The sequence below is a fragment of the Cucurbita pepo genome, chromosome 16 (assembly GCF_057944985.1).
Source record: "Cucurbita pepo subsp. pepo isolate OVF chromosome 16, ASM5794498v1, whole genome shotgun sequence".
Classification (NCBI taxonomy): domain Eukaryota; kingdom Viridiplantae; phylum Streptophyta; class Magnoliopsida; order Cucurbitales; family Cucurbitaceae; genus Cucurbita; species Cucurbita pepo.
This window is the reverse complement of record NC_141813.1, coordinates 215,809-278,649: the sequence shown is the minus strand read 5'-3', so window position 1 is coordinate 278,649 and position 62,841 is coordinate 215,809. Positions and strand designations below refer to the sequence as shown.

At 35.1% G+C, this 62,841-nt stretch overlaps 4 non-coding genes across 4 annotated transcripts; 2 read left to right on the top strand and 2 right to left on the bottom strand.

Annotated features, from left to right (window-relative positions):
* The first annotated feature begins 38,789 nt into the window (after positions 1-38,789).
* TRNAP-AGG (transfer RNA proline (anticodon AGG)) lies at positions 38,790-38,861 on the top strand. The gene has a single exon. It is a non-coding gene; the product is annotated as a tRNA-Pro (tRNA).
* Positions 38,862-42,600: 3,739 nt separating this feature from the next.
* Positions 42,601-42,673, top strand: TRNAA-UGC (transfer RNA alanine (anticodon UGC)). The gene has a single exon. It is a non-coding gene; the product is annotated as a tRNA-Ala (tRNA).
* A 3,956-nt stretch (positions 42,674-46,629) lies between these two features.
* On the bottom strand, positions 46,630-46,701 carry TRNAC-GCA (transfer RNA cysteine (anticodon GCA)). The gene has a single exon. It is a non-coding gene; the product is annotated as a tRNA-Cys (tRNA).
* A 5,100-nt stretch (positions 46,702-51,801) lies between these two features.
* TRNAF-GAA (transfer RNA phenylalanine (anticodon GAA)) lies at positions 51,802-51,874 on the bottom strand. The gene has a single exon. It is a non-coding gene; the product is annotated as a tRNA-Phe (tRNA).
* Between the last annotated feature and the right edge of the window lie 10,967 nt (positions 51,875-62,841).

Here is a 62,841-nt window from a genome sequence, read left to right as displayed (position 1 = left end):
TCCTTATAAGGAATGCTTCGTTCCCCTCTCTAACTAATGTTAAATCTTAAAATAAATGGTTAGGATGGCTGAGTGGTCTAAGTCCTTATACTCAAGTTTTGGTCCTCATGAGAGGGTGTGGGTTCAAATCCCACTTTTGACAACTTTATATTAACTATTAGGTAAGTTTTCTTTTGTTCATTCTTGATTTCTTTGATACTTGTTCTTAATACACAGTTCAGAGTCCATATCACAAGTGTTTAACTTAGCATACAAAACACACACAAGTATTAGTATTTAGAGTGATTTTAGAAACCATTACAAACACTAAAGACGATATGTAATCTTATATTCTAACTCTATCAAATTGCTAGTTTAATCTCTCCATTAATCTCTGTCAAAGTTCGTCGGAAAACATGTTTCTCGCCGGAGTATATCTAGAAACCTTTTGTTGGGCAGCCGATTATAAAACTTTTCAATGTCTGATTCCTTCACGAAACTTGTTGTAAATCCCATATGAAATATGTAGGAGTTGGTAGGAAGGAAAATGATTAACCATAGCCCTCGAATTTGGAAGAAATTCGAGAAAGAAAACCCATAATCTAAGAGCATCAAACTTGAGTTTTAGGAATTCTCATCACTAGATTTTTATCTTAAAACTTTGCCCCAACTTCAGACTTTATAGGGGAAGCTTCCACCGACATTGAGAGCTCCAGAATCATCGTGATTTTGATTTTTCTGGATAATTTATCGGAAATATCCTCTCCGATCAGCGAGCTACCAACTTCGAGTTTGAATTCCGACTGTTGGATTTGATGACCTTTCAACGTTCTAGATTGTATCAAAATTTGGGGAAAATCCAACGACACGATTTTGAGATTGGAAGGACTTTGTGCAGATGGTCACATGCAGAGGTTTTTATTTTCAGCAGAATGACACTTTCGTAATTATCCATATCATCAGGGTAATTTGGTAATTTGCCACTTTCAGAATATTTTATTATTATTTTTCCCGAAAAATTCATAATTTTCGTAAAAATTTCTTCATCTCTTGTTGGTCATTTTCCCATCCTTGAGCATCTTGAAATTCCCTCTAGATAAGGAATTAAATATCCGGAAATTTCCTTAAAAATTGGAAAGTGACTTTTTTGTCCTTTTCGCTTAAGCTTTCCTTCCCAATACTTCTCCAAAGGCCTTATTCCTTAAAGTAACTCATTAGGGTATAGAAATGACTTGCTTAAGACCCTTTTCCTTGCTTAATCCTCTTAGTTTCTTTATTGGATCCTTTCGGACTTACATGGTTGGCATTGCTTCATTTTTATGGTGTTGCAGCTTCTTACCTCGAACCGACTACCAACAAACAAGTAAAAAAGAAATGTAGAAATTTAAAATAAATAGACGACTGGATTCCTTGGGACGACACCCTCTGTGACCTCATAGTTCTCGAGCAGCGCTTCTTACCTTGACCAATAGTCAACAAACAATTAAAAACTAAATGTAGAAATTCAAAATAAACAGACACGACTTGATGCCTTGGGAAAATCCCCGTTGTTACGGCATAGTTCTCGAGCAATGCTTCTATAACACCTGTTCATCGACTGCTCGATTCACATGAGTTACCACTAACATAGATATTTCGCTTCGAAAATTGGTCATAAAACAAAAAAATTTCATACATGACAAGTAAAACATGTGAATCAAGTATATTTTACAACACAAAATAATCAAAGTAAGTTTTGAACAACAAAAGCACATGTACTTAAAATAGACTCAGAAAAGGATTCCTTGTTGTCTCGAGCCTGCTGGTCTTGTCTTCGATTGGCCTGCAACTTCTTATTTTGCCAAAAAAGTTAAAATAATCTTGATAAGTAATTAATTTACTCAATAAATAGCTAACTTGTCATTCACAAGTTTATTACTTATCTTTCCAGTTGTTCTTAAGTTTTATTCTCCATGAATTCCTAGTTTCTTTTAGAATAATTTGTAAGTTAGTAACGTATTTCAACTACCTCTCGCTTAGGTTACTTCTATATGGTCAGGAATACTCATTGTTCCTAACTTAGCACACACCGCGTCGGTCAGGAACTCTGCGAGGATTAGTAGACTACAATACTCATATTCTAAATCTTTCGATAATTTGTTTTGCGATAAATGGAAATGCAGTAAAGATGATAATCAATATTTGGTTTACCATGGTTAGAAGAAATATCTCTCTGAAAGCACAAAATTTTATGGACAAGGTCAACTAAATTTACAAGCATCGAAAGAAATTGATAGGTTTTCTGACGCTTGCTTATTTTCTTAGCCAATGTATGCTACGTGACAAAATTTAGTGCATCTAGAGATATTTTTGCCCGCCATAATCTACCTTTGAAGCCTCCAAAGCCCCCCATCTCCCTTATATTTCTTCTTCCCCATTTGCTTCCCTACTCCTTCATTGGCATCCTCTTTCTTCCATTTTGTGTGTTTTTCTCGTGGTGAATGGCTATTCATTTTCGGTGTTTGAGGGAACTTGCTACTTTTTTGGGTTTTCTCTCTTTTTAAATATCTTTTTATTTCGTTTGTTCATAAAATATGTTGTCAGTTTAGGTTCATTTTGATGGTGTTACTATAGCACGTGCGGAAGCCATTTGGATCTTAGGCACTCTAAGTACATCAATTATAGTAAATTAGCTAGCATGTTCAAAAGCATTAAAACTCAATGAGTTTGAATACTAACCTTTTGTAGTTCGAATTCCTTTTTCCTCACGAACGATTTTGAACCACCACTAGTGTCTTCCCTACTATTCTCCGGCCTTAGAACGAGATTGTGGAATCCGGTCAGTAATGAAATTTGATAGGAATTTAGTATATGTAAACTGAGAGTTTTGAGAGATTTTCTCAAAGTTTTTCCACAAGAATTTCCTTGTACCTTGATCACTCTATTCATTAAGTTATATTTGCATGTTCACGCTAATTTGAGATTACCAAATTTTGACACTCAAAATTCCACTCAAATTTATGGGATTATTTGGCAAACATGCATGTTTGGTTAAACCAAATTTTGACACTCAAAGAGTTTGAGTTATGTTTTGCTGGGAGTTAGTGAAGAGTCAAAAGCTTACAGACTCTATGATATAGAAGCGACAGATGAAAATAATGATATAGAAGCGGCAGATGAAAATACTGCAGAAGAAAATATTTCATCTGGCTCTTTGGCTGAAGCAAGCTCTCCTAGCTCGAATAAGGAGAGGAATAAGAGACCACCAGTCTGGATGAGAGACTATGCAATAGGAGAAGATTTTTGTGAAGATGTTGATGAAGCAGTCTGGATGAGAGACTATGCAATAGGAGAAGATTTTTGTGAAGATGTTGATGAAGCAGTTTGGATGAGAGACTATGCAATAGGAGAAGTTTTTCTTTAAAGAAGATGATGAAGCTCAGCCATGTCTACCCCTACTGAACCTGCAAACTTTGTAAACTTTAAAGAAGAATTTCTAGCATTGAAGAGTGATAAATGGAGGCAAGTCATGGATCTGGAGCAATAAACAGAAATGGCACATGGGAATTGATGAAGTTACCTGGTGGAAGTTTGGTATGAGGTCGTAGATATAAACTGATTACTATTCGTGTTCAGTTTAAGGGAGGGATTGTTAGGATTAGATTTGATTGAGTTATTTGGATTAGATTGATCTACTTATTTGAATTAGATTTGATTTAGTAATTCTTCAATTGGATAAGAGATTTCTCCCATTCTTCTGATCTTTCCAGTTTTCTTTTTCTGTTCCTAACAGTAACATGTCATTCTTAAAAAACTAGGACACCGATGTGACAATGATACATTAATTAAAAAGAATTATTTCAAAAAATTTATCAATTTTATATTAGAAATAAATTCATATAAATAAGTTTATATATTTGTATACTTAAAAAAAAGCTTAATGTACGTTTCACTCTCAAAATATATTCAAAGTCAAGTGTTTGATATGATGGATTATAAATTTGTAATGTATCCATTGTATTAACGAGTGTTTAGTACATGCCCAACACGTGTCAGATTAGTGACACTAAGTTATTCTCATGCTTTCTTTACACCCATTTAAAGTAGTTTGAAAACTAGCACGTCAAATATTATAATTGACTAACTACAACTTCAATTTTGTGCTTTAAGGAAGGTTTTGACCAAAGAGAATTAAAATCCTTAATTTAGTACATGGTAGTAAAGATGGACATGAGAATGAGTTATTCTCATCTGTAAAGAGATTTAACCTTAAGTTATATCTCATATCCTCTCTTAACCAATTATTTAGTTTTATTTGGTATGTTTTAGAAAGATCCATCAATAGCAAAAATAAAATAAAATAAAAAATAAAATAAAATAAAATAAATAGAATAGATTAAATTAGCCAAAAGTAATGACTAACATAATTAAAAAAAAAATAAAAATAAAGGATGAATTGATTAAATTGGCTAATTGCTAACATAATTAAAAAAAAAATGTAACAAACATACCGAAGTAAGATTAGGAACACATGTAAAAAACAAAAAAACAAAAAAACACAAACAACCAAAAATAAAGATTTGGAAAGTGTTAAACAACAGTTTTGATATATAGACATTTCAAGACTTTACTCATGCAATATTCCAATGAAATCTAGAGCATCATAAAATTGAGAGAAATGATTGAAATTGATGTCATGTTCATATAGGTTGACTTTAATACAAATGACAAATCGAACTTTCTTAAGGATAAATTGGGGACACCAGCCTAAGCTAATCAGGTAGGTGGCCTTACCATCCGTATGCTTATATTTGATGTTGACTGTGCCCTTGGTTCTGCAAGTGTCATATATATTGATATGTGTGATATGTTATAATATGTGAATTGTATGATAATACTTACGGTACCATGTGTTCAATGGTATATTTGAGATAGGATACGAGAAGGATGCACTAAACGTAATGTAACGATAGGAGTAAGACATGTTCATGAAACGTTATGGTTTGGTTACGTATCGAAGTGCTATGGGTATGACAGATTGATAAAAACGATATGGTCACGATGTATTCCTAAAACAATACGATTAGGTTATGGGTAGAAAGGGATAGGATTATGATAGATTGATAGAACGATAGCGTTACGATACGTTCCTATAACGTTATGACTAAGGTACGTTCAGGTAACGACACAACTATGATATGTCCAAGGACGTTAAGGCTATGATAAATTAGGGAAGGATATAACCACGAAGTTTTTACGATATGATATGATAATGATACGACATGTGAAGGACGGATATATATCCAACAAGTGTCAAAGAGGGACGTGAGAATAAATTATTCTCAAGGTTTCTTTACATCGGTCAAAGAGTATTTGATAAGCTTTCAAAATTAAGGGTTTTCTTTTTTCTTCTTCCTTCTTTCTCCCTTTTCACATTTAATTTTTTTTTTTAAAATAATAAAAAGTTTAATGTGAGAATGAAGAAGTTAGAAAGGAGAAAGAAATGAATGTAATAAAACTTTTCCGTCGGTAGGAATGAAAATGGTGAATGGGTCCTTGACGATAGTGAACCTCTATACTCTGGTTTTGGAAGTAAGTGATGATTATCAGTAATATGAGTTATGTCAATACCACACCGTTATCAAGAGGAAGTAAAGTAGAGTAGAATAGATGAAGCGATCCATTTGTTGAGAGTACTGTAAGAGGCACACAAGTAAGAATGTTGGATATAACTACTCTTTCACATCTGAGGGATGAGTCTCATAGATCCAACTACAATATCAAAAAAACAACTTCGGTTGGCAGTGATTGCTTGCATTGGTGTCTCCATTGTATCCCAGACACATGTAACATGATTTTTCTTGCTCAAATATAGCTTCATTTGTCTTAAAAGTTCACTTTTGAGTAATCCTGGAAGGCTTCTTAATTTGCAGCCTCTGGTGAAGATGATCACTCCGAGGTGGGTTTGTTAGTGGAGATGCAATTATATAATTAGGGTTTTACATCAATGGTTCCATTTATATATATAAATGAAATTTGTGGTGTATTTTTTGGAAATTCAACAATAATCATCGGTTATTTGGTTACCATTCTAAAGAAATTCAACTTTCGACCTTTTGTGAATGCTCAAAGCTACGTGCAAAGTACTATCGATTATGATCCATAATACTCACTGACTCGAAATTGAGGTTTGTTCAAGTTTGAAAATGTGACAAACCAAAAGACAAGATGCTGATTAATATTGTTTGTGATTGTTATTGTGAATTCTTCATCTTTGAATACATATTTTGGTTGGCTTATGAATTTTTCCATCTTTTAAAAATATTATTTGTTTAGTTCGGGCCTAATTTCATAATAGGCGATTGAATCACAATATTGCAATATTTTAAGTTACTTTTAAGATTGAAGGTTGATGAATAAAGTAATTACGACAAGTTCTTTTTATGCATCTTATTTGATCTAGCACATAAATGCTTCCTAATTATTTTATTTATTTTTTTATGAATTAGGTTATGAAGATAATTTGAATTATAAACACTTTAATTCAAACAATATTTAATAACTAATCATTTTAATATTTATACTCAAATATACTAACAAGTACTAGTAACACTAGTCTCAATGACTTAAAGAATACAACTATTGTCTCGAACTATAAAGAATTTAATTCCAACCTATTCTAGTGGACAAACGCTTTATTAGACTCTATTGTAAGATTTCACTTCATCAATTTAAGTAGCGTTCAACTACAACTATAAATATCAAATTCTTAAGTATTCATGAACAAAATCGGCCTAACAATGTCTCTTGGAACTATTTACCAAAGGTGTTAGAATGAGCCGTGTGGAAGGGTTAACTTTAGATGCTTTAGTACCAATTAAGGATGTCAATATCCTAGTAGTGGAGAATGCAGGAAGGTTCGTAGTTGAAAAGAATAACAAGAATAGTGGACATCGTTTCATCTACAAGCGTGTGGTGAACGGTCTGGTTGGTATGACTAGAGAACGTCGTCCTCGCAGAATTTATATTATTGTGATAGAAGTTATAAATAATGATGATATTCCTTGGTCTTTTATTACAAAGGTGCAGAACATTCTTTTTGTGCATGTGATATATCCATCGCCACCTACTCATAAGCTCTCACCTATTAAAGAAGTTCTCGAGTTCCTTGTCCACAAGTAGCAATACAACTACTAGAATGCTATCTCTACTTATAATAAGCCCTCTCTCTCTCTCTCGAAATATATGTGTGTGTGTTTGTGGATGTATTACTCTCTTTTATTAATGAAATATGGCATAGTCATAATGATATTATGAGTATCTTTTCTATCCCTCCCTTCCTTATCCCTATATAAAGAATATGAAGCAAGTAATTTGTTACTTTTGAACTTAAAATGCTTATAATTCAATTTATCTTTGTTATCAACAATAATTATCAAACGGTATATAATTTTGTCCAAGTAAGGTCGCTTCTCATTCTCTGCATGATATCATAACACAAAATCGAGCAGAAGGGTTAACGATAAAATGATAACAAAAACCCATTCGTCGAACTAACTATAAAGGAAGGGTTGGTTGGAAACCATGTCTATACTTCTTTGCTTTAATCACAGGTAACTAAAGATATATAAGAACAACAGAATATGACATAACCAGTCAAAACATATAAAATTTCTTGCCATGTTATAGTTAATGAATATGGTATGCACAAAGATCTGACGTCACACTTCATGATTGGAGACCAATACAGTGAGCTATGGTCGTCCATACCGTCCTTTGGTCCAATTATGTCAAGCAAATGTTGCAGCAAGCAAAGAGTTTTTAATAAGTTCGCTATAGCAAAGAGCTCGGTTTAAGGCACAAATGTCTCTGATGTGAAAGGCGCACCAATTCAACGAGATTTAAGTAACCATGAATAAGACACATGATACAGCTGGTAAACGAAACGATGTCCATGACTCTTGTTATTTTCTTCCACTACAAACCTTCTAGCCTGTTGCACTTTTTTGTCATTGACATCCTTAATTGAAATTAGAATTGAAGGAAACACTTCTCCACAACTCATTATGGAACACCTTTGATTGATAGTTTCAACAGATTTACTTTGCCGAGGAATACTTTAAAATTCGATATTTATAGTTGAACGCTACTTAAATTGATGAAGTGAAATCTTACAACAGAGGTTAATAAATCGTTTGTCTATTAGAAGAGAGCTTGGAATTAAATTCTTATAGTTGGGATAAAGGATGTTTTAGTCAAACGAAGTATACTTTTTAGTTTTAAAATAAATTAATTTTTTAGTTTAAAATAAATTGATTTTTTAATTTTAATTTTAGTCCGAATAAATTAATTTTGATGTGGTGTTATGTATTTTAATAAAATTAATATTAACTTAATCAACAAAATTTGTATTTTTTTTTTCAATTATAATCTAAATTAATAAAAATACCATTGAACTTTGCACTTTATCTAAAAAAAAATTCTCATAATTTTTTTTTAAAAAAAAGAATACGGTTGAATTTTCAAAAAAAAAAAAAAAAAAAAAAAAAAAAAAACTTCAAAACTATTCTTCAACTTTCAAAAGTTTTTAAAAAAAGATAGATGGGGAGAAAATTGAAGGTTATTTTAGGGGAAGGTTTTCAAGATCAGTATAAGATCCTGAAAACATAACAAGAAGTAATATCCTAGCTTAAGGTTACGATTAAGAACCTACTAGTAGGCTACTTACAAAGTTTTACTCACTCCATGTTTATCATTTTTTTTTTCAAGTAACTAAGAGTTGGTCGTGGATGAGAGTGGACTTTGGAGTGTGGGCCATGGACTAGCTTCTATTTTTTTGTTCTCATGAAAGACCCAAATGATAGAAAGGAAAAAAATTAAAGGATTAAGCAAGAACAAAGGACTTAGTCAAGTCACTCGTGTACCCTAAGAAGTGATTTCAAGGAGTTAAAGGCCTTTTGAGAAGGATTGGAAAGGAAAAAGTAAATCAAAAGGGCAAAAAAGTCATTTTATCAATTATCAAGAATCTTTCCGGATTTGTAATTCCTTATCTAGAAGGAATCTCAAGATTCAAAATAAGCGAAAAATGATCAAAAAGCGATGAGGAATTTGTAGAAAAATTAGGGATTTTTCGACAAAAATAATAATAAAATATTCAGAAAGTGGCAAATTACCAAAATACACCTAGAAGAACGGATAATTACAGAAATGCCACTATAATTAGAATCAGAGCATCTATCGTGACCATCCGAGAAAAATCCTTCGAACTCAAATTTCAACCATCGGATCTCCTCCAAACTTTGATATGATCTAGAACGAACATGCACGGATCATCACATCCAACGACTAGTATTCAAAGCCAAGGTCGGTAAGGATATGATTGAAGTTGATATCTCTGAAAAATTATCCATAAAGTTTGATCTCTAAATAACGAAGATTATGGAGCACTCAATGTCGGTTTAAGCTCCTCCTATAAAGTATTAAGTAGGAGCAACAATACGGAATAAGAATCGAGAAAGGTCGATCCCCCAATCGAAGGCAATAAGCGTTTAGATTGTGGGTCTCCTACTCTCAGATTTCTTCCAAATTCGAGAGTAATCCTCCACAATTTCTCTTCAAACTTCTACATAACGAAGAATCTGGAGCTCTCAATGTCGGTTTAAGCTCCTCCTATAAAGTCTGAAGTAGGAGCAACAATAGGTTATAAGAATCGAGAAAGGTCGATCCCTCAATCGAAGACAATAATCGTTTAGATTATGGGTCTCCTACGCTCAGATTTCTTCCAAATTCGAGAGCAATCCTCAACCATTTCTCTTCAAACTTATTCCTACTGTTTCTCAACAAGATTACCCACAAGTTCTATGAAGGAATAGAGTGTTGAAAGTGCCTAGAAACCATTCCCCCAATTAACTCAGCCATTGAAGAACTTCAAGAAAAACTTGAAAATCCAATCCGAGGATACATGATGATTCGTCGAGCAAGAATGATTCCAATCAGTTTCTGCACCTCCAAGGAATGCTTCCACAGAAGACCACGAAGAAAAATAACCTCGAGAGCGTATAAAATTGAAAGAAATAGGTTTCGAAATTAAATTGGGGATAAGAGTCGAATTCCTATCTACAATCTCTTTTCCTTCAAATTAAGGATTCCTCTAGCTTTAGAGGAAGAAGTTGAGTAAACTTGATGAAGAAATCGAGAGCTGAAATGTCGTAGAATAAGCTACCCAAGAGATCGAAAATCTGGCGTTTCGAGTGAGTTGTATACCGAGAACGATTTTTTGAAACTAAGGTCTTACACTTAAATACGTTCCTCCAAACCAATTCCTTTAGCCTGAAGAAAGGATATGGAAGAGGTTCAATGAAGAAATAGGGCCTTGAAACCCCTAGAATCGGCTACCCAATAAGAAATCCTTTGTTTTATCTCTAGCGATAAATCAGATTTTGGATGAACTTTGGAAGCGAATATCTTAGGCTACTATCCACGAGAAGGTATCAAATCAAATCCCTAGCCCATCCTTGTAATACCCATCTTTAAGTTTCACGAAGAAATCGAGGAGAGAAATGCTGTAAATGTGGCTATACAGGCCAAGTTTCAGATGGCGGCGACGCGAAAAATGCGCATCTTCTTCCTGTTTAGAGGAAGAAAACGATGATATGGCCAATTCAACTGAACTGTCCAAGTCAACTCAAAATTTGACCTTTTCTCGGGTTTTCTCAGTAGATCTTATTTTATGAAATGTTGTATGAATCCTTATCCCGAGAGGTTATATAAGGTAATGAAGTTTGGGAGTTATTGAAAAACTTTAGTTAGCGAAACCAAGATATGGGAGAAAATGCTCATCACGATCCATATAACTACCCTTGGTCTCTAATAGATACTACGTGCACAATATCATGCTGGGCTATTCCTAAGAACTTATAAGTTCCAAGCTTGACCCAAGACGTTATGCATAAACCTAGGATCACCAAGAATCAAGAAAACACCTAGGTTAATGCAAACATCATGCTTAACAAGTTGCTAGGATTCATGCCTAAAGTAACCATTATCTCACTTCACGAAGTGTAACGCGAGGCCCCTATTTCTCTTTAGGTGGGATGCTATGGTATATGTACCATGAGCAGGATTCCATGTTGAACTTATTATCTCTCTCACCTAAATGAGATGCCCTACACCACGATTTGCTAGCAGGATGCCACGATTATGACAACACCACCTATGCACTCATGGGGAGGAAATTAAGAGTTACTTAGACATGCTCCAAATTACCAACTATTTTCTGTAAGGTCTATTTTATATGACATGAGAATAAATTCAATTCAAGTTAGTTGGGGCAAGTTCGGAACTACTCAAGAATGTACACCTTATGGCCTCAAGAAAATTAGTGTTTTCGCATCAAAGTCATTTCATAAAGGTCCTATAAGTAGTTGAACCCAAGTCGTTGGATTCAGACTCCAAAGTGCTAACCACTACACCATAGAATCCCTTATAAAAATTTATTTTGGAATGGTTTTTCTATTTTATGCAAATTCCACAAGAAGAGAGATCTTATCACGAGTCAAACTCAAGTTATGGATTCAAAGTTCTAGAGTTGTTTTATCTAACTCGTTGTGATCTTGAGCACCTTTAGAGTGGTTGCAGAAGTAACCCTCCAGTGTTGATGGAAGCTCTTCGAGAACATGTAATTTTATATATTTCTTATAGTTAATTTATATATTGTTGTATATTACAAACAAATTGAAATAATACTTTACATCCCAGTCTTTCTTTCTTCCGTGCAAAACTTAACATGAAAACTATATTATTTCAATATTCACTCGAGAAAAAAGGGGTGAAAACTATATTATTTCAAACCCTCCATTATTGCTTCTACTTTGCGTGAAAATGCTTCCACTAAATCATGTTGCTAACTAGGTTGTTTGGTTCGGTTCAGTTCTTGGGTCCACTAGATTTAATCGACCTAGCTCAATTAAACTCTTGATAATATAAAAATTATAAATTTCTTAAATTACGTTAACTTAAAAGTTTAACCCCTAATTTTTTTTAGAATGTTTAGCTTTGTTTCTAGTTGATCTCTAAATGCTTAGAAGTATCTAATAAGACTTCTATTCAAGGAACTTTTCTCTCTAAAAGATGTAAAACTTCAGGTTTATTATTAAGGAATTTCAAATGAGTGATTTGATATATCATAGAGGACAAAAATATTTATTTATTTCAAATATCTTATGTTGACCATTCTTTTTTGTCAAGTACCTTGAATATTATCATTGTGAATTACCAATGGCATTAGATTGAATCTCATTAATAACAATATCCCAAAACTCAGGTAAAGATGACATCAAAATTAATATTTTAATTTCATCTTCAAAATTTATTTCCACTGATATTTACAACCTTAAAAGGTAGAAAGAGTACAAGAGAAGAGTGCTTAAAATAGTTTCAAAATATAGAAAAAAAATAGTAGGAATTGGTCAAAGTCAACATCCATGGATCACTTATGGATCACTTATGGCACAGCACAACACAGATGAGGGTAACATTTTTTTATTTCTCTACTGTTTGGTTTATTGGCCTTACAAGATGGAGACATGAAGTTTTCTATATTTGAAATAAATTTGGTTTGATTGTTTTCGGGTTAGCATTGGTACCATCAAAACTTATTTATTTCTTTGAAATGTTTGAGTTTACAATTTACATGTTTTCATTTTTCTACTTTGTCTGCCTGCATTTAGAAATGAAGCAAAATTAGTCTGAGGGTTTTAGGCATTAGGCAGATTGTTATAATTCTAATTTTTAACTAAAAAAAATTAGTCTCGTTGTCACCCTTAAACCTACCTTACCTATAGGTATAATCGACCTATTATCTGTTGGCTTTTTTTCGTTAATCTTTTGATGATAACAAACCTACCTTCAATTATTAACAATTCTCAGTATTTTTGTCCACAGTGTAAGGTTGGGAACAACGATTTCAACGTCTTTTTTGGTTCACTCAAATTAGAGATAAAACGAAGAAGTTCAAGTCAAAACAAATACCCGACGTGATGATGTGGTGGCAAAATTGACATCATGGACCAATCAAATTCAAAACAAGATACTTGACGTGATGATATGGTGACAAAATTGATGATGTGGTGACAAAATTGACATCATGGACCCGCGCCAAAATTGATATCATAGACCAATCGAAGTATGACATTTATAAATTTGGTAGAGTAACAAATGGTAGAGTTTTCAATTACACTTATAAAAGTTTTCCATTACTTTTAAATTATAAAATCATTTCAATTACATTTATAAAAAATTTCGGTTACCTTTTAAATGGAAAGAAATTATAAAGATTTCATTTACATTTATGAAAACTAATTATTACTTTTAAATGAAAAAAAAATTATAATGATTTCATTCATGAAAACGAGTTATTAATGGAAAGAAATTATAATGATTTCATTTAATTTTGATAAAGATAATTATTTGAATTACAAAATCATTTCAATTATAAGAATTTCATTTAGATTTATAAAACTTTTTAATTATTTTTAAAATGTTCATCACAGTTTTCATTAACATTTTTTTTATATGTAATTATATATATATAATAAAAATGAATTTAAAATGTTTTTAATATTTATTTAAAATAATATATATATATATATATATATATATATATATATATATATATATATATATAAATGAAACATGTGTTCTATAATTTTTTACGATAAATTTAACAATAAATAAATATTATTTTTGGTGGTACACGTTTTGGTTCACGTTTTAGTGGTCCGTATCAATTCCTATTTTTACAACTTGATCGCTATTTAAACTCATCACCTCTTCGTATTTTTCACAACCAACACAAACATTTGTTTCCTCGATCTAAATTTTTTTTAAAAATCCTCCATTGTTGCTCTCTACAAAACTTCCAATTCTATTTTTTTTATCTTATTATTGAGAGAGATGTTTATTATTTCAGATTCTATTTTTTTTATCTTATTATTGAGAGAGATGTCTATTATTTCAGAGTGTTGTGGTGTGTTTCTATAAGATTTCAGACAATTGTACTGGTTTGATCCTGAGCCGTGGAAAGGATTGAGTTTGCTCTTGAACTCGTAAAAAGAGCGGTGTACCGGTTTGATCCTGAGTCGTGGAAAGGATTGAGTTTGCTCTTGAACTCGTAAAAAGAGCGGTGTACCGGTTTGATTCTGAGTCGTAGAAAGGATTGAGTTTCCTCTTGAACTTGTAAAAAGAGCGGTGTACCGGTTTGATCCTGAGCCGTGGAAAGGATTGAGTTTGCTCTTGAACTAGTAAAAAGAGCGGTGTACCGATTTGATCGTGAGCCTTGGAAAGGATTGAGTTTGCTCTTGCACTAGTAAAAAGAATGGTGTAGCTGTTGGGCTTTGATCTGAGGAAAGAGTCAAAAAGTTTTATTCAAATTCCCACTATAAAACTATGGTTTTCTAACCCTTTTCCTAATTAAGTTCTAAATTATTGTTAAGTTTTATTGCATGGTATCAAGTTTGATTGTTATTAAAAAAAAAATTAATAATTACATTGTTGAAACCCTATTCACCCCCTCTAGGGTTGTCATATCGATCCAACATTATCCTTCCACCAATAGGAGCAAAGGCAACGTTACTATGTGAAAGTTTCATGTCATTTATTCAACAATAAGGGTGTTAGCATGCATTTGGAAATGAACCCATATTTAAAAAATTTAGATAAAATAGAAAAGAATTGTTATCTCAAAGACAATGATACTATGTGAAACTAGCCTCAAGATGCTTCCTTAACTCTTAGGGGTGGTAAACCAACGGTTCCTTCACCTATGACCCAACTCCCAACATGGAAGGGATAATCTAGAGAATCATTCCAAGAACCCTAACGGATGGGTTACAAACTCACATTATCAAGCTCGACAACAAACAATGTCGTCGGCAAACTTAGGAAGACTACCTGAAATTACGAATATATCAATATAGGATTTTTTAATTTACCGATTTTTAAAATGTTAAATTATGTGAAATTACTGGCAAAGAAGAATATTTTAGAGAGCTCTTCCTTTTTATTTAAGATTTTGATATTTATGAAAAGAGAAAATGAATAAAAATAGGAGACATTTTATAGATTTAGGAGGAGTAAGTGAAAACAAAAAGAGAGTCATGACCCATTCGAAATAAAAAAAGAATTAAAATATAATGAACATATATATTTGCTTTATATTCAAAATAGAGTTTATAGGTTCATAGTACAAAATAAGGGAAATGTTGAAAAAAATAATTTTAAAACATCAAAAATAGTTGGTGTTGTTTGTTTAGGGCAACTGCACATGAAAGATATGGAAAACATGAAGTGAGTACAAGATTGTCTTGTAGCGTTTTAACCATGTTTATAGTGGGTGCGACTAATTGTAAGTTTTTAACCATGTTCATAGTGGGTGCTTGGATACCACACTCTTTTCTTAATGTACATGGAATCGATAATTAATCGAACAAAGTGTCTATCCAAAATAAAAGGGCCCAACCAGATTTGAACTGGTGACCTCTTGATCTGCAGTCAAATGCTCTACCACAGGCTATGGACCCATTTTGCATGATTTCAACTTTAGTGACTCCTTCTACAGAGTGTCAATCCAAAAGTGTAAAAAGTGTCTGTCCAAAATAAAAGGGTCCAACGAAGTTCAAATGGATGACCGGTCAAATTCTCTACCACTGAGCCATGGATCCATTTTGTAGGATTTTAACCTTAGTGACCCCGTAGACATAGTGTCAGTCCAAAAAGTGTAACAAATTTATATCCTAGATAGAAGGGCCTAACTAGGTTCGAATTGGTGACCTCTTGATCTGCAATTAAATGCTCTAACATTGAGCTATGGTCCCATTTTGTATGATCTCAACTTTAGTGACCCATTCTACAGATTATCGGTCCAAAAGTGACCCTACCGAATCGACTATGGACCAATTTTCTATAAATTGGTGGATTACCTATCGGGAATTAAACACAGGTCGTTAGATTCAAAGTCGAAAGTGCTAACCACTACACCATAGAACCACTCGTTAAACTTTATTTTGGCAGCAATTTTGATAAGCGTCAACAACGCTGGATTTTGCAAAGCTAGAGGTCGTAGTATGCTTACAGACTTTCACAAGGTGTTTTCAACTTCTTTTATAGGTAATTGAACTTTTGAGTCCATGTTGGATTAGTATGAGTTTAAGAAGACAGAGGAGAGAAGAGAGACTTTGTTAGAAACTCAAATTTACTTCTATCTCTATCTAGCAAAATTATTTTTTTGTTTGAAACAAGATTATAGATAAATTTAAAATCCAAGAAAACGGATCTGAGTTTGATATTATTTGATTTTGGATATGGACACAACTAGCTGATTTCTTTTGATTACATTAATGAATGTGTGTAGATGTTTAAAGTGTTGATCTTAATGGTTTTAGAAAATATCAACACATCATCAATATAAACTATCAAAATTTTTTGAAAGGATTGAAAATATCATTCATAATCTTCTGAAATTCGGATGGAGCGTTTTTTAACCTAAATGACATGACGTTCCCCTCATATTTTCTAATTGGACATTAAATGCTATTTTATATTTGTCCTTTTAAGAAATTAGAATTTTCCGAAATCCCAATTTCATGTCGAATTCTATAAAAACATTTGACTCTAAATTCTTTTTATCAAATCATTTTTGTTTTGGATTGGATATCTTATTTATTCTGAAACCTTATTCGAAGGTTTGTAGTTAATTGCTGGTATCAGAATTTCTCGTTTCTTTTCACCATGTTGTTAACCTAAAATGTCAGAAATGACCACCTGCTCTTTGGAGACCTTATCAGTTTCCTCTACAAAATATCACCTAAAATGTCACAGTATTTAGTGTTTGGGACTTTTTAATTTAACCCTAGGGTTCTATTTACAGTGAACTTGTGATTATTTTTGTCAAATTATATATTTGAATACCTAATACATTAAGATATAATATCTTATTTAAATAATATTAAAATGTGGTAAAATATCATAATATATGTTTAATTAATATGAATATCATTCAAATTTCAAATATATATTTTTATTTAATGTTTATGAAACACATGAATTATTTTAATATTTAACATATCAAATATGTTAATATGTTTTGATATTATACTTCAAGACTATAGGAACTTTCTCAGAGGACCTGAGAGTTACATCGGCCCACAATGCAACTCATGGACGATGCAAAACTATGGTGGCGCTTGAAGGTGAATTGTATGAAAAACTGTCATGCACCAAAAAATTATGGGAAGACCATTGATGGAATTGAAGCAATCGACGCTCCCCTGTATGGGTTTCCAATCAAAGACCTAATGTTTGATGTTGACTCTTTTGAAGAAAGAGCCACGTGATCGAACAACAAGAAACGTGGCGGTATCTCTGAGAACTCTATCACACACATAAAAAAAATGTGTCGAAGACATTACACAGAAAATCTGGCTTTCATCGAGGAGATCCGAGTTTGATTCTCGACAATGAAATTTTATTTTCTTATTTCTTTTATTTTATAGTTTCCTCTTTTGTCACCAATTATATTTAAACTTTACCTAGGTTTGAGAAGCACTATAATGGATGAGTTCAATAGTATCTTAAATTCAAAAGACTTTTATGAACTTGATTTGAGAGGCACTATAATGGTCAAGTTCAACGGTACCTTAAATTAAAAAGACTTTTATGAACTTTGAACCTTTAATAGTGTTATGTTATAGATATTTTGTTCAATTTCAACAAGTGAGGTTGAGGTCATTCAAATGGTTAATGTGATAATTCGGTCATTTTCAAGGTCTCTTTTGTTGAACGCCATCATGGCTTAGATGACTGAGATGAGCACCAGAGTGAGTTTGACAAGGAGGGTCGTAGAGAACCACACCCCAAGCCAAGCTCATGTTGGGCTTAACAAACTGAAAATCCAAAAACACAAACCCTTAAATGGGAACCAGGATGTTAATGAATTAAAAAAAACTTTATTTTTGACGTTGAACACTACTTGAAGGTTACACGAACTTGCTCATAGGACCTAAGGGTTACGTTGGCCACAATGCATCTCATGGACAGTAGCGCTCGAAGGTGGATGATATAAAAAATGGGTCATGCACCATAAACTCATGGGAAGACCGTTGATGGAATTGATGCAATCGACGCTCCCCTTGATGGGTTGCCAATTAAAGACCTGACGTTTGATGTTGACTCTTTTGAAGAAAAAGCCACACGATCGAACACCTCGAAATGTCGTGGTAGCTCTAAGAACTCTATTATACGACCTGAGAGTTGAGGGCTACACGAACTTTCTCATACGACCTAAGAGTTACATTAGCCACAATGCATCTCATGGACGATGCAAAACTATGGTAGTGCTCGAAGGTGAATGGTATAAAAAATGGGTCATACACCATGAACTCATGGGAAGATCGTTAATGAAATCGATGCAATCGACGCTCCCCTGGATGGGTTGCCAATCAAAGACCTAACATTTGATATTGACTCTTTTGAAGAAAAAGCCACACAATCGAACAGCTCGAAACGTCGCGGTAGCCCAAGAGAACTCTAACACACATAGGGAAGGACGTGTCGAAGAGTTAGACATTAAGCAAAAGATCATGCTAAAACTCTTCAGCGATCTAACAAAATACTTCAGGACATCTACACCAAAAATCCATTGTCGTCCAGCGGTCAGGATATCTTGCTTTCACTCAGGAGGCCTGGGTTCGATTCTTGGCAATGGAATGTTATTTTCTTATTTCATTTTATTTTACAGTTTCTATCTTAGACTAAAAAGACTTTTTATGAACTTCGTACCTTTGAGAGAGTTATGTTATAGATATTTTGTTCAATTTCAAATAGTTAATGCGATAATCCAGTCGTTTTCGAGGTCTCTCTTGTTGAACGACATCATGGTTGAGATTCGCAGGTGATTCAAATGGTTAATGTGATAATCAAGTCGTTTTCGAGGTCTCTCTTGTTGAACGACGTCATGGTTGAGATGAGAAGGTGATTCAAATGATTAATGCGATAATCCAATCGTTTTCGAGGTCTCTCTTGTTGAACGACGTCATGGTTGAGATGAGGACTCGAGTGAGTTTGACAAGTTGGGCTGTAGAGAACCACACCTCAAGCCAAGTTCATGTGGGCTTAACAAACTTAAAATCCAAGAACACAGCCCCTTAAATGTAAACTGGGATGCTAAGGAATTAAAAAGCTTTATTTTTTACGTAGAACAATACTTGAAGGTTACTGTTACTTACTCATAGGACCTAAGAGTTACGTTGGTCGCAATGCATCTCATGGACGATGCAAAACTATGGTGGCGCTCGAAGGTGAATGGTATAAAAAATGGGTCATGCACCATAAACTCATGGGAAGACCATTGATCCAATCGATGCAATCGACGCTCCTTTGGATGGGTTGCCAATCAAAGACCTGATGTTTGATGTTTGATGTTTACCCTTTTGAAGAAAGAGCCACATGATCGAACAGCTCGAAACGTCGCGGTAATTCTGAGAACTCTATCACACACATGAAAGGACGTGTCGAAGAGTTAGACGTTACCCAAAACATCATAGTAAAACTCTTGTGCGATTAGACAAAAGACTTTAGGACAACTACACCAAAAATTCATTGTTGTCCAACGGTTTGGATATTTGGCTTTCACCTAGGAGATTCTGGTTTGATTCTCTGAAATTGAATATTATTTTCTTATTTCTTTTTATTTTATAGTTTCATCTTTTGTCACCAATTATATTTAAACTTTACCTCATTTGAGAGGCACTTTAATGGTTAAGTTCAATAGTATCTTAGATTAAAGACTTTTATGAACATCGTACCTATGTTAGTGTTATGTTCTTGATATTTGTTTCAATTTCAACAAGTGGAGTTGAGGTGATTCAAATGGTTAATGCGATAATCCGGCTATTTTCGAGGTCTCTCTTGTTGAACGCCATCATGGTTGAGATGAGCACCAGAGTGAGTTTGACAAGGAGACTCGAATTTAAACTTTACCTACGATTGAGAGGCACTCTAATGGTCAAGTTCAATGGTATTTTAGATTAAAAAGACTTTTATGAACTTTGTACCTTTGTTAGTGTTACTTTGTACCTTTGTTTGTGTTACTTTGTACCTTTGTTAGTGTTATGTTATAGACATTTGGTCAAGTTCAAGAAGTGGGGTTGAGGTGATTCAAATGGTTAATGTCACTTTATTTGATTCAAATTGTTAATGTGATAATCCAGTTGAATAGTTACAGGTTATTTCCAAGGTCTCTTATTGAATGCCAACAGGGTTGAAATGATTGAGATGAGCACCTGATTGAGTTTGACAAAATTGAAATAAAATCAAATAAAATCACTAAAAAAAATCGATAAAATTGAAACAAATTGAAAAAAAAACTAGCCTTGTGACACTTCCTTCAACTAGAAGGGCGGTAAATCAAGGGTTCCTTCGCCCAAGACCCATGATCCAACTCCCAACATGGAAATGATAAGCTATAGAATCATTCCAAGAACCTCAATGGATGGGTTACTAGTAGTTGCACTCCTCTCACTATAGATATATTTCTGTCCATTTGATAAAACCATGATTAGTAAGTCGATCCTTCACAGGTTGTTCGTAACTAGAGCTGGGTCAATTTACCGTTCTACCCCTAAAGTTACTTCTTGTTTCTTATGTCTCACTGAGTCTCTAATGAACAATTGGTTTGTGGTCCAACCAGGAAACCGAATCCCTCTCAAGCCAATGAGAGGGTGGGGCCCCTTGTTCAAGACCTGGAGTCCGTGCTTAAGGAAACTACCTCTCTTCTATCCCTAAAAGTGGGTAGGAGTGAATTCCATCTTGCACCCCACGTCCCCAGCCATTCACCCAGTCTTACCCCTGAAATAGGAGGTCTATTGAGTCGGCGAACTAGAGCCACTCTCACCCATGCAAATCTAACGATAATTCTGAATAAACAGGAGTTCATGGTTAGCTTAGGATTAAAACCGAGTTACCTAGGTTATCGAATGAAAAGAAAATTAGTCTCAGTAGTAAACGACATTATAAAGTGAGAGTGGTTTTCTTCATGGTCCGATCTTATGCAATACTCATTGCATAGGACGCCCCCACTCACATGTCTCCACATGTACAATTTAGTGATCAGATTGTTTATATCATATACAAAAGTGGGCCGCATCCATAGTGTCCCCAGAATAAGGTATTCAGCCTTATCCTTATACTATAGATCATTTTGACTATATATACTTGAACTTGATCCACTCTTATGTCTCTACATATAGTTTAAGTAATCATACTATAGCCAGAGTGTTCTTATTTTATTGGATTTAGATTAATGATCGTAAAGTTCACTTTATTCAATAACAATCTTTACTGAATAAACAACAATAATAACTTCATTGAAAATAGAACATGTTTTTGTTTACAAACTATGAGTTTTAGGACATATAACCCAACAAAGGCAGGCATGTTGTCTACTGTCGTCAAATAGGTCATCTGTCGCCACAATTCTTTTAAGAAAGATGCGCCCAAATAACCGATGAAGAAGTTTCAGAGAGCCATAGGTTCGAATCCTGTCACTTTGACGTGGTATTCTCAGGGGCCGAAGTGCAAAGCCCCATAGCCTATCCTTGATCAGGAAGGCAAGAAGTTTTAGAGAGCCATAGGTTCGAATCCTGTCACCTTGATGTGGTATTCTCAGTGGCCGAAGTGCAAAGCCCCATAGCCTATCCGTGGTCAGGAAGGCAGGCAAACCGCGCACACTGAAAAGAAAAAAAGAAGATCTCCTTTTCTAACACACGCAGAATTGTCATTCTTTTGTCTTTTGAAACCCCTTACCTTATCAATCATCAAGCATGTTTTTGGTATTATTATGAAAAAGCTATTCCACTAGTATGACTTAGATACCCTCTCCACCGGTGATCATAGCCTGAAGTCATCATAGCCTCTCCACCGGTTCCAAAGACTCCTTCGGCATCAATGTGCTCCAATGAAAGAGATCAGACCCTTTCCTAAACTAGAACCGGGCACAAAACGCCGAGGAGAAAGTCGAAAGCGAGCTCTTTTCGCGTATACGCAATCTCGAAACCCAATTAGCTCAGGGACTGTCTCCTCAACCCTGGCGAGTATGAGTGCTTGGTAAGAGAGAATGTCGAATGAGAGAGACATTCGATTACGGCAACATTCGCAACTACCAAAGTGCACTAAACCTAGTAGAGATCTTCGACCTAACGATAATGGAACTTCAAGCCCATTTAATCAATCCGCTTTGTACCTTATTGTTGACCGAATCGGATGCACGCTAGGCCTAAATTCTCTCTCAGTCACCCAGAGACGAAAGGAAGATCAAATCCGAAGTTTACGAATCGAAGAGAAAGTGGATCTGAGTTCTACATGCTTTCATTTTAAAAAGCTTCACTTGCCTACGGTACTTTATTCAGGATGTGCAACAATACGGTCATCTCTTAGCTGTGTGTAGAGAATTCCTTGATCATTTCCTTGGCGGATAGCACAAATGAAATCGCTTCCCTGACCGCCATTCTTATGAGTCTATTCTTGTCTAGTTGGTTTGTTGTACTATTCTATACCTCTCTCGATTGATAGAAATACGTTCGGGAGCTGGGAGGGCCTATCGTGAGGGAACTTTCCTTTTTACGGTAGGCAAAGGTAAAGCGGGAGCTGCATATGTCCACGGTGATCAAGGCAGAGCGACTCCTTCTTTAAAAGATGTTGGTTTTATTGAAACTGTTAGATCAGCTTTCGTTAAAGAAAAAATAGGAGCTCTTGGTCTGGCCGATGTTGATTCGTATGGCAATGTGGACTCGACTCAGGATGAGGATTTCGCTTTTCATACTGCTACTATGAGCCGAAAGAGCTGGTAAGCTATCTCGCTAAACGAAAGGAAAAAGCACGTACGCGTTGACCTTGTTACAAGGGGCGGGGGCCAGCCAAAGAAGGTCAGTCGGACTAGGTTAGGACCCTTGATTCGGTTCAGCTAGGTTCTTCCATGCAAGAATGTATGCGTATCGGTATCCTCTTTAGGACTGGTTGCTTCCTCTTTTTGTTTATACGTTTGGAGAAACCTGCTAAGCCCGCCTTTCTTATCAGGTGTGATTCAATCTTTCAGCTCAAACTTTCCTATCGTCCGACGGAAAAGGTAGGAGTACGACTACCTTTTCCTTTTCTTTCCCGAGCCAAGGGATCATTCAGTTTCTACCAAAAAGTTCACTATCTATTAGTTGGCGTAATCGAATGTATTTCTCATTTCACGTTAGCTCCTCCAGGAGTTTCCTAGTCCGTAGTAGACGAAACCTTGGACTTCTATCGGACTTATAGCATTGCCTGGTGAGCTCACCGTTGAGGGTTGGCCTTACAGGAGATCGAGCAGCCTTTCTTTCCCTACCTGGTATGCTTTTCCGCTTATCGTGCAACTAGCCAACTAGCCAAAGAGAGAGGGAGAGGGATCATGTCAATCAATTTGTATGTGCATTTTGTCCGTCCTGTACTTGCCTGCTTAGCTTTCTTAGCCAACATCTCTGGTTTCTCCCGAACAAAGAGGTCCTACTTATCCATACCCAAAAGTCACACTTTCAGCCGAAAGACTGATTTTTTTCATAAAGTCGGTTCATAGATCAAGAAAGAATGAAGCTGCTTACTGGGACGGTTACGCGATACGTCTTTTCATACTCGCCTTTTCTTTAACCCTACTATCAACCTAGCCATTCTCGCTTGTTGCTTTAAGGGGTCTCCCCACTGTAGATTACTCGGATTGGTTCTCGCGTCTCTGTGCCAAAAAGGATGGGCAAGTTTGGATTGAGTGTTCATCGATTGGGTGGATCCATATGCTCCGGGGGGGGGGGGGGGGGGGTCAGACGAGGTGTAGCGCAGTCTAGTCAGTGCATCTGTTTTGGGTATGTTGTCCGCTAAAGGTTTTAGGAAAGGGGGTACAAATTTTCTACATAGGTCATTGGTGGTCACAATCTTTTTCAGGAAGATGCTCCCAAATAATCGGTGAACAATAGCCTTTAAAGAAGTTTCAGAGAGCAAAAAGAGGCAGAAAAGAGGAAGAAGGAACTAGTAGGTTAAATTTGGGTTCGTTTGAACTAATAAACGAACAAAAGTTTTTCAAACGAACTCAAATTTAAGACTCACTAGCCCAAAGTCCATATGTGGTAAAAAAGAAAAAAAAAAAAACCTTCCGTTGCCCAACCCTTATTCGCAGTTTGCATCCAACCATTTCTTTTTCAACCTACACGTATGCTCCAGGCCAAACTCACGTAACTAGTAGTAGATGTAAGACAAGTGTCACAATCGCACTCTTGCAGTAGTGAGACAATGATTATATGACATTTGTTCTAATCCAATGAACAAGTCAACCATGCAAAATTTAGACTAAACGAACAATAGCAGTGTATGCTCGAATCACGTTTAGAAGAAATATTTTAGAAAACTTGAGCGAGGAAATACATTAAAAATAATTTCAAATAAAGCAATGTTATAAACTAAAAGTGAAGAAACAACAACTGGTCACGTTCTCCTATAGTACATTTTGGGACATTTTAGTCCTGATGGGTGTAGATATGATTTTGAGGACTAATCATACACCCCGTATTGGCACAACAATAATAGTAAAGGCCTATCTAAGATGAAAGCAAGTAAAACGTGTTTGGAATGAGCATGCCACCATGAACCACAAATCGTTTACAGGAATAGCTAAGACATCTAACATGCAGCCACACGCAACATGTCTCGGCCAATCATGACCGCGACATCTGCCCTTACACAATTTGTCAATATCTCTATCAACCGGCTCTTCATAAACTCAACGTTGTAGGATGAGGCTGACTTTAGGTCTCGCGACGCGCTTCTAGTTGATCTCAGTATTGAGGAGTCTTTTCCAACCTACTAGGAGCTATTGAAAATCACTTCTCGGTTTGTTAACTCTTCAAGTCTTCTCTGTTGGTGTCTTTTCTACTTTTTTCGCTTGAAACAATTTCTTCTTTGCATGACGTCATACCACCTGCTTTTACTTGATGTTTTCTTGGTCGGAATAATAACATTTCAAGTTACTGACGTGGACAACAGGGTTAGTCTGTATCCATAGGAGCAATTGGATCCTATATGATGTCTTCCTAATCTTGTGAATAACTTCGACTAGTCCATAGAATTTTCACACCAGTCTTTGGTTCTTGTTGCTTTGAACTCAAAGTTGATCTATCCTTAACTTATCATAACTCTCTATTTGCTTTGAAATTATCGTGGTCGACCCTTCTCTTCATCCGTCTGGATGGTATTTTTGCGTGAACATGTGTTGCTTTAGTGGTTTGTTTTTGTCTCCCTTCTTCAGTATAGGTGTTGGCTTGGTGTCTTTGCCAAGCATTTGAGTGATCAGTGACAAGAGCCTTTGGAGGTCAAATAAACCCGACTGTGAACATGCAATTTTTCTATTTGTAGAATTCAACTAGCTCAGGCTGAGCCGCATGACATCTATTTGTGGTACGCGACATAAAACTAATCTTGTGATTTATCTCTCTTGGTGGGGTTAAACCCAATATCTGACCTTCTTGTTTTGGGTCGTGGTATTCATGTAGTGGCAAAAAAGTTTTTGTTGAGGTTGGCACACTTGAGCTCCCCCTTTTCAAATACAACAATGGCAGCAAGTGTAGATTCATCATGCCTAAGATTCTTTCTCAATTGTACTATCGTCATCATTTTCACCCCTCTTGGTTGATGGATGTTTGTCTGAATGATCGTTGGGTTAGACTCCGTTACTACTATGCATTTTGCTAGGGGCATGTAAATGACTTTGTGTTCTAGCAGGATGTCAATCCCTGACTGTTTGGGCTCTAGAATGTTGGATATGAAGGCTGACTATATATAGTAAAAATCTGATAGAGATATATATACTAAATAATTATATATAGTAGGCGGTTACATATACTGAAGCTATATATAATAAACTGAAATCATATGTATACCCATTAGTTAGTGCTTCCTAAATGTACCTTTCTCATTCTCCATATCCTATCTTTGCATACCTGAAGTCATTAATACAAAACCATTAGTCAATATTTCTTCTTACATTTTTTCTATCATGTTTTTTGTGTTCATTTAGATCAAGTGTGTGCGTTGTTGTGTTATTCTAATAACTGGTATCAGAGCGAGGAGAGATTCACCACGATCTGTGAAGATGGAAAGTTCAAAGACTGGAATTGAAAAGTTTGATGGATTCGATATCAGTTTCTAGAAAATGTAGATTGAAGATTATCTATACGAGAAAGATATTCAGGAACCCATTTTGGGGGTGAAGCTGGATACCATGACCACGGAGGAGTGGAAGCTCAAGGATTGTCACGCCGTAGGGTTAATCTGGTTGACGCTGCCAGGGAACCAAAGAAAGTGCGATTGGAAATGGTCCATACAGACGTTTAGGGACCATCTCTAGTTTCTTCATTTCTGGTACCAAAATTTCATGGATTAGAGGTCTCGCACTGTCAACGACAACTCTCTGTTTTCCTAAGGCTAGTCAGATATCTCATGACCACTCTTTTCCTCCTCACCATATCTAGACAGTATAACGTTGATCCAGTATTATCTTATATAGTTAACGTTCACTCTTTAACGTCCAAGGACATTTTATAACTACCACGAAAATCAAAACATACAATAAATTCATACAAGTTTTACAATATATCATATACTACAAAATAAGGTTAGACTGCTTACTTGGTCACGGAGAGACGTGTCATCGAGTTGAGTCATAGAGATATACGACTCTTTATCCTAAGAAAAAATCTATATAATTTAAAATCTAGCTGCTCTGATACCAATCTGTCACAACCCAAATTTCAAGGGTTCAAAACTCAAATAGAAACTAAAATTGAGAGTGAAAACAAATAAAAATAAAAGTAAATTAATATAAAATAAGAAAATGTTTAAAATTAAAATGAGATTGAGAAAACAACACAACATTAAATATAAAATTAAATTAAATTATAAGACGGTGTTGTTCAAATTTATCCAAAAAAAAAAAAAAAAAAAGTGTTTCGGATACAATTACAAAAAAAAAAAGTACAAAAAAACTCAAACGCAAAGACAGACTAACGCTACATAACAACCCCATCTGTGAGTGCACAACCTTTGAAGGCTCCCTCATCTCAACGGTAAGTTCTATTACGAACCCATCCAAAATAATCACACCTATGACCGCATCTCTTGACTTTAAACTGCTAGTCTAAACATGGTTTCATCACGAAAGCTTTAGAGATAAATCTATCTTTACAAAAATATTTTTCTCTTAATTTATAATTAGGTATAAATTTTGTCTAGAATTCAAAACTTTCAAATCCTACCGTTCCTTAACCAGATTCAAATCCAGATTCTAGAACTCCTAGTACCATATATAAAGTTGGTATCCTCTAATAAAACAGGAAGGTCTCTTAAGATCATTAAATTCTTATAGACTCCAGGCTCAATATCATTAATACAATTATGTTTTATCTTGAACACGCCAAACATGAAACTAAAGTGCGTTCAATTTAACTCCATTTTATTGCCATCTTGAATGATGTGTAGGGTATATTCTTGATTTACCTTAAAGTTCTTGTTACATGACAGTTCATATTAGTTAAGCTTTTTGCAAAATCACAAGTTAAAAGACAACAACGATGAACCTAGGTCTATTAGTCAATTCAAAGACAATTTCTTTCTCCATCTTATCGATAATAATAGTTCAACTAAATTCATATTATGCAAAAAAACAAGTTTACGACTCATAAAAACAACTACCTAAATATGTCCTAAAAATTTGAAAACATAAGTTGTAGTTGATAATTACACAAAAATTTCCGTAAATCCATGAATTCGTGTCCAATTAGTCAATCCTAAAGATTGTAACTAGCATATAGTAAATGAAGCTCCACATGAAGTAATTTAAAGTTCCCCTTACCTAACTAAAGTTTATCTCATCTTTAATGAAGCATGAATTGCACTGAAGTTCATGAAATGCTTATAGACTCCAACTCTGAGTACTATTAATGCAATTATGTTTCATATGAGTTTGTCATAAATGAAACTAAGGTGCATTCAATACAACTTTATTTTCTTGTCATACGAGGCAAAATAGAAAAATTAAATCAAACAAACTGATGAACTGAACCGAATTCAATCCAACCAAAATTGATTAGTTTGTTTCTTTTGTTGTGTTGTTGGTTTATTTGATAACCCTTGTATATTATAACAATTCAACTTTTCGTTTTATAGCCCTCCAACTACTAAGAGGAAAATATATTTGAGTAGAAGCTAAAAATATTGGGTGTTCACGAAAAGTCATTTGGTTTAGTGGTATGATTCTCACTTGGGGTGCAAGAGGTTTTGAGTTCAATTCTTAAAATGCCCCTATGTCTAAGTCTTTTCTTATCTAAGGACTTCATATTTGAATTTTATACTTACCATCATGCTCTTAATACTCATAGTCTTTCTTAACATCCCATCCCAAGGCTTTATTCTCCAAGACAAATTCTACATCCGAGGACTTCACGTGTTTCGTGCAATACATTCTACATCCGCTTTATTCTCCAAGACAAATTCTACATCCGAGGACTTCACGTGTTTCGTGCAATACATTCTACATCCGCTTTATTCTCCAAGACAAATTCTACATCCGAGGACTTCACGTGTTTCCTGCAATACATTCTACATCCGCTTTATTCTCCAAGACAAATTCTACATCCGAGGACTTCACGTGTTTCCTGCAATACATTCTACATCCGCTTTATTCTCCAAGACAAATTCTACATCCGAGGACTTCACGTGTTTCCTGCAATACATTCTACATCCGCTTTATTCTCCAAGACAAATTCTACATCCGAGGACTTCACGTGTTTCCTGCAATACATTCTACATCCGCTTTATTCTCCAAGACAAATTCTACATCCGAGGACTTCACGTGTTTCCTGCAATACATTCTACATCCGCTTTATTCTCCAAGACAAATTCTACATCCGAGGACTTCACGTGTTTCCTGCAATACATTCTACATCCGCTTTATTCTCCAAGACAAATTCTACATCCGAGGACTTCACGTGTTTCCTGCAATACATTCTACATCCGCTTTATTCTCCAAGACAAATTCTACATCCGAGGACTTCACGTGTTTCCTGCAATACATTCTACATCCGCTTTATATAGTAGATGGTTAAATCTGGTAAAACTATATTTAGTAGACTGAACCATATATATATCCTGTCCAGTAAAGCTTTGAGATGTACTTTCTATTCTCTGTACTCTCTCTTGTTGTACATACCTGAAGTCATCGATAAAAAAATCCTTTTAGCCAGAGTTCTCCTTGCAATTTTCTCTATCCTTTTTTCTTTGTTTTCATCTGGATCGAGCGTGTGCGTTGTTGTGCGATCCTAACAATATGTGATGGATTTTGTAGGAAGCTCAGATAAGTACCTACCCCTTATGAAATTCGCTTATAATAATACTTGCCAAGCCACCATACAAATGGTCACATACGAGGTTCTTTATGGATGAAGATTTCGATCCCCTATCTTTTCGGAAGAAGGGGGGCAAATGACAACTATTGGGCTAGAGCTGGTGCAAATTACCAACGCCGCAGTCCAGAAGATTAAAGCTAGGATACAAACCGCACAAAGCTGAGAGAAAAGCAATGCAGACCTAAGGCGCAAGGACATGGAATTGTAGGTAGGGGATCATATATACCTAAAGGTAGCACCCCATGAGAGGGGTGCTTAGGTAGGGTAAAAAGGGGAAGCTAAGCCCTAGGTTTATCCCTCCCTTTGAGATATTAGAAAGGATTGGATCTGTGGCCTATAGAATCGGGCAATGCCCAAACATGTCTACAGTACATAATATCTTTCATGTATCCATACTACGGAAGTATACCCTAGATCGTTCGCACGTACTGGCTCATGAAACTCTCTTCTTGAGAGATGACCTAACATATAAAGAAGACCCGATTCAAATAATAGACAAGAAAGTCAAATGATTGAGAAACAAGGAAATCTCTCTCGTTAAGGTCCTATGGAAGAATCATAGAGTAGAAGAATCCACTTGGGAAACAAAAGGCAAATAAGAACCTTGTACCCTGACCTATTTTAGAATAAGCACTTTCGATGACCGAAAGTTTTCAAAGGAGAGGAGAATTTGCAACACTCAAGGTCTCCAATAAGAGACAGTGTATAATCTGTACTAGGTTGTATCTAGAAGCAAAGAACAAGTAAAATTGAAAAAACATTAAGAAAATGGTACTTTTTCTAATTTTTATAAACTTCCCGAATCATTAAATTTTTTATAGAATAAGAATTACAAGGTGCTTAAAAAAGGAAGGCTCCAATCGGAGAAAACTTTTCTAGCAGAAGATTCAGAAAAATCAAGAATGAAATTATAGAAATTCTAGACGTTTCAATGGTAGTAGAAAATCCGTCTATAAATTATGAATTAGGGTAGACTATTAGGGGCAAGAAGCAAGCTTAATCGAGTACCAAATCGAGAGATACAAGTTTTTTGTTTTGGGGCATCGTGTTCATGGGTTTACCTCGAATTCGAGAACTATAGTCCACTATTCATTTCCAAACTTGTTCCTGCACCTTCTAAATAAGTTTACCCATAAGTTTGGTGAAGGAAAGAGGTCCTCAAAGTGCTAGTAGGTTTTCACACGAATTAGTCCACGTTAGGTTACCCTCTAATGTTTTCCTAAGCTAAAACCTCAACTCCTAAAGCCTAACCCATGACATTATGTAGAAACCTAGGTTCATCAATAATCCATGTACCAAGTACCTAGAACTATGTGAATAACATGCTGAATAAGTTGCTAGGATCCATACCCAGAAGTAACCATTATCTGCAAAAGTAACCATTATCTGCATTACGATGGGTACTAAAAGGCCCCTATTCTTCTTTAGGTAGGATGTCCTGCAATATGTATCAGGAGCTGGATGTTATGATAGGCCTACCTTTCCCATCATCTAAACAAGATGTCCTGCACAACGATTTACCAGTAGGATTACATGATTATGACGACACCACTCATGTGTTCCTGGGGAGAAAATTGAAGATTATTTTTGGGGAAGGTTTTCAGGATCATTATATGATACATGACACGATGACCTCTAAGTTCTAAGATCCTGAAAACATAACAAGAAGTAATATCCTAGCTTAAGGTCGCGATTAAGAACTTACTAGTAGGCTACTTACTAAGTTTTACACACTCCATGTTTATCATTTTTTTTCAAGTAACTAAGAGTTGGTCGTGGATGACTGAAGTTTGGAGTGTGGGCCATGTACTAACTTCTATTTTTAATCTAGTATTTTTTGTTCTTCTTTTGAGTCTGCTTCTTATTTTGTGTTTGTAACGAATATGTATATGTAACACCCAAAAAATGAAAAAAATTAGCTCCCATAAGAATAAGCCACTCATGAAAGACCCAAAGGATAGAAAGGAAAAAAATTAAAGGATTAAGCAAGAACAAAGGACTTAGTTAAGTCACTCGTGTACCACCCTTTTGAAAAGGATTGGAAAGGAAAAAGTAAATCAAAAGGGCAAAAAAGTCATTTTATCAATTATCAAGAATCTTTCCGGATTTGTAATTCCTTATCTAGAAGGAATCTCAAGATTAAAAAAAAGCTAAAAATGATCAAAAAGCGATGAGCAATTTGTAGAAAAATTATCATTTTTTGAGAAAAATAATAATAAAATATTTGGAAAATGGCAAATTACCAAAATACCCCAGAAGAATGGATAATTACAGAAATGCCACTATAATTAGAATCAGAGCATCTACCGTGACCATCCGAGCAAAATCCTTCGAACTCAAATTTCAACCATCGGATCTCCTCCAAACTTTGATATGATCTAGAACGAACACGCACGGATCATCACATCCAACGACTAGTATTCAAAGCCATGGTCGGTAAGGATATGATCGGAGTTGATATCTCCGAAAAATTATCCAGAAAGTTTGATCTCTAAATAACGAAGATTCTGGAGCTCTCAATGTCGGTTTAAGCTACTCCTATAAAGTCTTAAGTAGGAGCAACGATATGGAATAAGAATCGAGAAAGGTCAATCCCCCAATCGAAGGCAATAAGCGTTTAGATTGTGGGTCTCTTACTCTCAGGTTTCTTCCAAATTAGAGAGCAATCCTCCACCATTTCTCTTCAAACTTCTACATAACGAAGAATCTGGAGCTCTCGCTATCGGTTTAAGCTCCTCCTATAAAGTCTGAGTAAGAGCAATAATACAGAATAAGAATCAAGAAAGGTCGATCCCCCAATCGAAGACAATAAATGTTTAGATTATGGGTCTTCTACTCTCAGATTTCTTCCAAATTCGAGAGCAATCCTCCACCATTTCTCTTTAAACTTATTCCTACCGTTTCTCAACAAGATTACCCACAAGTTCTATGAAGGAATAGAGTGCTGAAAGTGCCTAGAAACCATTCCCCCAATTCAATCAGCTATTGAAGAACTTCAAGAAAAACTTGAAAATCCAATCCGAGGATACATGATCATTCGTCGAGCAAGAATGATTCCAATCAGTTTCTGCGCCTACAAGGAATGCTTCCATAGAAGACCACGAAGAAAAATAACCTCGAGAGCGTGTCGAATTGAAGGAAATAGGTTTCACAATTAAATTGGGGATAAGAGTCGAATTCCTATCTACGATCTCTTTTCCTTCAAATTAAGGATTCCTCTAACTTCAGAGGAAGAAGTTGAGTAAACTTGAGGAAGGAATCGAGAGATGAAACATCGTAGAACAAGCTACCCAAGAGATCGAAAATTTGGCGTTTTGAGTGAGTTGCATACCGAGAATGATTTTTGGAAATTAAGGTCTTACACTCAAAGACGTTCCTCCAAACCAATTCCTTTAGCCTGAAGAAAGGATATGGAAGAGGTTCAATGAAGAAATAGGGCCTTGAAACCACTAGAATCAGCTACCCAATAAGAAATCCTTTGTTTTATCTCCAGCGATAAATCAGATTTTGGATGAACTTTGGAACCGAATATCTTAGACTACTATCCACGAGAAGGTATCAAATCAAATCCCTAGCCCTTCCTTGTAATACCCATCTTTAAGTTTCACGAAGAAATCGAGGAGAGAAATGCTGTAAATGTGGCTGGACAGGCCGAGTTTTAGATGGCGGCGACGCGAAAAATGCGCATCTTCTTCCTGTTCAGAGGAATAAAACGATGATATGGCCAGTTCAACTGAACTGTCCAAGTCAACTCAAAATTTGACATTTTCTTGGGTTTTCTCAATTTTAACCCCATTCTAGACCGATTCTCATAGAAAATCTTATGGTTTCAGAAACTAGAAACAATAAGGAGTATGTGGAAGGAAATTTGAAGTAAGTCAGATACTAGAAGCTCAAGAATGGACGTCCCAAACGTCGACGACGAGGCAAGTAGCCACCTTGGACTTTTTGTTAAGAAATAAGTAGAAATTGCTTGGATTTTCATATGAACCCTAAACCAAGTATGAATTAAGGATATATGAAAGAAAAACCCAAAGAACCGTGAGTTAAGACCCTGAACCGATCAAATAGCTCGAGATTTAAGTAACGTTAAAATAACCCACTATATGAGCTCCGCTGTATATCAAATTTTAATACTGAGCATATTATATTATGTTGAGGTTAGATATGAAATTTGGTGGTCATTGGATAAGGATAAGTAGGTAAACCAAGAAACAGTGCAAAATGACCATAATGCCCCTAAGGTAATTGACCTTCGGTTCATGACCTAGATGACCTTCAAATGCTATGAAATTCATCAGTAGATCTTATTTTATGAAATGTTATATGAATTCTTATCCCAAGAGGTTATATAAGGTAACAAAGTTTGGGAGTAATTGGAAAACTTTAGTTAACGAAACCAAGATATGGGAGAAAATGCTCATCACGATCCATATGACCTTTGCCATGAAGCACGATGTTTATAAGTTATGTAGTCAATGTTGCCAATGTTTGCTGCACACAAAAAATGATAGGGATGTTAAATTTTTAAGTCGGTTTTGGAAAGTATGGTGGATAAATTGGGTACCAAATTATTGTTTTCAACTTCATGTCATCCTCAGACTCATGAGCAAACTGAGGTAGTTAATAAAATATCAGCAGCATTGCTTAGGGCTATTATTTATAAGAATATTAAGTCATAAATTGGGTAACAAATTATTGTTTTCAACTACATGTCATCTTCAGATTAGCTTAGGGCTATTATTTGTAAGAATATTAAGTCTTGGGACGAATGTTTGCCACTCATTGTTCTCTTTTTGAAGTTGCTTAAGGATTTAATCCACTTACGCGTCTTGATTTGCTTTCTATTCATTCTAATATTTTTGTGAGTAAAGCAGCCACAAGTAAGGCAAATGGGATCAAAACATTGCATAAAGAGGGGAAGGAGACAATTGAGAAACAAAATTTCAAAGTTGCTACAAAAATTAACAAAGGACGGAATGAAATCATTTTTCGAACTAGTAACTGGGTTTGGATACATTTTCGCAAGGAGTGATTTCAATCTCAAAGGAAGACAAAGTTACATCCAAGAGGGGATGACCCTTATCAAGTCCTTGAAAGAATTAATAACAATGCATATAAAATGACTTAAGGGGATCGAGATTAAATCTCAGCCACTAACTTCTTTTGTGGGAGACTATAAATACTCACAAATTATTTTGTATAAATCAGATTTATGAGGAATGAAATTGATCTCTCAAGTTGAGAAGTTCCCCTTCGAAATTCGAGCATCGCGTGTGAGCCATGCAGTCACGCTTTGACATTGTGTGGTTGAGTGAAATTCTCAACCTTCTACTTATTTTTGGGATTTCTTTTCTGCGTATTCATTGTAATTTATCGTGATACAAACAAGTTTATTCTTGTAGGGAATGTATTAAGCACATGGATTTATTAATTACGGTGAACTTTTGTATAAAACGAAGTAAATACAAATGGAGTAACATGAGACAGAAGTAAACTTAGTAATAAAAAGAAACTACTTTTAGTTAATCCCATTTTACAATATAAATATTGTTCAATTGTAGGGAAGAAGTAGTTTTGAAAACTAGCCACTCCATATCCATCTATGTTTGGAAAACTAAAATAAAGAAAAAATAAATAAATAAAAATATTTTTCAAAAACTTAGTTTGGTGTGAAATTTTGCTTCAAATTCAAATGTTTTCTTTTCTTTTCTTTCTTTCTCTCTCTTTTTTTTTTTATAAAAGGATAAAACACATAATTTCAAATATTGAGGCGCATAAAAGATATGGACCAACAACTAAAAATGATAGATCCACTACAAGGCATTTGGTCTAGTGGTATGATTCTCGCTTCGGGTGTGAAAGGTCTCGAGTTTGATTCTCAAAATGCTCCCAACAATTATATAAAATTGAAGCATGCAATATAATAAGATTTGAAATAGGTTTTTTTTAAACCTTGAACCAAGAAGTAATTGAGATGGATATTTGGAAAGAAAAAAAAAAGGAAGCTATATTTAATTATAATTACAAGTGTCTTTATAATATGTTAATTGAAGAGAGCAAACAACAAGAATAAACACACAAAGGAAATTTGTGTATGTATGATTCTCTTCAAATCTTGGAAACTATGAGGATTCCTCTCCTTTCTTGACATAAAGACTTACTTTTTCGGGACTTGGACCATAAACAGTCATCTACTCTTACTCCTACTCCCTTCTCTAAAAATCAACATAGCATAATCATTCCATGAAGGCCGAGGTAGTCTTATAAAAGAAGATGAGGCTACCACATTCAAATCATTCCATGAGGACTTGAGAAAGTTTTGTAAAAGAAGATGAGGATACCACTTTCTATTGCAGAATTTCTATGTGAATAGAGAATGAACCATATTCTTGGGAGACAAGATAGAACCTCGAGCCTAACTTCAAAGGCATTACACAAATTTTTCTATGATATTTTTTCTAGGAACTCTTTGTTATGTAGTCCGCTGAAGGTTTCAGGAAAGGGACACAGATTCTCTATTGCACTGATCTCCTAAAAGAAGTTTTACCTAGGTCATCTATCGTCACAACCCTTTTAAGGAAGATGCGCCCAAATAACCAGTGAACAATAACATTTAAAGAAGTTTCAGAGAGCGAGAAGAGGATTGTGATAGAAGTTGCCCTAGGTAAAACTTCTTTAAATGTCTTAGCCAATCATGACCTCATAATGAAGAGTCTCTTGGAAAACAATAACATATGGACAACAAATGTCTTAGCCAATTGTGACGGTCATGATTGCTCAAGGCGTGTCGCCCAAATAATCGGTAAACAATAACATTGCACAAATAACCGCCTTGGACAACAAATCATTTACAAGACTGGCTGAGACATGCAACATGCAACCACAGGCAACACGCCTTGGGCAATCATGACTATGAAATCTGCCCCCACACAATTTATTGGATGAGGCTGACTTTAGGTCTCTCGATGCGCTTCCAGCTGATCTCATAATGAGGAGTCTCTTCCAACCTACTAGGTGCTGTTGAAATCACTTCTCGGTTTGTTGAGTCTTCATGTCTTCTCTGTTCGTGTCTTTCCTACTTTCTTCGCTTGAAACTTTTTTCTTATTTGTATGATGTCATACCATCTGCTTCTGCTTGATGTCTTTTGGGTCGAAATAATAACGTTTCAAGTTACTAACGTGGACAACAAGGTTAGTCCGCATCCATAAGAGCAATTGGATTCTATATGATGTCTTCATAATCTTATGGATAACTTTAACTAGTCCATAGTATTTTCACACCAGTTTTTGGTTCTTGTTGCTTTGAACTCGAAGTTTATCTGAACTTAACTTATATGAACTCTTTATTTTTCTTGAAATTATTGTGGTTGACGTTTCCGACTGACCCTTCTCTTCATCCGTCTAGATGATATTTCTGTGTGAATAGGTGTTGCTTCAGTTGTTTGTTTCTGTCTCCCTTCTTCAGTATCTAACCTTGTTTTTGTCTCTTCTGGTGGGGATAAATCCATTATCTGACCTTGTTTTGCGTCGTGGTGTTCATGCAGTGGCAACAAGGTACTATTGAGGTTGGCTCACTCGAGCTCCCCTTTTTAATTACAACAGTAGCAGCAAGCGTAGATTCATCATGGCTATGATTCTTTCTCAATTGTAGTATCGACATCATTTTCAACCCTCTTGGTTGATGGATGTTTTTCTGATGATCATCGGGTTAGACTCCATTACTACTAGACATTTTGCTAGGGGCATGTAAATGACTTTGTGTTTCAGCAGGACGTTCATTCCTGACACGACGTCGAAGTCATCCATTTCAACTATCACTAAACAATTTGCCTAGTCCAAGGCTCCAGCTTGATTAGAGTTCTCATTGTGACTCCTAAGATAGGTAAAGCTTCCAATTTGACGGCGTTCATCTTTCCTGTATCTTGATGCCAAAGGATGTTAAAATAGTTTGCATCTGTCTCCATCATGAGTTGTGGGTGGCTCTAGAGTTGACAATGGTGTTCCTTACTACTTTGTGCTTTACCCAAACCTCGACATACATAATATATATATATATTCATTTAACTATAACACATATGGTCCATGAAAGAATTGTAACTCTTATGCTCATTAATATTATAATGGCTACTACCTAAATTATAACCTAAAGTTGATAATTGATGTCCAATTAGCCAACCCTAAATTTGTAATCATTGTGGAGTGATTGAAATTACAATGGAAGTAGTTTAAACTCCTAGTACCTTAAAGGAAGTTGGTCTCTTCTAATAAAACACGAAGTTCTCTTTAATATCATTAATACAATTATGCTAGACATGAAACTACAACTGCGTTCAATTTAACTCCATTTTAGTGTCATCTTGAATGACGTGTGAATATATATTCTTGATTTACCTTGATATTTCATATTAGTTCAGCTTTTTGCAAAATCACAATTAGACAACAACAAAGATGAACTTTGGTCTGTTTATTATTTTAAAGAAAATTTCTTTCTCCATCTTATTCCTAATAACTCTGCAACTAAATTCATATTATGCTAAGAAACAAATTTTTTCTCGCAAGAAGTAAAATATGCAGCTTTAACTAAAATTTCATCTAAACAAATTTTATTGCCATACAACATAGATGACAATTATAGCCTTCAAACAAAAACTAGAGTAGTTGTGGTGAACGGGATAGAAACTCTAGTGTTCATCCATAATACACAACCACTACCTAAATTATGACCTAAAAATTTGAAAACATAAGTTGTAGTTGAAAATTACATAAAACAATCTCCTAAATCAAAGAACTCGTGTCTAATTAGTAAACCCTAAAGATAGTAGCTAACATAGAGTAATTGAAGCTCCACATGAAGTAATTTAAAGTTCCAGTTACTTAACTAAAGTTTATCTCGTCTTTAAGGAAGCATGAGTTGCACTTAAGTTCATGAAATATTTATAGACTCCAACTTTTAGTACTATTAATGCAATTATATTTCATATGAGTTTGTCATAAATCAAACTATGGTACATTCAATACAACTTCATTTTCTTGTCATACGAAGCAAAATAGAAGAATTAAATCAAACAAACTGACGAACTGAGCCGAATAAATCCAACCCAACCCAAACTGATTAGTTTGATTCATTTGTTGGGTTGTAGTTTATTCGAAATTAGAACAATTCAACATTACATGCCTTACTTACAAGTAAAATACTAGACCATCAACTTTTTGTTTTATAGTCCAACAACGCTCAAGAAAATAGATTTCAAACTTGAGAGAAAAAAATATATTGAGTAGGAGTTAAAAATGTTGCATTTTTTTTAGAAAGGGCATTTGGTCTAGTGGTATGATTCTTGCTTAGGGTGCGAGAGGTCTCGAGTTCAATTCTCGGAATGCCCCTATGTTCATTTCTCAAAAGATGAGCCTTAGAGAAAGATAATGCTCTTATTAATATCATTTACTTGTGTACTCCACGATATATGTCTATAGTCCATAATAAGGGCATTTGGTCTAGTGGTATGATTCGAGGTCTCGAGTTCGATTCTTGGAATGCCCCTCCAAAAGATAAAAATGACAATTTTGAAAGAAAAAAAAAACAAAATGAAATAAAAATAGTTTGTTTAGTCATCAATGGGGCCTAACCCAAAGGAATGCGTGGCAATGCACAACTAAGAATTACTAGGTCCTTTGTCACAATCCTTGTTGTCTCAATCCTTCCCTATTGTCACCAATTACCATAGAGATCTTCGGCCTAACGATAATGGAACTTCAAGCCCATTTAATCAATCCGCTTTGTACCTTATTGTTGACCGAATCGGATGCACGCCAAGCCTAAACTCTCTCTCAGTCACCCGGAGACGAAAGGAAGATCAGATCCGAAGTTTACGAATCGAAGAAAAGGTGGATCTGAGTTCTACAAGCTTTCATTTTAAAAAGCATCGCTTGCCTGCGGTACTTTATTCAGGATGTGCAACAATACGGTCATCTCTCAGTCGTGTATAGAGAATTCCTTAATCATTTCCTTGGCGGATAACACAAATGAAATCGCTTCCCTGACCGCCCATCTTATGAGTCCATTCTTGTCTTGTTGGTTTGTTGTACTATTCTATACCTCTCTCGATTGATAGAAAGACGTTCGGGAGCTGGGAGGGCCTATCGTGAGGGAACTTTCCTTTTCACGGTAGACAAAGGTAAAGCGGGAGCTGCATATGTCCACTGTGATCAAGGCAGAGCGACTCCATCTTTAAAAGATGTTGGTTTTATCGAGACTTTTAGATCCGCTTTCGTTAAAGAAAAATAGGAGCTCTTGGTTTGGCCGATGTCGATTCGTATGGCAATGCGGACTCGACTCAGCGTATCTGTTTTGGGTATGTTGTCCGCTAAAGGTTTTAAGAAAGGGGGTACAAATTTTTTACATAGGTCATCTGTGGTCACAATCCTTTTAATCTGTGGTCACAATCCTTTTAAGGAAGATGCTCCCAAATAATCGGAGAAAATTAGCCTTTAAAGAAGTTTCACAATGCAAGAAGAGGCAGAACAGAGAATAGGAGTGAGTCGTGCAAGAAAGAAAGAACTAGTAGGTTTAATTTGGGTTCGTTTGAACTAAAAAATGAACAAAAAATTTTCAAACGAACCCAAATTTAAGACTCACTAGCCCAAAGTCCATATGTTGTAAAAAAAAAAACCTTCCGCGGCCCAACCCTTATTCGCAGTCCGCATCCAACAATTTCTTTTTCAACCTACACGTATGCTCCAGGCCAAACTCACGTAACTAGTCAGAAGATGCGGCCCACAACTGAATGGAAGACAAGTGTCACAATCGCACTCTTGCAGTAGTGAGACAATGATTATGTGACATTTGTTCTAATCCAATGAACAAGTCAACCATGCAAAATTTAGACTGCACGAACAATAGCAGTGTATGCTCGAATCACGTTTAGAAGAAATATTTTAGAAAACGTGACCGAGGAAATACATTCAAAACAATTTCAAATAAAGCAATGTTATAAGCTAAAAGTGAAGAAACAACAACTGGTCACGTTCTCCTATAGTACATTTTGGGACATTTTAGTCCTGATGGGTGTAGATATGATTTTGTCGACTAATCATACACCCCGTATTGGCACAACAATAATAGTAAAGGCCTATCTAAGATGAAAGCAAGTAAAACGTGTTTGGAATGAGCATGCCACCATGAACCACATATCGTTTACAGGAATAGCTGAGACATCTAACATGCAGCCACAGGCAACATGCCTTGGCCAATCATGACCGCGACATCTGCCCTTACACAATTTGTCAATATCTCTATCAACCGGCTCTTCATAAACTCAACGTTGTAGGATGAGGCTGACTTTCGGTCTCGCGACGCGCTTCTAGCTGATCTCAATATTGAGGAGTCTTTTCCAACCTACTAGGAGCTATTGAAAATCACTTCACGGTTTGTTAACTCTTCAAGTCTTCTCTGTTGGTGTCTTTCCTACTTTCTTCGCTTGAAACAATTTCTTCTTTGCATGACGTCATACGACCTGCTTTTACTTGATGTTTTCTTGGTCGGAATAATAACATTTCAAGTTACTTACGTGGACAACAGGGTTAGTCTGTATCCATAGGAGCAATTGGATCCTAAATGATGTCTTCCTTATCTTGTGGATAACTTCGACTAGTCCATAGAATTTTCGCACCAGTCTTTGGTTCTTGTTGCTTTGAACTCAAAGTTGATCTAACCTTAACTTATCATAACTCTCTATTTGCTTTGAAATTATCGTGGAAAGTACGGGGATCAATACCTTGCATCTCCAATTGAATCGATTACTAAATATATTATTTCTTTTCAATTTTTTCTTATTTAGGACATAATGAGCCGGGATAGTTTTTCATTTTCAGATGACGAGATGTTTAGGACTTTGTGACATAAGAATTTTGGGGATATAGCTTAGATGGTAGAGCACTCGCTTTGCATGTGAGAGTTATGGGGATTGATACCCTGCATCTCTAGATTTTCTATATTTTCACTATTATTAATGATGGGAAATTTAGGGTTTTACGATGCAAGAATTGTGGGGATGTAGCTTATGATGGAAAATTTAGGGTTTTATGATGCAAGAATTGTGGGGATAGCTTAGATGGTAGAGCTCATTTAGCATGCGAGAGGCAAAGGGATATCCCCATCTCCAAAAGAAACTATTTGTTATTAATATTTTACTTCTATTCAACCTTTCCTTATTTATGACATAATTAGCGGAGATATTTTTTCATTTTCACTAGAATTGATGACGGGACATTTAGGGTTTTCTAATATAAGTATTGTGGGAATGTAGCTTAGATGGTAGATTGCTTGCTTAGCATGCGAGAGGTATGGGGATCGGATCGATACCCCATATCTCCAAAAGAAACTATTCGTTATTACTATTTTATTTCTATTCAATTTTTCCTTATTTATGACATAATGAATAGCGTTATTTTTTTTTATTTTCCTTATTATTGATGACGAGATGTTTAGGATTTTGTGACATAAGAATTTTGAGGATATAGCTTAGATGGTAGAGTGTTTGCATCAAATGTGAGAAGTACTGGTATCGATACCATGCATCAACAAAGTAAACGATTACTAAATAAATTAGTTCTTTTAAATTTTTCCTTACTTACGACATAATGAGCGGGGATAGTTTTTCATTTTCAATATCATTGATGACGGGAAGTTTAGAGTTTTTTTATGTAAAATCATGGGAATGTAGCATGCGAGAGATACGGGGATCGATACCTCGCATCTCCAAAAGAAACTATTCGTTATTACTATTTTATTTCTATTCAATATTTTCTTATTTATGACATAATGAGTAGCGATATTTTTTCATTTTCACTATTATTCATGATGAGAAGTTTAGGGTTTTGTGAAGTAAAAATTGTGGAGATGTAGCTTAGATGGTAGAGCGCTCGCTTTGCATGCGAGTTGTACGGGGATTGATAACCCGCATCTCCAAAAGAAAGTATTTAATTTGTTATTATATTTTTTTCATTTTCACAATTATCGATGCCTCGCATCACCAAACCAAACTATTTGTTAATATTTTGATATTTTTTTATTTTCACTATTATTGATGATGGGACATTTAAGGTTTTATGATGTAAAAATCAAGGGGATGTAGCTCAGATGGTAGAGCGCTCGCTTTGCATGCGAGAGGTACGGGGATCGATACCCTGCATCTCCAGAAATAAGACTATCTATTATTAAAAATAGATTATTTCTTTTTCCTTATTCATGACATGTTGGGTAGCAATATTTCTTCATTTTCACTATTATTGATGACGGGAAATTTAGGGTTTTGTGATGCAATGATTGTGGGGATGTAGCTCAGATGGTAGAGCGCTCGCTTAGCATGTGAGAGGTACAGGGATCGATACCCCGCATCTCCAAAAGAGAGAAATTATTTTTTTAAGTATGAGTTAATTTAAAATGTTATGTATAAGGTGGGTACGAGAGAAAAAGAAAAGATACTTATATAAGGATTTATATCATTATCGCTATGCCATTTTTATAGATAAAAGAGAGTAATGTCCGAGAAGCACATATAGAGAGAGGACTTATTGTAAGTAAAGAAAGCAATCTAGTAGTTGTACTGCTACTTATGGAGAGGGAATTTGAAGAATTCCACAAAAGATAAGAGCTTATAGGATGGCGGTAGCGTCCGATGCATATGACGGAACTTCTTCACAATTGCAATATCTGACCAATGAATGTTATTGTCATTTATAGCTTCTATCACAATAATATAAAATTTGGGGTCAAAGCCTATATGGGACTGAAAAGACTATTCACCACACACTTGTAAATTAAATTATATCTACCACCTCTGAAATTTTCCACGGGAAACCTTCCAACAGCTTGCACTTCTTCATCATTGACATCCTTAATTGGAACTAGATTTTAAGGCAAATCTTCTCCACGACTCACTTTGGAACACTTTTATAGATAGTTTCAACAAACTTACTTTGCTCGTGAATACTTTGGAGTTCAATATTTATAGTTGGAGAACGCTATTCAAATTGATATGGTCGAATCTTACAACAAAGTCTAATTGAGCCTCCCTCTATTAGGAGATAGCTTCGAATCAAATTCCTTAATTTGGACAATGGTTGCATTGTTTTAGTCAAACAACCAAGACTAATGTATTACCAATAGTATAAACATTTTGTACGTGTATTTTCTTACATATTAACAATTGTATACAAATAATAATTAAATTTATGAGTAGAAGTTTGGATGGAGTTTTATTAAATAGGTAATCATAAATTATATCTAAAAATATATAAGTTTTTTTTTTCTTTTTATATACATTTAGGAGAACAAAACAAAGATTAAAAAAGATGTCATTCATGCCATGTTTTAATTTTTATTCTTTCTTATTTCTCAAAGATTAAAAAAAAATTAAAAAAATTATCCTCTCTCAAATATGGCACAGCACAACACAGATGAGGGTAACATTTTTTTATTTCTCTACTATATTAGGCCCTTTGGTTTATTGGCCTTACAAGATGGAGACATGAAGTTTTCTATGTTTGAAATAAATTTGGTTTTAATGTTTTCGGGTTAGCATTGGTATCATCAAAACTTATTTATTTCTTTGAAATGTTCGAGTTTACAATTTACATGTTTTCATTTTTCTACTTTGTCTGCCTGCATTTAGAAATGAAGCAAAATTAGTTTGAGGGTTCTAGGCAGATTGTTATAATTCTAATTTTTAACTAAAAAAAAAAATAGTCTCGTTGTCACCCTTAAAACTACCCTATAGGTATAATCGACCTATTATTTGTTGGCATTTTTTCCTTAATCTTTTGATGATAACAAACCTACCTTCAATTATTAACAATTCTCAGTATTTTTGTCCACGGTGTAAGGTTGGGAACAACGATTTCTTGGTTCACTCAAATTAGAGATAAAACGAAGAAGTTCCAGTCAAAACAAATACCCGACGTGATGATATGGTGGCAAAATTGACACTATGGACCAACCAAATTCAAAACAAGATACCTGACGTGATGATATGGTGAAAAAATTGATGATGTGGTGACAAAATTGACATCATAGATTAGCGGCAAAATTGACATCATAGACCAATCGAAGTATGACATTTATAAATTTGGTATAGTAACAAGGTGGAGTTTTCAATTACATTTATAAAAGTTTTCCATTACTTTTAAATTATAAAATCATTTCAATTACATTTATAAAAGTTTTCGGTTACCTTTTAAATGGCAAGAAATTATAAAGATTTCATTTACATTTATATGTATATATAATAAAATGAATTTAAAATATTTTTAATATTTATTGAAAATAATATATATATATATAAAAATGAAACATGTGGTCTATAATTTTTTATGATACATTTAAAAATAAATAAATATTATTTTTCGTGTTGCACGTTTCGGTTCACGTTTTAGTGGTCCGTATCAATTCCTATTTTTACAACTTGATCACTATTTAAACTCATCACCTCTTAGTATTTTTCACAGCACAACACACAGAACATTTGTTTCCACAATCTAAATTTTTTTAAAAAAGCCTCCATTGTTGCTCCCTACAAAACTTCCAATTTTATTCTTTTTATCTTATTCCTGAGAGAGATGTCTATTATTTAAGAGTGTTGTGGTGTGTTTCTATAAGATTTCAGACAATTGTACTGGTTTGATCCTAAGCCGTTGAAAGGATTGAGTTTGCTCTTGAACTCGTAAAAAGAGCGGTATACCGGTTTGATCCTGAGCCGTGAAAAGGATTGAGTTTGCTCTTGAACTCATAAAAATAGCGGTGTACCGGTTTGATCCTGAGCCGTGGAAAGGATTGAGTTTTCTCTTGAACTCGTAAAAAGAGCGGTGTACCAGTTTGATCCTGAGTCGTGGAAAGGATTGAGTTTGCTCTTGCAGTCGTAAAAAGAGCGGTGTAGCGGTTGGGCTCTGATCCGAGGAAAGAGTCAGAAAGTTTTATTCAAAGTTTTATTCAAATTCCCACTATAAAACTATGGTGTTATATTTTCTAACCCTTTTCGTTCTAAATTATTGTTAAGTTTTATTGCATGGTATCAAGTTTGATTGTTATTAAAAAAAAAATTTAATAATTAGATTGTTGAAACCCTATTCACCCCTCTAGGGTTGTCATATCGATCCAACATTATCCTTCCACCAATAGGAGCAAAGGCAACGTTACTATGTGAAAGTTTCATGTCATTTATTCAACAATAAGGGTGTTAGCATGCATTTGGAAATGAACCCATATTTAAAAAATTTAGATAAAATAGAAAAGAATTGTTATCTCAAAGACAATGATACTATGTGAAACTAGCCTCAAGATGCTTCCTTAACTCTTAGGGGCGGTAAACCAACGGTTCCTTCACCCAAGACCCATGGCCCAACTCCCAACATGGAAGGGATAATCTAGAGAATCATTCCAAGAACCCTAACGGATGGGTTACAAACTCACATTATCAAGCTCGACAACAAACAATGTCGCCGGCAAACTTAGGAAGACTACATGAAATTACGAATATATCAATGTAGGATTTTTTAATTTACCGAGTTTTAAAATGTTAAATTATGTGAAATTACTGGCAAAGAAGAATATTTTAGAGAGCTCTTCCTTTTTATTTAAGATTTTGATATTTATGAAAAGAGAAAATGAATAAAAATAGGAGACATTTTATAGATTTAGGAGGAGTAAGTGAAAACAAAAAGGGAGACCCATTTTCGGTGGGTTCTCGAGGCAGGGATTGCAAGTTAAAACAGGTTGAAAACAAAGTAAAATGTTTTCTCGAAATAAAAAAAGAATTAAAATATAATGAACATATATATTTACATTATATTCGAAATAGAGTTTATAGGTTCATAGTACAAAATAAGGGAAATGTTGAAAAAAATAATTTTAAAACATAAAAAATAGTTGGTGTTGTTTAATTGTAAGTTGGGCAACTACTCTTAATTAAATGAAAGATATGGAGTATATGGAGTACAAAGTTGACTAATTATAAGATTTTAACCATGTTCATAGTGGGTGCTTGGATACCACACTCTTTTCTTAATGTACATGGAATCGGTAATTATTCTTATTTCTTTTCCCTTTAGACACTCGGTGGTCGGGAGTAAATCGAACAAAGTGTCTGTCCAAAATAAAAGGGCCCAACCAAATTTGAACTGGTGACCTCTTGATCTGCAGTCAAATGCTCTACCACTGAGCTATGGACCCATTTTGCATGATTTCAACTTTAGTGACTCATTCTACAGAGTGTCAATCCAAAAGTGTAAAAAGTGTCTGTCCAAAATAAAAGGGTCCAACCAAGTTCAAACGGGTGACCGGTCAAATTCTCTACCACTGAGCCATGGATCCATTTTGTAGGATTTTAACCTTAGTGACCCCGTAGACATAGTGTCGGTCCAAAAAGTGTAACAAATTTCTATCCTAGATAGAAGGGCCCAACTAGGTTCGAATTGGTGACCTCTTGATCTGCAATTAAATGCTCTAACATTGAGCTATGGTCCCATTTTGTATGATCTTAATCTTAATGACCCCTTCTACAGATTATCGGTCCAAAAGTGACCCTACCGAATCGACTATGGACCAATTTTGTATAAATTGGTGGATTACCTATCAGGAATTAAACACAGGTCGTTAGATTCAAAGTCGAAAGTGCTAACCACTACACCATAGAACCACTCGTTAAACTTTATTTTGGCAGCGATTTTGATAAGCGTCAACAACGCTGGATTTTGCAAAGCTAGAGGTCGTAGTATGCTTACAGACTTTCACAAGGTGTTTTCAACTTCTTTTATAGGTAATTGAACTTTTGAGTCCATGTTGGATTAGTATGAGTTTAAGAAGACAGAGGACATAAGAGAGACTTTGTTAGAAACTCACCCATAGGTAATCTCCCAAGATGTTTTCAACTTCTTTTATAGGTAGAATTTTAGAATCAAACCACAACAAAATTTACTTCTATCTAGCAAAATTATTTTTTGTTTGAAACAAGATTATAGATAAATTTAAAATCCAAGAAAACGGATCTGAGTTTGATATTATTTGATTTTGGGTATGGACACAACTAGCTGATTTCTTTTGATTACATTAATGAATGTATGTAGATGTTTACAGTGTTGATCTTAATGGTTTTAGAAAATATCAACACATTATCAATATAAACTATCGAAATTTTTTGAAAGGATTGAAAATATCATTCATAATCTTCTGAAATTCGGATGGAGCGTTTGTTACCCTAAATGACATGACGTTCCCCTCATATTTTCTAATTGGACATTAAATGCTATTTCATATTTGTCCTTTTAAGAAATTAGAATTTTCCGAAATCCCAATTTCATGTCGAATTTTATAAAAACATTTGACTCTAAATTCTTTTTATCAAATCATTTTTGTTTTGGATTGGATATCTTATTTATTCTAAAACCTTATTCAAAGGTTTGCAGTTAATTACTGGTATCAGAATTTCTAGTTTTTTTTCACCATGTTGTTGACCTAAAATGTCAGAAATGACCACCTACTCTTTGGAGACCTTATCAGTTTCCTCTACAAAATATCACCTAAAATGTCACAGTATTTAGTGTTTGGTACTTTTTAATTTAACCCTAGGGTTCTATTTACAGTGAACTTGTGATTATTTTTGTCAAATTATATATTTGAATACCTAATAAATTAAGATATAATATCTTATTTAAATAATATTAAAATGTGGTAGAATATCATAATATATGTTTAATTAATATGAATATCATTCAAATTTCAAATATATATTTTTATTTAATGTTTATGATACACATCAATTATTTTAATATTTAACATATCAAATACGTTAATGTGTTTTGATATTATACTTCAAGACTATAGGAACTTTCTCAGAGGACCTGAGAGTTACATCGGCCCACAATGCATCTCATGGACGATGCAAAACTATGGTGGCGCTTGAAGGTGAATTGTATGAAAAACTGGTCATGCACCAAAAAATTATGGGAAGACCATTGATGGAATTGAAGCAATCGACGCTCCCTTGTATGGGTTTCCAATCAAAGACCTAATGTTTGATGTTGACTCTTTTGAAGAAAGAGCCACGTGATCGAACAACAAGAAACGTGGCGGTATCTCTGAGAACTCTATCACACACATAAAAAAAACGTGTCAAAGACATTACACAGAAAATCTGGCTTTCATCGAGGAGACCCGAGTTTGATTCTCGACAATGAAATTTTATTTTCTTATTTCTTTTATTTTATAGTTTCATCTTTTGTCACTAATTATATTTAAACTTTACCTAGGTTTGAGAAGCACTATAATGGATGAGTTCAATAGTATCTTAAATTCAAAAGACTTTTATGAACTTGATTTGAGAGGCACTATAATGGTCAAGTTCAATAGTACCTTAGATTAAAAAGACTTTTATGAACTTTGAACCTTTAATAGTGTTATGTCATAGATATTTGGTTCAATTTCAACAAGTGAGGTTGAGGTCATTCAAATGGTTAATGTGATAATTCGGTCATTTTCAAGGTCTCTTTTGTTGAACGCCATCATGGCTGAGATGACTGAGATGAGCACCAGAGTGAGTTTGACAAGGAGGGTCGTAGAGAACCACACCCCAAGCCAAGCTCATGTTGGGCTTAACAAACTGAAAATCCAAAAACACAAACCCTTAAATGGGAACCAGGATGCAAAGGAATTAAAAAAACTTTATTTTTGACGTTGAACACTACTTGAAGGTTACAGGAACTTGCTCATAGGACCTAAGAGTTACGTTGGCCACAATGCATCTCATGGACGGTAGCGCTCGAAGGTGGATGATATAAAAAATGGGTCATGCACCATAAACTCATGGGAAGACCGTTGATGGAATCGATGCAATCGATGCTCCCCTTGATGGGTTGCCAATTAAAGACCTGACGTTTGATGTTGACTCTTTTGAAGAAAAAGCCACACGATCGAACACCTCAAAATGTCGTGGTAGCTCTAAGAACTCTATTATACGACCTGAGAGTTGAGGGCTACAGGAACTTTCTCATACGACCTGAGAGTTACATTAGCCACAATGCATCTCATGGACGATGCAAAACTATGGTAGTGCTCGAAGGTGAATGGTATAAAAAATGGGTCATGCACCATAAACTCATGGGAAGATCGTTGATGGAATCGATGCAATCGACGCTCCCCTGGATGGGTTGCCAATCAAAGACCTAACATTTGATATTGATTCTTTTGAAGAAAGAGCCACAGAATCGAACAGCTCGAAACGTCACGGTAGACCTGAGAACTCTAACACACATAGGGAAGGACGTGTCGAAGAGTTAGACATTAAGCAAAAGATCATGCTAAAACTCATCAGCGATCGGACAAAATATTTCAGGACATCTACACCAAAAATCCATTGTCGTCCAGCGGTCAGGATATCTGGCTTTCACCCAGGAGACCCGAGTTTGATTCCCGGCAATGGAATGTTATTTTCTTATTTGATTTTATTTTATAGTTTCTATCTTAGACTAAAAAGACTTTTTATGAACATCGTACCTTTGTCAGAGTTATGTTATAGATATTTTGTTCAATTTCAAATGGTTAATACGATAATCCAGTCGTTTTCGAGGTCTCTCTTGTTGAACGACATCATGGTTGAGATGAGCAGGTGATTCAAATGGTTAATGCGATAATCCAGTCGTTTTCGAAGTCTCTCTTGTTGAACGACGTCATGGTTGAGATGAGAAGGTGATTCAAATGGTTAATGCGATAATCCAGTCATTTTTTAGGTCTCTCTTGTTGAACGACGTCATGGTTGAGATGAGCACTCGAGTGAGTTTGACAAGTTTGGCTGTAGAGAACCACACCTCAAGCCAAGTTCATGTGGGCTTAACAAACTTAAAATCCAAGAACACAATCCCTTAAATGTAAACTGGGATGCTAAGGAATTAAAAAGCTTTATTTTTTACGTAGAACAATACTTGAAGGTTACTGTTACTTGCTCATAAGACCTAAGAGTTACGTTGGTCACAATGCATCTCATGGATGATGCAAAACTATGGTGGCGCTCGAAGGTGAATGCTATAAAAAATGGGTCATGCACCATAAACTCATGGGAAGATTATTGATCCAATCGATGCAATCGACAATCCTTTGGATGGGTTGCCAATCAAAGACCTGATGTTTGATGTTTGATGTTTACCGTTTTGAAGAAAGAGCCACACGATCGAACAGCTCGAAACGTCGCAGTAATTCTGAGAACTCTATCACACACATGAAAGGACGTGTCGAAGAGTTAGACATTACCCAAAACATCATAGTAAAACTCTTGAGCGATTAGACAAAAGACTTTAGGACAGCTACACCAAAAATTCATTGTTGTCCAACGGTTTGGATATTTGGCTTTCACCTAGGAGATTCTGGTTTGATTCTCTGAAATTGAATATTATTTTCTTATTTCTTTTTATTTTATAGTTTCATCTTTTGTCACCAATTATATTTAAACTTTACCTCATTTTGAGAGGCACTTTAATGGTCAAGTTCAATAGTATCTTAGATTAAAGACTTTTATGAACATCGTACCTATGTTAGTGTTATGTTCTAGATATTTGTTTCAATTTCAACAAGTGGGGTTGAGGTGATTCAAATGGTTAATGCGATAATCCGGCTATTTTCGAGGTCTCTCTTGTTGAACGCCATCATGGTTGAGATGAGCACCCGAGTGAGTTTGACAAGGAGACTCGAATTTAAACTTTACCTACGTTTGAGAGGCACTATAATGGTCAAGTTCAATGGTATTTTAGATTAAAAAGACTTTGTTAGTGTTACTTTGTACCTTTGTTAGTGTTATGTTATAGACATTTGGTCAAGTTCAACAAGTGGGGTTGAGGTGATTCAAATGGTTAATGTCACTTTATTTGATTCAAATTGTTAATGTGATAATCCAGTTGAATAGTTACAGGTGCGGTGAACGTGAAGATTAAACACGTGACCTTCTGAGCTATCCCTGCTAACATTAAAAATAAAAATTCACAAGTAAAGTTATTTCCAATAATTCATTATATTTCAAAAAGAAATAATAATCAACTAAACTATAAAGTGCAATGAATGCAGATCGAACCAAGACTTTCCAATATTCAATCTAATGCTCTCCCAACTAAGCCATTCCAGATAACATAAAAAATTAATAATCACAAGTTTTAGATTGAATAGGCAAGTTATGCAACTTAGTCAACCTATGCCAGTTGGACAAAAAAACTGTATTTCCACTAATACATTATATTTTAAACATAAATAATCACTAATTTTGGAAGGAATAGTTGTGCAATGTGAACCAAGTGCGGTGAACGTGGATCGAACACGTGACCTTCAGATCTTCAGTCTGACGCTCTCCCAACTGAGCTATCCCCGCAATCATTAGATATGAAAATTCATCAGTAAAGATATTTTGGCTGATTCATTGAGATTTCAAAAGAAATAATGACTAATTTTTTTATTGAATAGTTAGGTTATGCAAATAGAAACAGGTGCGGTGAACGTGGAGATCAAACACGTGACCTTCAAATCTTAAATCTGACGCTCTCTAAACTGTGCTATCCCTGATAACATTAAAAATGAAAGTTTTTAAGTAAAGGTATTTCCGCTAATTAATTTAAATTTTAGAAAGAAATGATTACTAATTTTAGATTGAATAGTCAAATTGTGCAACGTGAACCATGTGTGGTGAACGCGGATCAAACACAAGACCTTCAAATCTTCAATCTAACGCTCTCTCAACTGAACTATCCACACTACTATTAAAAATGAAAATAAATCAGTAAAGGTATTTTCGCTACTTCATTGAAATTTTAAATAGAAATAATCACTAATTTTTAATAAGATATTCAAGTTATCCAACTTGTATAAGGTGCGGTGAACTAGAACACGTTAGGTATTTTCGATAATTCATTGAGATTTCAGAAAGGAACAATGACTAATTTTAGATTGAATAGTCGGGTTATGCAACTAGAATCAGTTGCGGTGAACGTGGAGATCAAACACGACCTTCAAATCTTCAGTCTGACGCTCTCCCAACAGAGCTATCCCCGCTAATATTAAAAATGAAAATTCATAATTAAAGGTATTTCCGCTAATTCATTATGTTTAAAAAAGAAATAATCACTAATTTTAGATTGAATAAGCAAGTTATGTTTTTAGATTGTATAGTCAGGTAATAAACTTGTATTAGGTGCGTTGAACGTGGATAAAACACGTGTGACCTTCAAATCTTCAGTCTAACAATCTCCAAACTAAGCTACTCTTGCTAACATTAAAAATGAATATTCATCAGTAAAGGTATTGGGTACACTTCTGGAAATTCAACAAAAGGCAATAGTATTAGACCGAGATGCCAGATTTCAATCTCGCTTCTGAAAAATTCAACAAAAGGCATTGGGTACGCAGTTATAGTATGACATTCCACCCATAAATAGATTGTCAAACAGAAATGCTCAAGCAAATATTGGAAGACATGTTGAGGGTATATGTGATGGATTTTGCAGGAAGCTGGGATAAGTACCTACCCCTTATGAAATTCGCTTATAATAATACTTGCCAAGCCACCATAAAAATGGCCACATACGAGGTTCTTTATGGACGAAGATTTCGATCCCCTCTCTTTTCGGAAGAAGGGGGGCAAACGACAACTATTGGGCCAGAGCTGGTGCAAATTACCAACACCGCAGTCCAGAAGATTAAAGCTAGGATACAGACCGCACAAAGCCGAGAGAAAAGCTATGCAGACCTAAGGCGCAAGGACATGGAATTGTAGGTAGGGGATCATATATTCCTAAAGGTAGCACCCCATGAGAGGGGTGCTCAGGTAGGGTGAGAAGGGGAAGCTAAGCCCTAGGTTTATCCCTCCCTTTGAGATATTAGAAAGGATTGGATCTGTGGCCTATAGAATCGGGCAATGCCCAAACATGTCTGCAGTACATAATATCTTTCATGTATCCATACTACGGAAGTATACCCTAGATCGTTCGCATGTACTGGCTCATGAAACTCTCTTCTTGAGAGATGACCTAACGTATAAAGAAGACCCGATTCAAATAATAGACAAGAAAGTCAAATGATTGAGAAACAAGGAAATCTCTCTCGTTAAGGTCGTATGGAAGAATCATAGAGTAGAAGAAGCCACTTGGGAAACAGAAGGCAAATAAGAACCTTGTACCCTGACCTATTTTAGAATAAGCACTTTCGATGACCGAAAGTTTTCAAAGGAGAGGAGAATTTGCAACACTCAAGGTCTCCAATAAGAGACAGTGTATAATCCGTACAAGGTTGTATCTAGAAGCAAAGAACAAGTAAAATTGAAAAAACATTAAGAAAATGGCACTTTTTCTAATTTTTATAAACTTCCCGAATCATTAAATTTTTTATAGAATAAGAATTACAAGGAGCTTAAAAAAGGAAGGCTCCAATCGGAGAAAACTTTTCTAGCAGAAGATTCAGAAAAATCAAGAATGAAATTATAGAAATTCTAGACGTTTCAATGATAGTGGAAAATCCGTCTATAAATTATGAATTAGGGTAGACTATTAGGGGCAAGAAGCAAGCTTAATCGAGTACCCAATCGAGAGATACAAGTTTTTTGTTTTGGGGCATCGTGTTCATGGGTTTACCTCGAATTCGAGAACTATAGTCCACTATTCATTTCCAAACTTGTTCCTGCACCTTCTAAATAAGTTTACCCATAAGTTTGGTGAAGGAAAGAGGTCCTCAAAGTGCTAGTAGGTTTTCACACGAATTAGTCCACGTTAGGTTACCCTCTAATGTTTTCCTAAGCTAAAACCGCAACTCCTAAAGCCTAACCCATGACATTATGTATAAACCTAGGTTCATCAATAATCCATGTACCAAGTACCTAGAACTATGTGAATAACATGCTGAATAAGTTGCTAGGATCCATACCCAGAAGTAACCATTATCTGCATTACGATGTGTACTAAAAGGCCACTATTCTTCTTTAGGTAGGATGTCCTGCAATATGTATCATGAGCTGGATGTTATGATAGGCCTACCTTTCCCATCAGCTAAACGAGATGTCCTGCACAACGATTTACCAGTAGGATTACATGATTATGACAACACCACTCATGTGTTCCTGGGGAGAAAATTGAATATTAGTTTAGGGGAAGGTTTTCAGGATCATTATATGATACATGACACGATGACCTCTAAGTTCTAAGATCCTGAAAACATAACAAGAAGTAATATCCTAGCTTAAGGTCGCGATTAAGAACTTACTAGTAGGCTACTTACTAAGTTTTACACACTCAATGTTTATCATTTTTTTTCAAGTAACTAAGAGTTGGTCGTGGATGACTGGACTTTGGAGGTGGGCCATGTACTAACTTCTATTTTTAATCTAGTAGTTTTTCTTCTTCTTTTGAGTCTGGTTCTTATTTTGTGTTTGTAACGAATATGTATATGTAACACCCAAAAAATGAAGAAAATTAGCTCCCATAAGAATAAGCCACTCATGAAAGACCCAAAGGATAGAAAGGAAAAAAATTAAAGGATTAAGCAAGAACAAAGGACTTAGTTAAGTCACTCGTGTACCACCCTTTTGCAAAGGATGGGAAAGGAAAAAGTAAATCAAAAGGGCAAAAAAGTCATTTTATCAATTATCAAGAATCTTTCCGGATTTGTAATTTCTTATCTAGAAGGAATATCAAGATTAAAAAAAAGCTAAAAATGATCAAAAAGCGATGAGCAATTTGTAGAAAAATTATAATTTTTCGAGAAAAATAATAATAAAATATTTGGAAAGTGGCAAATTACCAAAATACCCCTAGAAGAATGGATAATTACAGAAATGCCACTATAATTAGAATCAAAGCATCTACCGTGACCATCCGAGCAAAATCCTTCGAACTCAAATTTCAACCGTCGGATCTCCTCCAAACTTTGCTATGATCTAGAACGAACACGCACGGATCATCACATCCAACGACTAGTATTCAAAGCCATGGTCGGTAAGGATATGATCGGAGTTGATATCTCCGAAAAATTATCCAGAAAGTTTGATCTCTAAATAACGAAGATTCTGGAGCTCTCAATGTCGGTTTAAGCTACTCCTATAAAGTCTTAAGTAGGAGCAACAATACGGAATAAGAATCGAGAAAGGCCGATCCCCCAATCGAAGGCAATAAGCGTTTAGATTGTGGGTCTCCTACTCTCAGGTTTCTTCCAAATTCGAGAGCAATCCTCCACCATTTCTCTTCAAACTTCTACATAACGAAGAATCTGGAGCTCTCACTGTCGGTTTAAGCTCCTCCTATAAAGTCTGAGTAGGAGCAATAATACAGAATAAGAATCGAGAAAGGTCGATCCCCCAATCGAAGACGATAAACGTTTAGATTATGGGTCTCCTACTCTCAGATTTCTTCCAAATTCGAGAGCAATCCTCCACCATTTCTCTTTAAACTTATTCCTACCATTTCTCAACAAGATTAACCACAAGTTCTATGAAGGAATAGAGTGCTGAAAGTGCCTAGAAACCATTCCCCCAATTCAATCAGCCATTGAAGAACTTCAAGAAAAACTTGAAAATCCAATCCGAGGATACATGATGATTCGTCGAGCAAGAATGATTCCAATCAGTTTCCGCACCTATAAGGAATGCTTCCATAGAAGACCACGAAGAAAAATAACCTCGAGAGCGTGTCGAATTGAAGGAAATAGGTTTCAAAATTAAATTGGGGATAAGAGTCGAATTCCTATCTACGATCTCTTTTCCTTCAAATTAAGGATTCCTCTAACTTCAGAGGAAGAAGTTGAGTAAACTTGAGGAAGGAATCGAGAGATGAAACATCGTAGAACAAGCTACCCAAGAGATCGAAAATTTGGCGTTTTGAGTGAGTTGCATACCGAGAACGATTTTTGGAAATTAAGGTCTTACACTCGAAGACGTTCCTCCAAACCAATTCCTTTACCCTGAAGAAAGGATATGGAAGAGGTTCAATGAAGAAATAGGGCCTTGAAACCCCTAGAATCGGCTACCCAATAAGAAATCCTTTGTTTTATCTCCAGCGATAAATCAGATTTTGGATGAACTTTGGAACCGAATATCTTAGGCTACTATCCACGAGAAGGTATCAAATCAAATCCCTAGCCCTTCCTTGTAATACCCATCTTTAAGTTTCACGAAGAAATCGAGGAGAGAAATGCTGTAAATGTGGCTGGACAGGCCGAGTTTTAGATGGCGGCGACGCGAAAAATGCGCATCTTCTTCCTGTTGAGAGGAAGAAAACGATGATATGGCCAGTTCAACTGAACTGTCCAAGTCAACTCAAAATTTGACCTTTTCTCGGGTTTTCTCAATTTTAACCCCATTCTAGACCGATTCTCATAGAAAATCTTATGGTTTCAGAAACTAGAAACAATAAGGAGTATGTGGAAGGAAATTTGAAGTAAGTCAGATACTAGAAGCTCAAGAATGGACGTCCCAAACGTCGACGACGAGGCAAGTAGCCACCTTGGACTTTTTGTTAAGAAATAAGTAGAAATTTCTTGGATTTTCATATGAACCCTAAACCAAGTATGAATTAAGGATATATGAAAGAAAAACCCAAAGAACCGTGAGTTAAGACCCTGAACCGATCAAATAGCTCGAGATTTAAGTAACGTTAAAATAACCCACTATATGAGCTCCGCTGCATATCAAATTTTAATACTGAGCATATTATATTATGTTGAGGTTAGATATGAAATTTGGTGGTCATTGGATAAGGATAAGTAGGTAAACAAAGAAACGGTGCAAAATGACCATAATGCCCCTAAGGTAATTTACCTTCGGTTCATGACCTAGATGACCTTCAAATGCTATGAAATTCATCAGTAGATCTTATTTTATGAAATGTTATATGAATTCTTATCCCAAGAGGTTATATAAGGTAACGAAGTTTGGGAGTAATTGAAAAATTTTAGTTAGCAAAACCAAGATATGGGAGAAAATGCTCATCACGATCCATATGACCTTTGCCATGAAGCACGATGTTTATAAGTTCTGTAGTCAATGTTGCCAATGTTTGCTGCACACAAAAATGATAGGGATGTTAAATTTTTAAGTCAGTTTTGGAGAGTATGGTGGATAAATTGGGTACCAAATTATTGTTCTCAACTTCATGTCATCCTCAGACTCATGAGCAAACTGAGGTAGTTAATAAAATATCAGCAGCATTGCTTAGGGCTATTATTTATAAGAATATTAAGTCATAAATTGGGTAACAAATTATTGTTTTCAACTACATGTCATCTTCAGATTAATGAGCAAACTGAGGTGGTTAATAGAACACGAGGAGCATTGCTTAGGGCTATTATTTGTAAGAATATTAAGTCTTGGGACGAATGTTTACCACTCATTGTTCTCTTTTTGAAGTTGCTTACGAATTTAATCCACTTACGCGTCTTGATTTGCTTTCTATTCATTCTAATATTTTTGTGAGTAAAGCAGCCACAAGTAAGGCAAATGGGATCAAAACATTGCATAAAGAGGGGAAGGAGTCAATTGAGAAACAAAATTTCAATGTTGCTACAAGAATTAACAAAGGACGGAATGAAATCATTTTTCGAACTAGTAACTGGGTTTTGATACATTTTCGCAAGGAGTGATTCCAATCTCAAAGGAAGACAAAGTTACATCCAAGAGGGGATGACCCTTATCAAGTCCTTGAAAGAATTAATAACAATGCATATAAAATGACTTAAGGGGATCGAGATTAAATCTCAGCCACTAACTTCTTTTGTGGGAGACTATAAATACTCACAAATTATTTTGTAAAAAAAAGATTTATGAGGAATGAAATTGATCTCTCAAGTTGAGAAGTTCCCCTTCGAAATTCGAGCATCGCGTGTGAGCCATGCAGTCACGCTTTGACATTGTGTGGTTGAGTGAAATTCTCAACCTTCTACTTATTTTTGGGATTTCTTTTCTCTGTATTCATTGTAATTTATAGTGATACAAACAAGTTTATTCTTGTAGGGAATGTATTAAGCACATGGATTTATTAATTACGGTGAACTTTTGTATAAAACGAAGTAAATACAAATGGAGTAACATGAGACAGAAGTAAACATAGTAATAAAAAGAAACTACATAAACTTAAAGGAAGTTAATCCCATTTTACAATATAAATATTGTTCAATTGTAGCGAAGAATCCATATCAATCTATGTTTGGAAAACTAAAATAAAGAAAAAAATAAATAAATAAAAATATTTTTCAAAAACTTAGTTTGGTTCAAATTCAATTTTTTTTTTTTTTTTTTTTTTTTTTTTTTTTTTATAAAAGGATAAAACACATAATTTTGAAGTTAACATGTGAAGTTAACATGACAATAATAGTAGGTTCTAAAGCACAAAAATATGTGTATAAATTTCATATATGGAGGTGCGGAAAACATATACACACGGGCAACTAAAAATGATAGATCCACTATAAGGGCATTTGGTCTAGTGGTATGATTTTTTTTTTACAAATTAGGTGGAATGAACAAACAAAAATAATGAGTTTAAAATTACCAAACAAAATATCAATTTTCAAATGGAATGGAGAATAAGACCATTCGAAAAAAGAAAAGGACAAAAGAAAAATATTAAATACATTTTCAACTAATGCATTTAGTTGAGAGATATTATGGCCAATATAAGAAAAATATAGCATTAACTAATTTTCATGGACACATTTGGATCCTTAGCATACTAAAATGACTGTTATTATTGGTATCAAACGAATAACAATTCATATCAGCTAAATCTTCCAATTGATAATTAGGCCAGAGAAAGAACTTGAATTTATTTTTATATCTATCAACATGTTTGCTACTTTTATCTAAAACTTGATCACGAATTTTTCTTATTTGCATTGTAAAATTATGTATTTCTATGGATATCATTTCTATTTCTAGAATTGAAACAAAAACATGTGGATAAATTTCAAATATTGAGGCGCATAAAAGATATGGACCAACAACTAAAAATGATAGATCCACTACAAGGCATTTGGTCTAGTGGTATGATTCTCGCTTCGGGTGCGAGAGGTCTCGAGTTTGATTCTCAAAATGCTCCCAACAATTATATAAAATTGAAGCATGCAATATAATAAGATTTGAAATAGGTTTTTTTTTTAAACCTTGAACGAAGAAGTAATTGAGATGGATATTTGGAAAGAAAAAAAAAAAGGAAACTATATTTAATATAACATGTTAATTGAAGAGAGCAAACAACAAGAATAAACACACAAAGGAAATTTGTGTATGTATAATTCTCTTCAAATCTTGGAAACTATGAGGATTCCTCTCCTTTCTTGACATAAAGACTTACTTTTTCGGGACTTGGACCATAAACAGTCATCTACTCTTACTCCTACTCCCTTCTCTAAGAATCAACATAGCATAATCATTCCATGAAGGCCGAGGTAGTCTTATAAAAGAAGATGAGGGTACCACTTTCAAATCATTCCATGAGGACTTGAGAAAGTTTTGTAAAAGAAGATGAGGGTACCACTTTCTATTGCAGAATTTCTATGTGAATAGAGAATGAACCATATTCTTGGGAGACAAGATAGAACCTCGAGCCTAACTTCAAAGGCATTACACAAATTGTTCTATGATATTTTTCTAGGAACTCTTTGTTATGTTGTCCGCTGAAGGTTTCAGGAAAGGGACACAGATTCTCTATTGCACTGATCTCCCAATAGAAGTTTTACCTAGGTCATCTATCGTCACAACCCTTTTAAGGAAGATACGCCCAAATAACCAGTGAACAATAACATTTAAATAAGTTTCAGAGAGCGAGAAGAGGATTGTGATAGAAGTTGCCCTAGGTAAACTTCTTTAAATGTCTTAGCCAATCATGACCTCATAATGAGGAGTCTCTTGGACAACAATAACATACGGACAACAAATGTCTTAGCCAATTGTGACGGTCATGATTGCTCAAGGCGTGTCGCCCAAATAATCGGTAAACAATAACATTGCACAAATAACCGCCTTGGACAACAAATCGTTTACAAGAATGGCTGAGACATGCAACATGCAACCACAGGCAACACGCCTTGGGCAATCATGACTATGACATCTGCCCCCACACAATTTATTGGATGAGGCTGACTTTAGGTCTCTTGATGCGCTTCCAGCTGATCTCATAATGAGGAGTCTCTTCCAACCTACTAGGTGCTGTTGAAATCACTTCTCGGTTTGTTGAGTCTTCATGTCTTCTCTGTTCGTGTCTTTCCTACTTTCTTCGCTTGAAACTTTTTTCTTATTTGTATGACGTCATACGACCTGCTTCTTCTTGATGTCTTTTGGGTCGAAATAATAACGTTTCAAGTTACTAACGTGGACAACAAGGTTAGTCCGCATCCATAAGAGCAATTGGATTCTATATGATGTCTTCATAATCTTATGGATAACTTTAACTAGTTCATAGTATTTTCACACCAGTTTTTGGTTCTTGTTGCTTTGAACTCGAAGTTTATCTGAACTTAACTTATATGAACTCTTTATTTTTCTTGAAATTATTGTGGTTGACGCTTCCGACTGACCCTTTTCTTCATCCGTCTAGATGATATTTCTGTGTGAACAGGTGTTGCTTCAGTGGTTTGTTTCTGTCTCCCTTCTTCAGTATCTAACCTTGTTTTTGTCTCTTCTGGTGGGGATAAATCCATTATCTGACCTTGTTTTGCGTCGTGGTGTTCATGTAGTGGCAACAAGGTTTCTATTGAGGTTGGCTCACTCGAGCTCCCCTTTTTAATTACAACAGTAGCAGCAAGCGTAGATTCATCATGGCTATGATTCTTTCTCAACTGTAGTATCGACATCATTTTCAACTCTCTTGGTTGATGGATGTTTTTCTGATGATCATCGGGTTAGACTCCATTACTACTAGACATTTTGCTAGGGGCATGTAAATGACTTTGTGTTTCAGCAGGACGTTCATTCCTGACACGACGTCGAAGTCATCCATTTCAACTATCACTAAACAATTTGCCTAGTCCAAGGCTCCAGCTTGATTAGAGTTCTCATTGTGACTCCTAAGACAGGTAAAGCTTCCAATTTGACGGCGTTCATCTTTCCTGTATCTTGATGCCAAAGGATGTTAAAATATTTTGCATCTGTCTCCATCATGAGTTGTGGGTGGCTCTAGAGTTGACAATGGTGTTCCTTACTACTTTGTGCTTTACCCAAACCTCGACATACATAATATATATATATATTCATTTAACTATAACACATATGGTCCATGAAAGAATTGTAACTCTTATGCTCATTAATATTATAATGGCTACTACCTAAATTATAACCTAAAGTTGATAATTGATGTCCAATTAGCCAACCCTAAATTTGTAATCATTGTGGAGTGATTGAAATTACAATGGAAGTAGTTTAAACTCCTAGTACCTTAAAGGAAGTTGGTCTCTTCTAATAAAACACGAAGTTCTCTTTAATATCATTAATACAATTATGTTAGACATGAAACTACAACTGCGTTCAATTTAACTCCATTTTATTGTCATCTTGAATGACGTGTGAATATATATTCTTGATTTACCTTGATATTTCATATTAGTTAAGCTTTTTGCAAAATCACAATTAGACAACAACAAAGATGAACTTTGGTCTGTTTATTATTTTAAAGAAAACCTCTTTCTCCATCTTATTCCTAATAACTCTGCAACTAAATTCATATTATGTTAAGAAAAAAAATTTTTACTCGCAAGAAGTAAAATATGCAATTTTAACTAAAATTTCAGCTAAACAAATTTTATTGCCATACAACATTGATGACAATTATAGCCTTCAAACAAAAACTAGAGTAGTTGTGGTGAACGGGATAGAAACTCTAGTGTTCATCCATTAATATACAACCACTACCTAAATTATGACCTAAAAATTTGAAAACATAAGTTGTAGTTGAAATATGGGTTGTGACAGATTGGTATTAGAGCAGCTAGATTTTAAATTATATAGATTTTTTCTTAGGTTAAAGAGTCGTATATCTCTATGACTCAGCTCGATGACACGTCTCTCCGTGACCAAGTAAACATAAGTCAAATAGGTCATCTGTTGTCACAATCCTTTCTTTCTAGCAACTTTTCAGTCAAATAGGTCATCTGTTGTCACAATCCTTTCTTTCTAGCAACTTTTCAGTCAAATATGTCATCTGTTGTCACAATCCTTTCTTTCTAGGAACTTTTCAGTCAAATAGGTCATATGTTGTCACAATCCTTTCTTTCTAGGAACTTTTCAGTCAAATAGGTCAAATAGGTCATCTGTTGTCACAATCCTTTCTTTCTAGGAACTTTTCAGTCAAATATGTCATCTGTTGTCACAAT